The sequence below is a fragment of the Bombus terrestris genome, chromosome 11 (genome assembly GCF_910591885.1).
Source record: "Bombus terrestris chromosome 11, iyBomTerr1.2, whole genome shotgun sequence".
In the NCBI taxonomy this organism is placed as follows: domain Eukaryota; kingdom Metazoa; phylum Arthropoda; class Insecta; order Hymenoptera; family Apidae; genus Bombus; species Bombus terrestris.
The window spans coordinates 16,870,140-16,925,646 of NC_063279.1; the positions used below are offsets into that span (position 1 = coordinate 16,870,140).

Consider the following 55,507-nt stretch of genomic DNA (forward strand, 5'->3'; position numbering starts at 1 on the left):
CATGTTCCTTTCTTTCTTTTTTCTTTTTTTACTGTTTCCTATTTAAGCAGCCCCACTCGCATTTCTACTTTCCAGCCAAGTTACTTCCCAAGATTGACTGGCAAGGTCAAGGTGAATTTTACGGCTATTCTTTTTACAGATCTTCAGCAATCCAGAGATGTAGAATAACGCTATAATGATCGTGACAAATCATCTTTGAACACCCTGTACATACCTACAAGCTAAACTCTTCTATTACCTTCTCGATTGTTGAATAAATCTTTCTCACTTGAAAAAAAACTAAATTTAATGCACATTTTTGTTACTTGCCGTTCTATAATATCTTCCTACTTTGCTTGAAAAATATTAAAAAAAATGAATAATGGCACAAACATTAACATTCTATAACTTTATATACATGATGTAACATCCAAATTTCTATATTATGTATCAATATTTAGAAAATATTGCATTGAATATTATAATTAACTTATTTTTTACACTTTTGAATGTTATTTTATTAAAATTAATATTATATCGTTACTTTATAAAAGTATTATTGAAAGAAATGCTATTTTTCAAATTTTTCGATATTTAACAGTTTTTTCGCATAACAGTTGTTTCCATATAAGATAACTTCACGTTACAAAAGACAAATCATATTAATATGCAGGAAGATGATCATGATCTTGAAATAACATTCTAAACAAGCATAGCAAACAAGCATTGCCAGATGCGTGTCCTGGTATCATATAAATCCTTCTTAATCATTATTTCTTACTTTCAGTGGAAATGATTTAAATGTTCAACTTAACTGTATATTTTATCATATCATTATCATGTCTGATATAAATGTTAGGTATCTTCTGTTTCCTGACTGTAGAATAAATAATTTTTCATTTTTTATATTTTATATAACATCTTTTCTCGTAATTATTGTATGTTAAATAGTGTAAAAATTATCTATGTTACGAAATTTTAAGAATGCAACTCGGGAGAGTAAGAAATCTATATGAAAGACTACGTAACAGCAGCCGATAAGAGATGAGATGAAAACAGAAGATTCAGAAAGTTTCCGTTACCTGTTTCTAATTATTTTGAAGCCTCGTGTTCGTCTAGGTATCAACCACCCTTTTCTCGCTAAAATGCGCTAAGGGCGCAAGGAAAATGGTACGTAACCTAGAGCCTAGTCAGACAAGCTTTCGTTTAATGTACTGTAACATGAAAGTGTATATGAATGCATATGTAATCACAAAAGTTACATATGTCGAATTTTACGTCCGTGCAACTTAAACGACGGTCAAGAAACGCTATGACATCCATCAATTAGTCTGCAATATTTTATTATTCATTTAGTATACAATAATAAAAAGTACAAAAACAAATAATCTTCATTCTTCGATCTATATGTATTGACGTTCTAATATAATTATTACAACTTGAAATATTGTATAAATTCCTTTTCCTTTAGGAAACCTAAAGTTTGTTATTGCTCACATTAACTTTAGATTGTTGACATTAACTTGAGAATATAGAAATCAGAATGTGCACGTATCATCACAGCATAATCGTTTTTGATTACTGATCGACTTGATGTTTGGTTACTATAGTATAACTATTCTAATCAAAAGTCAAAAACTAATACTTCGGAAGTATATAGCTTTAGTTTGTAAAAAATATAAGAATTATAGTAATTACTATGGTAATAAATTATCGAAAACGTAAATTTACAATAAAAATTTAAAAATTATTAAATTCGGTTGTGTTATAATGAAAAAAGTATTTTTCACGACAAAGATCGTTAACTTTCGACTAACTTTGTCAGGGGCATATCACCTTGTACATTTTTGGTCGTACCAGCTTCTCTGATCTGAAAAAACAAAATATCTTGAGATTACTTTCGATTAGATGATCGGATGAGATGAAAAATATCTATCAATGACAGAATGAATAGGACATTTAAAATTCTTCACCTTTATATTAACAATAAATCTTTTTATATTATATAATATATATATATAGTTAAACTTCGGGGTAAGATAAAATTTATATAAAATCTGCATTCGAATGTTTAGCTTATGGGGCTAGATCTGGTGGATAATCTTTAAATATCTTATTTTAAATATGTCAAAACAAGAGTATAAATAATTCAAAATAGAATTTTTTAAATTACAAGAGGTAGAAAGAGGAGATATTCCACTCTCAAGCTATATCAAAGATTACCCTTCTTCGACACGTTATTAAATCTTTGATTTATATGACATGTGATGACTAATCAGTTGGTAAGAATTACCGGTATATTTGACCTAAATAAAATCTCCTTTCCATCAGTTGGCAATACTTTATCGCGAGACATATTTTTTCTGTACTTCTAGTTTTAAAACGGAGGAGTGCTGTTCATTTACTTTTCCTAACTTAAGATTTCCAGTATCTCCCCTTCAGCATCTCCCTCTCATTTTTTCTCTCCCCTCCTTGTTTTTGTTTAATTTAATTTCTTCTTTCAGTTCATTAGATTTATATTAATATCTTGTACGTTGCTTTTTCGTTTATTTTGATAATGATTCTATTTTCTTTCTTTTCAGTGTCGTCATATAGTTGGGTTTGAGTATTGTTTTGTATTGTACTCTGCACCAAAAGGTTTTTGCAAATCTTCCTCCCTGTATTACAGGTTAATATTAATTAATATTAATTTATCTTTTTACAAAAAGTCATTAATTACTTATTACCACATATGACACCGCTAAAAGGAGATTTTAAGCTTAGATTTTCAAGCGTAGCATGTACACACAATCATCTGATAAATTAAAAAACAAATTCGCTCGAGCTCATTTTTACCTGAACTCTTATAAAGTGAACATCGAAATAAAATAAACTTTTACATACTTATTTATTAACGTCAATTAAATTATATTATATATTATTATAAATTAAATTATATATTATATTACATAACAATAAAAAAAATAATTTCTAACATTTTATCGAGTAGAAACTTTTAATATAGAATATAAAATTAAGAATATATATATAAGGAATATACATAGAATTAAAAAATAAGAATATAAAATTTTATGAAAATAATTTATATTTTAATATCGGTTCTTAGTTTACTACACCGGCATTTTTTCGAACTTCTTTTACTCTTTGTTTGCGAGATAATCAAGAATTTATGAAAATGTTTTGCAAACACACACCAAAGAGAGAATTGCTTAAAAATGAATTAATCTTTGTACATAAAAAGAGAGTGGATGGGCGTCAGTTCCCTTATACAGCAGTCTCCGTGTGGTCAGATCTCTGATGTTTCTGCTTACAATAAAAAACAAGTGAGATATTAACAAGTGTTGAGATAAATAGGACTTTATATCTGCGTAAAACAAAGAATTAAATGAAAGGAAGCATACACACAAAGGAAACATAGAATAAAAAATAGGAAACATACACATGGTAACGAACATCACTTTTTTATTTCTTTCACATTGAAAAAGATTTGTAAACATAAAATTTTTCTTAAACTTTTTAAAAATTTTGAAGAGATCATCATCATAGAGTAATAGGTTATAAATTCCTTGCTCTCTTTTCTTCCCCGCTCTTTTTCCTTCTTTTTGTAACTAAATAATGTTTATTTTATTAAACAATTTGTCCTTTAACAAGAAACTTTTATAATTATGAAATTCAAAATTAATAATAAAGATAGTTTGATTTCAATTACATCAGGTTGTTGCAAATGTAAATATAATAGTTTACACGATAATTTGTTTGTAACAAAAATGAAACTATAGATAGAAGATGGGGGATCTCTAAGTAAGGAAAATATTATTCGAATGAAATCGTCTTCTGCAATTACTAGATTAACAAAGAATTATATCAAAGGCAATCAAAGCATTGCCTAACAAATCTTTTTTCACGATTTTCCACCAAAGCCACCCATTAAATTTCCAAGTCCTCCTGCTGCACCCTGTTGTAATTGTTTCATAATATTTTGTAATCCTGGCATCCCACCTGTTCAAAGAAAAATTTTAATAATGAAATAAAAAATGTAGTGATTTTATATATATTACTATATTAAGAATAGAATAAGAATATATATAGATAAGCTTTTTTTAATGTTCAAACCCATATATTTATTTTTACTTAGTTTATTCAAATAGTACAAACATAATGTGCTATAGTGTAAATACTTGAAGTGTAAAACTTAGTTACACTTGAATACACACATACAATACATACACACATAAACACATAAATTACGAATATGCATATGTTAAAAAGTAATATGAAAATAAACATAAAAATTAAATTAATGAATTGTACATTCCTTTCAAAATTTATATCAATTATTAAGCACTGATTAATAAAAATATTACTTACCCATTTGATGTAGCACTCTGGGATCCATCATTTTTGCCATTTGATGATTTAACTTTGCCATTTGTATCGAATTTACATTTTTGGACATATCTCCTGCTTTAAATAATCCTTTAATACCACCCATTTTCTTTACAACAGCAGCGAATTTTGTGTATTGTGTAATTACATCTTTGACTTCTTTTTCAGTCACTCCAGAACCTTGTGCTACTCTTATAATTCTGCCTGGTTGTTTACTAAATAATTTTGCACCATCTCTGTTATCCAATTCTATAAATGTTTGTTTATTTAATATTTTTTTATTTTTTATTTGGATGTTGTATAATTATAAAATATATTTGTGTTAATATACAACCCAGATTCGTTGATGAAACAATTTCTTTTACTAATTAAAAACAAATAGCTGAAAGCAATTTTTTGTACAATGTAAATTCATATGTTAAATAACGTTAAGAGTACATTATGTATAGTAAAATATTACTATTAACTCAATTTATTGTTCGCAGTAAAAATATGCGCTTTTATAATACTTGTAATATAAAGTGTCTCATTTAAAAAAATATAGAAATAATCGAAATATGATCAAAAAATATAAAATATTATATTTTTAAAAAATATACAGTGAGCAATATAAGAAAATAAGCAATATAAGAGAAAAAAAAGGATCCATATAAATTATATGCAACAAACTTATTTGCTGTGACTACTTTAAAAATAATTAAAACTATGGCTACAGAATATTTATCAGAAAGATCTGGGTTCTATTATTCTCAACATTTTTGACAAATTTTATATTTGTTTATCACAAATAAAATATTCATAGAAATATAACAATGTGCATGAATGTTGAAATATCATTTTTCAATAATATCAACTTATACAGATAATTGAATTTAATTAAAAGAAAATTACCTGAGTCGTTCATACTGTCCATAATAGTCATTATACGTTTTAGTCTTGCCATAGATTCTTGTTCTGTACCTTTTGACATAAAGTCTTGACTGAAACCAGGAATCATCCCCTGTTTAACAAAAAATCCCCTTTATGTTATATAAAAAATATATAAATTACATTCTTTACACTTTACAAATTTAGATGAAATTTAAAAAAAATATTAGAAATTTATAAATAGACAAAAGAAAAAAAGAAGAAACTAAAACTTACCATTAACTGAGAGAATGGTCCCATTTTCATAACATTCTGAAACTGTTCATACATATCCCTCAAAGTGAATTGTCCATGTTTGATTTTCTCTAGTAGTTCTTCATTATCATCGAGATTTAATTCATTCACTTTGTCTATTAGTCCTTCGATATCACCCATACCCAATAATTTACTAATAAAAGGTTTTGTTTTGAATGGTTCTAAGTCATCTATATGCTCCCCTGTACCTACAAAGATTACTGGACTTTGTGTTGCAGCGACCCTATAGAAATATACTTACATAATATCAAAAACCTTTAATAGTTACAAAGATAAATTTTCTTTGATCCCCAAATTCAATTATAATATTATATTAAAATTTAAGTTTCATTACATTGAAAAAGGATTTTTAACACTAATATAAAGTAATACATTCTTTTATAAGCATTAATTGTTTTATAGAGAATTTATAAATAATACAAATATCACTTTTATAATTGCATTTTATTAAATAATTAAGAATTATTACTTATATTACTGATTCTTAATGGGTAAACATTGTTTACCCATAGTATTATTTAAATATAAATATAATTTAAATACTACTTAAAGAAAAGTATATGATATAAATAAGTAAGTATATGAAGGTACTACAAAAGAACTTTTTCAAACATATTTCATAAGAACTTAGAGAAACTATTTACAAATTATGATAACTTACGCTGAAAGAGCACCTCCACCTTTTGCATGTCCATCAAGTTTTGTAATAATGATAGAACCGACATTAACACGTTCCTTAAAAGCTTTTGCTTGAGCTTCACAAGCCTGACCTATCGTTGCATCCATTACAAAAATTATATTATCTGGTTGCTACAAATAATAACAATTTTTATTTATTGACATAGATATTTCATAAATTAGTTATTGTTAATTTTTGTTCATTAGAAAATGTTTGCAAGAAATAAGAACTATTAAATTACTTACAATTGCATTTGCAACTTGAAGCATTTCCTCGAAGAGAGACTCTTCCTGTTTATGCCTACCACTAGTATCAACGATAATAATTTCATAACCTTCTTTTTTAAACATTTCCACACCATCTTGTGCTATTGTAACTGGATCAACTTCTGTATAACTAAATAATAAATTTGTTTTGTCCTATCACATTAGTATTTATTTTGTAACATTAAAATTTTTATAGAATTACCCATTATTTAAAGGAATAAAATTAGAAATTATATATAAAAAGTATGTATAAAAATAAAAACTGCTATATCTCATAAAACTAATTTATTTACTTATATCTTATACTTAATTTGTTGTTGAACAGTAACAAATAATTTTTAAATTATTACCCACCTTCCATAAAATGGAATTCTTGCTTTTGTTGCATTTTGTTTTATTTGATCATATGCACCAGCACGAAAAGTATCAGCACAAACTAAGCAAGCTTTCCAATTTTTCTTTAAATAATGATAAGCAAGTTTTGTACAAGTAGTTGTTTTTCCTGAACCTTGCAATCCAACAAACATTATTATATTTGGGCGTCCTTTAATAGGCTGATAAGCTTTTACTCTAGGATCAATGAGCTGTAACAAAATGAATTGAATATACTTTCAATATTTCTTAATTACGACAATAGAGAAGAAAATCATTTTTCAGTGTTTCGAATAATAAATTTTCAAATAATAAATAAATCATTCAACTTACCTTTACAAGTTCTTTAAATACAGCACTCTGTATCATTCTCCTTTTATTAAGGCCACCAGCCATATCATCAAAATCAATTACAAGACGTACATTCTCTCTTAGCTTTTTGACAAGTCTGATATTAACATCTGCTTCAAGTAATGCTGCACATATTTCTTTTAGCATAGAATTCAGGACCTGAAAATGATACAATCTTGTAATCTTCTATTTAATTATGTAAATATTAAATACAATAAAATATGTCAACCAACATGAGATTGGACAATTTAATTAAAACTTTTAATTTAAAAAATTTTAATTATTTAAAAATTCATTGTTTCAAATTCATATAAGTGCATGACTTAACATGTTCAAAATATTTATTGTATTGAAACATATTATTTTATAAAAATTTTATACACAAAAAAAATAAAAATACTGCTTTATTAAAAATATTTTCAACATATGAATTATAAATTTAATATATAATTATAATTAAAAAACCATATTTGTGATATATAATCATGTATATATAAATTTTATTATCTACAATATTTTACTTCAAAACAATAGATATAAATACAATAATATTACACAAATAAATACATATATAAAAACCATAAAAAAATCATGTAAAAAATCATATTTGTGATATATAATCATGTATATATAAATTTTATTATCTACAATATTTTACTTCAAAACAATACATATAAATACAATAATATTACACAAATAAATACATATATGTACATGTATATACATACAAATATGTATATAAATATTTCTTGAATTAATATAACATAAACATAATATAAAATAATAGTACAAAATGTCAAGGTATTTCTATTGACAATAATAGTTAATTTAATAATTATTATTTTGACTTTTTAGTAAATTGAATGCTATAAGCTTTCAAGTTTATAAAATTAAGAAATTATTACATTTTGGAAATATTTGGGAAATGTTTATAATGTAACGTTTATTGAATAACATAAATTAACATATGTTACAATTTTAATTAGATGTATAGAAATGAGTTTGAAGGTTATGTTACTGTAGAAATACTTACTTCTTCATTAATGACAGTTGCATTGCTGAGGGATCGAAGCGCAGATGTTATTTTACGACCTAAATCTGCGAGAACCATTTTGCTACGATTATTCAACCTTTATGTAAACAAAATGAAAAATTATATCACAGACGAGGTACACAACCTCGTTATAGAACAATCGTTATCCAAATTTTGCCAACGCACTATAGTGATACATTCGGGTTCTGATATAAAATTAAACAAAATTTTTATATGTATTTGTTTAAAACTTTAGATTTTTTATTTTTGCATAAGAGGACACAGTTTTGGAAGATTCTTGACATTAGAATACTTTTTTTTGTCACACTACATAAACCACAAAATGAAGGAGAAAAAGATAGGTTGTGTTATGTTAGGTTTGGTCATTAATGATTAATGTCGAATAGATGATTAACATCATGTTTTTATAATGTAATTATATTTTTATAAGTTTTTATGTATACACTCAGAATATAAGCTATAAACTATAAATTAAATTACTGTTAAAATATAAATTAATATTATCAACATTTATAACTTTAAATTGTAAAACTTTGAGAATTATTTTGTTTATAAATTGTATTTTATGAAAAAGTACTTTACAAAAATTAATTTTAGAATGATATACATGTTTACAACAGTTAAATCATAATTAATATACAGTATAAGTGAAATCTGATACAATTAACCTTATACTATTGAATTTGTCTTCTTATGCAGGTAATAAAATTAAAATTTGTGTTTTCTAAATACTGGGATGAGAATTATATTTATTTGTTAATTCATGTGGTCTTATATAAATTTATTATGAATTTTTATTTCCACAAATATTCATTCATATAAATGTTATATGAACACAACAATTACATAGATAGAGTAAAAAACGTTAGTTCTTTACTTTGAAAATGTATTCTGGATTTAATATTATATCTATTCTGGATTTTATATTATTACTATATATATATATATATATATATATATATATATATATATATATATATATATAATTACTATTATCTAATAATGTATGTATGTATATAATTGAAATACAAAAATTATAATATTTTAAATTTCGCGCAATACTGAAATGGTAATCACGTGCTCGATATTCTACTAAAAGGTTATATGTTTCGTGGTTCATTGGTGAACACTGAGTAGTTGTATCATGTATTTTTATTCTTGTCGTTAAGTTAAACTACTTGTTTAATACCGACACAATCAAAACATGAGATTATCGGTGAACTTATATTTGGTATCTCTTTAAGTTATAAAATATGTGGAATCATATTTTCAACAGAATTTTCAGTGAATAGTAATGTGAAAACGTTTAAACAGTGAGTGTTTAGTGTTTAGTTTCAATTGAACGCTGAGATCACTGTAATAAAGTTTGAGGTTAAATGTTAAACAATGAGTTAAACTAAGTTATCCGTAATTCTTGAAGAATATTTAAAAATTGAATAATGAAAATATGTCCTGTGAGTCGTCTAAAGATCGGCAGAAAAACGAAATCGAGGTTCTGAAGGTACGTCATGATATAAATAGATAAAAATTTATTTATTTAATGTTGTATGTCTTTTGTATCATAATAGAATATACACATTTATTTCTAGTAAATTAATTTTTATATAACTTGTTATGTAATTTATGAATAGATAAAGATTCAGATTTTCGTATTTTATGCATATACCTACAAATTGTTCGTATTTTTTTTTAGATAAAGGATGTATAATAAATATAAATATATTCCGATGAGTGTAGTGTATGAATATGTTCGATTTTAATATGAATATAAACATAAATGGATTAATATGATATAATAAATAAAATTACATTATAACAAATAAAATTGAAGAAGCAATATATATCTATATTAATATAATTGTTGCTGAATTGTAATTTTATTTATACTGCTTAAGTTTTGTCTATATATTGTTTATATTATTTATAACATATACATAACTGTGATTATTATATACACACGTACACACTGATAGGAAATCATTTGATCTTTACATGAAGTTAAATAATATCATTTATATAAATAATTTTTGATAATTTAATTTTTAAAATGAATAACCACCAATTGTATTACAGTTTTGTATACTAACATGGAAAAATATTTTGAAATCAATGCCTTTATTTCTATAGCATATTTTTCAAAAGTATCTTTAAAGCTAATAGAGAACATAAATAATGAAGATGGATATAAATCATCTTTATTTATTGGTTTTTATTTAAAATTATTAATTTTGCTTCTAGTTTAAGCATGAAAATTTGGTTTGGATTATTTTGTCGGAATTAGAAGTTATAATTAATTTATGTAAAGCCATTAAAAGTTAGTTAAGAATATAAAAATTCACCAGAATCGATATTTTCTTTTTAAGTGCATTTGACTCTGTACTGTAATGTATTTATACATGGATTTGTTTAGATATAAAATTCAATTTTTGTTTAAAGTAACGATTAAAAGTAAAAGCTAATACTCCTATGGTTTGAATATCAGAGTACTGATCAATGTTTTATGTATTTACATTTAATGTTAATATTTATGGCTTTCACATGTCTTAGAGCACATTATTACATATTTTGGCACACAAAACATATGGTAAAACTAAATGTATTTTGTATAAAATGTTTGAAGTTTATATACAGTGTCAACTAAAAGTATTTGCACAGTTTGGATCTTTGTATGAAATTCTTTGTAAATCTGTAAAGAATGTGATTCTCTATTTAATATTTTTGTAAAGTATAACTGTCAACTCCAAAATTTATGAATCATGAATTTTAGAAATAGTTACAATAAAGAAAAAAATAAAATACACATACACGTTAAAAATTTGTTATAACATGTATTCTACTTAAATATTTCCAATGTTAGCACATTTGTTATATCATAGGAAGCTTTTCCATTCAAACTGATCGTCATTTATTAAAGTTAGAATATTTTGTAAAAAGAAGAAAACCTGCTGAAAGAAAGATTGTATTAAATTTATACAAGCAAGGAAAATCTTATTCAGGAATAGAATATAGAATATAGAAATATAATAAAAAAAGAACCTAAAACTACATTCTCGGAAATAACTGGGATAGTAAAAAACGAATCTAATACGGAAATGCACCCCGTAATAATTCGAAGAACACTCAAAACTATTAGATATGAACTAAGAGTTGCAAGACGAAAACCATGGATTAGCAAAATTAATAAAAAAAAAATTGTTAGAGTTCCCTATTAATTATGTGCATGAAAATATAGCATTCCGACAAAATACAGACTAAAATAAATTTATTATTTTTCAATGCGATGAACGGGTTTTAGTTAGAAAATCGAATACTAGATTAGATGAAAAAAATTGTTCAAACTATCAAACACGGGGATGGTGGAGCACTTATCCGATGTAGAAGAATTTCTTTTTATTGAAAATACCATGGACAAATATGATTATTTAAATATTTTAAAGTAAAAGTGTGGAAAAATTAAATTTAGAACAAGATTATTATTTTTAATAGGATAATAATCTCAAACACATAACTTATATTGCTAGACAATGGATCATTTTTAATATGCCGCATATCTTAATGACTTCTGCACAATCCTCAGTCCTAAATCCTATTACATTATATTACGTTTAAGCTAGATCTGAAGAAACTACTCCTTGAAGAATGTAAAAAAGAAGAATCTAAAAATTAGTACGTTCAATGTATAATTGTCTGAAAATTCTTATAAAAGAAAGAATTGCACAATAAATATTAAACAAAATGTTATAATAAATTTATGCTACAAAATCGTAAGTGCGCCTTTTTTCCACCGAGAACGGACCGTTATGTGCATTTTACTTCTTTTTCTTTATTATAACTATTTTAAAAATTTATGATTTATGATATACATAAACTTTAGAGTCGACGGTTATATTTTACACAAAACTTAAATAGGGAATCACATTCTTTACAGATTTACAAAGAACTTTATACAAAGATCCGGGTTGTACCAATAATTTGAAGTACCGTATGTAAATTTTCATGAAAATGTATCAGTATTTTACAACAAAAATTAACAATATAATTTTTATTATATTTTACAAACAAATACTCCTTTTAAGTAGTGTCGTCTACGTAGCTAAATCTCTTGTTTAAAAACGAGCAATGTTTACGTGGGTATAGTTGTCCTAAACCTAATATTTTGCAAGATACCCATGAAGTATATTTCCAGTCTCCAACTTTGGAGGCTACTTACATAAATGCTGGCATCTAAAAAACATACGTGTCAAATATTTTTCAAAAAATGTATCATTTTTAAGTTTTATTAAAATCGGCGATTTATTGTTCTTATAGAGCATCTTTGGAGATGAACTTCAGGATTTACGTCATGAAAAAAATAGACGGAAATGGCAACCATTAGACATAGTAATCACTTTGATGCCTCAGAAAGGCATGTCAGGTCCAGCTAAAGTGTATGCACAAATTGATCTACATGTAATGTGCAATGATAAATATCCTGATGAGTAAGTATAATATTAATTCTATGACATTCCCAAGCTATAAATCTTTTGTTATACGAACCATTATGATATAAAACAATTGTAAAAAGTAAGTAAAAAATGCAGCGGGTTTAGGATCTTCACTCATTATACTCCTATTTTCTTTTTTTTATGTATAGTTTTATACCTTATATTTTATTTATATGAAGTAATAGAAAACATTTGTTATTGGTAATAGAGTTTTATAGCATATTTTGCAATTTATATATACATACACACGTATAACATGTCGCTTTTTATCGATGTTCAAAATTTCGTTCGACATTCAATTGCTATGTTGGAAACCAGATTAACACTTTGACTGCCACGTTAGTCATATATGACCGACCACGGTTTCTCCTATGACGCCACGATGGTCACTGGTGACCGGAGCGCTTGAACTTCTTACAATTGTAAAAATTGAATGAAAATTGACAGTTAGGGCATTTTGAATATAACCGATATAGAGGAGATACTTTGAAATAAAAAGTGCCCCATTGAACAATTAAAAATTTTTATTAGAACATCAATAAAAAAAAAAAAAAATGACAACAAATCTTGCATCTAACGGTGCACTGTGTTTGTATCCATATCTTTGAGAGGTAATCCACTGTAGCGGCACTCGACACCAACTAGTGTCAGACGGCGGCAGCGCAGTGGTTAGTGCCTTAAGTTACGAACGTTCGGGACCCCGGGTTCAAATCCCGGCGACCGGAGTCCGATTTTTCTTCCACGATACGTAAATGAGAAGAAAAGCAGCCGTACTCCAGTAGCGGCATTTACAGCAGCAGGACCTATCTCGAAATCTACAGCTGGCAGTAGCACTATCACCACAAACATATTACACCTCACTACGAATATTATTATAAACATACCTTAGAAAATAATCGTATATGGTGTTTTAAAATCATATAATTAAAGTTAGAAGTGTGAAAATACCTTATTATTATGGATAGAATGAGCAAATATATTCAACAATATGTTCTGGACGTTTTGCTTACGACGAAATAACGAATGCGAATGTTGAAATAAACGAAGCCTTGTTATAATATGATAAACCAATAAGATAAACGGTCCATTAGGGAAGAATGTTGTCTTACATCTTCAATTTATTATTATTTTGCCATTATATGTTTTGAATAATAAAAATACTCCCGTGGCGTCCTGAGCGAAACATATGATTTCGGTGTGGCAAGTAGTATTATCTTTGATAACGGGTGCTTTCCTCGGATAGAATTTCCATACAGTACCTGGGCACCCCTAGGGCCATAGGGGTTGGGATTACGCCCAACCATCGCACAAGGCACCCAGTACCTTGCTACCTGGATTAGTTAAGTCTGGCAGGGGCTGTCGCTCGTCTCAGGTCGAACGGGGCACATTCTAAGCCCTCCCGTCTCTCCAGGACGGTTCTGGAGCAGATGGGACGAAGGCCATTCGGTGGAGCCAAGTATCCCTTAAATCGGCCCTCTGATGCCAGCATCTTGGTCATCAACTACTATCACCACGAGTCCAAACCCGTAATTGACCGAGCTGAGGAGTCGCTACTCCCTCCGGGCTTTCACTCGACCCCCGTGGTACCATTCTTAGTCATTGGTGGGACTATCGTGTGGATGTACGGCCACGTCACTACCGGCTGGCGACCTGCTAACCGAGCTCGGCAGTTCCAGATGGGATTCACGTAAGTGAGGGCCTCAAGGTACAATGTACCCGGGAACTTATCTCGACGGTCCCATCCTTGGCTTCAGGATCGTGGGTACGCTACTACCCAAGGCCACGTAGAGAGAATGTAACCGTACTTAAACGCCTTACACTCCCAGCGACCTTCCCTGCGGAGTACATAGAGGACTCACATAAGCGAGACGCTTATCCCGACGGTCCCCCCTGGCTTCGGGAACGTGGGTTTGCCAGCCCCCATAGACTCACATAAACGAATCCTCCCTGCAGGAATTTCGACGTGACAGACAAAGTGTTAAGGAAAAATTCGCTATAATGCTGTAATAATAAGTATTGAATATTAATCCTTCCGCTACAGCGGTTCGGTCCGCCGTAGCGCCGCCATTGAACTCGACGCCGCGTCGAAACTGTACACATTGCGCGTGGACAGTTTATCTTGAAAGAAAAGGGACTTTTCTTTAAAACAATATACTTATAATTTCTACATAAAAGATATAAACTTATTTAATGGGTATAAAGAGTCTGACCAATGATCGAAAATAATGGAAGAATAATATACAGTGATTAATAATTTAATTTAATATGATATGTTTTGAAACATGGAAACACGCATAACCCAACATCACATTCTTGGCATTGATAACGAGATTCTCATCTCTTATTGTTTTTCGCACACACAACACACCTTCGTGACCTATTTTTTCTTGTAGCTTCATAAAGTGAAGGAAAATGTCTTCTGTTGAGTCCTGATAAGTAATTATTTCCGAGTGTAATAAGATGACGGGATGTTTTTTCTCATATTTCTTTCAAATTTGATCTATTAATTACAGTTGAAATTTTGCGATTGATATTGTTTTGTTGGTTTCCAATTTGTATAGACAATATGAATTCCATAAGCATATATTAATCATATGGAAGAAATATTTTTTGTACCATTTTGTTGTTTTGCGGGTAGAATTTATAGTACTGATGACCATGTCTGTCCTGTCTATAGCACCCATCAATTTATCAGAGTCGTATACACAAGATGGTTTCTGTAAAATTTCTTGTGCACTGTAGTGTTTTGGTACATCCACAAATTCTTCTGTATATATTGTTGAAATCATGAAAACCTTTTTTTTATCGTGCTATTTTATGGCTAACATATTTGCAGACTAGCGGAAGCACGTTTCTGGTTTTACGTCCTTAGACCAGCCAACATCTTGACTGGTTTTCCGTTCTTTCATCAGTCATCATCTTAACTTGCTATTTACACTTTGCTGAGAACATATCTATACGCACCACGCGTAAATACTTAAATCTTAAAGGTTGTTGAAATAAAGCGTATATTTTAACCTGTTAACTCGGTGTTATCATCATTTTAACCACCTCTATTATCTTAACCGAAATAGGGGATCGATTGATTCGTAGTGTCGATTATCGTATCGTAACGAGAATTTACTACTCTCGTTGGCGCTATCTACCGCGTCTCTCCGCGAAAGGTTGAACATTTGGTCCTTCAAGCCGGATTCATATGCACTAAACCGTTAAATAGAACAGTGTACACATCAGTAACACAGCAGCCCCACCCAATTCCAATCAAACAATGCCACGTGACTCCACCATTATCATCAATGCAGCAAGTCCCAACAAGCGGAGAATCAACTTCGGAAAGGAAACATCTTCAACGCGAAGCACACCCACGCAATCTCCCGCTGCACAGTAACGAGCAACAACTCTACGTGCAGAAATCCTCATGGACACTCAGCCGCTACGGCAGCAGCAGAGCAGTGTCAAATTCTTACCGACTAAAACTCCACGATGGCCTGCCTACGCGTGTGACAGGAGTGCCCCGCGACCTCTTGCGAATTACTGCCAGTGCACTCCACGCATCCTTTTGATTGAGACAATCCTGTAAACTTCCCTAACAAATTAATTTGACGCTAGGGAGGCCATTGCCCCTAGCGCCACCCCTCTGCTAGACGCGGCCCCAAGGGGGTGGCGGTGGAGCGGCCCTGGGCCGCCTGATCGCCATCACCCTCCGTCGCGTTACCTTACAAGAGTGAGAGTTTCTCTCTCTCTCCCTCTCTTTCCGCTCCTTTACGAGTATAACTTGCTCGCAGAAGGAGCGGACAGCCTCGTACTCCTGCGGCTCGCCCAGCATCGTCTCCACGATCACCAAGGAGGCCAATCTCTTGCCTATAACGGGGCAGCTCCCATGCCGGACAAAATTCCAGCGTGTGCTGCGTTGTGTCCCTGCCCTCCCTGCAGTGGTGACAGATGTCCGTCGCCTCGCGTCCGATCTTCATCAGGTCAGCCGAACACGCTGTGTCCTGTGAGCACCTGGGTCATCCTATAGGTGAGCGGGAAACCGCGGCGGCTCCTCCATGTCTCATAACTTGGGAGGACTATCCCCACACCTCGATTTCGTCTCCATTGTTGATCAACTGAGACTGCCACTGGACCCACGCATCCTCCTCGGCGGTTCCCACGTCATCTAGGGCCGCCTGCTCGGGCGCGTCCTCTTCGGGGTCCAGCGTTCTCAAGTGGGTATATGTCCGCTTGAGTGCCAACGCCCGGAGCTCCCACGGAGGAGACGCGGCCAGAACGGTCGCCGACGCGTGCGACACCGTTCGGTATCCATTGACGATTCTGATGGCGCCAAACCTGTGCAGTCTTCTTAGAAACAGGATGCTGTGGCGACTGACCATCAGATCGTCCGCTCATACCGGAGCCCCGTACATCACTCGCAACCAAACGACGCCCTCGTACAGTCGGCGCACCGCGACTCCTGCCCCACCGATGTTCTGCAACAGCCGCACAAGACGTTGGCCGCCGCCGACACCTTCGGAACCAGGGAGTCGAAGTGCCGTCTGAACGTCCATTGGCTGTCGATGATGAGACCCAGATACTTCATTCGCGATCCCACCCCGACAGCTTCTCCTGTCATGCTTATTCTTAGACCAGGTGGAGGAGTCCCTCGCCTATTTTTGTCGTAAAACCAGATGGCCTTTGGCTTGGCAGGGGAGATCCTCAGGTCCAGTCCGCGCACAGCGCGTATCGCGCAGGCCGTTGCGACCTCCCCGAGACGCAACGTCTCGTGCCATCCGCGCTCGGAGGCAGCGGACAGCGCAGTACCTCGTCGTACGCGACGATCCGCAGGATCGGTCCTAACACCGAGTCCTGCGGAACGCCGCGCTCGACGGGCCGCCTTTCCTGCCCTTCCCTGTTGGCGTACCCCACCCACCTGTCGACAAGGTAGACGCGGATCAGCCGAACGAGGTAGCACCTTGAAGTATTCGAGGGCCGCCACTATTTTATGCTATGGTATGAAGTTGAACGCGTTGACGACCATCCCGGGAAACCATGTCGTCCGTGAGGGCTCGCAAACGTCTGACCGCGTCGATCGTCGAGCTCCTCCGGAAGCCGTACTGGCTTTCGTGCCAACCCGGCACCCGCGCCGACATGTGTCGCTCCAGACGGGCGGCGACAACTCTCTTGTCACGTAAACTTGAGGGTTGGATGATAAAATAAAATAGCTGAGTTGTAACACAACTATCAACTTTGGTTTTATTAAACTTTATTATGAATTCAGCAATCACAATTGAATACACATTGAAGTGACACACATAAATCACAATTTACTCCAACAACTTTAAGTAAAATCTAGTTACACTGATACGTTAAGTACGGAACCAGTGTAAGGGTAGAAATTCGGTAAAAAGGTGTTGACTATTTTAAAGATAGAGACTGAGTGAGTTTTAGTGACGATACTGTGTCTAAGGAAAGCTAGGGGTGGGTGTGTCTAAGGACACGGGACCATCGGATTTGTTAGACGATTTTGGTTAGGAAAGTGAGGGCAGTAGACACCGCTTCCGATTGGATAATAAGGTTGATGGACCAGGAAGGGAGAAAGTTGTTAACGGAAGATACCAAACGTGAGGAAAACCAACTTTCCCGTATTAGCCTGTAGTAAATAATAAATGTAGAAGGGGCACTTAAAATAAAAGATACTTGTATGGTCTGAAGAACCTTAACTATGAAAAATGCCAAGACCCATGGTGGGTCCTTAAGACTATTGAGGGTACGCACCAAGGATGTGTAGACATCTGGCTACCATCTTGCCCGCGGTGTGTGGCCTGATCTCTGATGTGGATTGATGTTACACTCTCGAGAAGCTTGCCGACCTCATCCAGCAGCTATATCGGCCGGTACGCCGACGGCGAGGTCGTCGGTTGACCTAATTTACGCAGCAAGACCAGCCTCGCCGTCCGCCACGCCCAGGGTTAGATTCCCTCCCTCAGACATCTCGTGTAGAGGCGCTGAAGTTTGGGAGCTATGACCCCCATCGCTTCCCCCAAGATCTGGCCCGGGATCCCGTCCGGACCCGGCGCCACGTTGCGAGGCCATTTTTCTGGTCGCCTCCCACATCTTTTCCTCCGTGACTTTCCAATCGTCTGTCCACTCCACCGTCCGAGTTGTTTCCCGTTGTGGGAGGAAGAGCATCCCGATGACCTCCAGTAACACTTCGTGATCTTGATCTCCTTTTGCAGTTAGTGCCGTAGCTCGCGGTACACCCGGTAGCACAGAGAGACTTCTCCCTCGTCGCGGCGTCGTCTGCGGCGGACCCTCTAGTACCGTCTTCAGGCTTGAGTGCATCTCGTCCTTAGCTCCGCGATGTCAGGAATCCACCAATACGCGACTCTGCTCCGTCCGGTGTCTAGCATGGCTCGTGGCATGGATATTGCCGTCATGACTCGGCGGAGGTTCTCGGCCTCCTCCTCCACTCCTGTTTCCGCCGTCGTCGTCGAGGCCTCCCAGCTCCAGGCAGCTGCAGTTGCGGCCGCCCGAAGCAGATCTTCGTCCCTCTCCTTGACCTTCCACCTTGCTGGCGAGCATGCACGCCCCCCGCCCCCAGAGGGCCGCGGCCATCATCCGCGGTCGCCTTTCCAGATCTGAGTGTGTCCTTCGGGTGTGTCGGGGGTGACCCACGTGATGTCCACGACGGTGTCACATAAAATCACAAGTCACAACTCAGATTATATAAAAACAAGAAGGTTGAGCCGAAACACAACTATTAACTTTCTTTTTATTACACTTTATTATGTACTTAATAGTCACAATTGAGTATACACTGAATTGACACGTATAAATTACACTTTACTCTAACAACTTTATATAGATTAAGTAGGCGAATGATCTAAGGGTAGAAACCTAGTAAAGAGATGTTAATTGTTCGAAAGATGAAAAATCAATCAAGTTTAGTAACGATATTGTGTAAAAGTAAAAGTAAAAGCAAAAAAGACATAGAGTCGTTCATTGTCAGTGTGACTTAGAAACGTGTGCAAATCAAAACGGGTAGAGAGTTTATCTTGGGAAATAAATAGGATGGATTAGAATAATATTTTTACTCATCAAATACAGGAAGATCTTCAAGATTTTAACACTATAAAACATATAAAACAAACATACTTTAACACTAGAACTACCGACGTTTGAGAGGTAGCTATCTCTAACAAAACAGGTCGAAATGACTGATCTTTAAAAAATACGTAATAATGGAATATTTTTATATTTATTGATTTATTATTATCTTAGAAAAGGAACTACATGTTCTGAGATCATAAAAACTATATAATAACAACTATAATAATAACAATAAGTACAATAATGAAGAATATTTAGTACCCAAATCTTTGGTAACAAAAATATTAAAATAAATTTCCATTGGTAAATATAACAAGTATAATATAATAATATAATAATAAACGCAATAAGCATAATAGAATAAATAAAATACAAATATAACTTAAATTATTAGGTACAAAAGTTATCATTCGTAACATTTCTTACAAACGTTAACTTTATTCTGCGTGCATTTTCCGCATGCATATTTTTTACAAACATTGCAAATGATGGTGGTCTTATTATTATTATAATACCCTATTTGACAACATTTGCGTGAATTCTTTGACGTACTTTGGACCTCAGATGCTCTTTGTTTTACTCGTGATTTTTCATTGTCAGCGGCAAGTTCATCTGCTAATTGAAACATAAACCCTTTTCTGGATATCTGCTCACCTGTGGTTTCCCTATATAAAATCCAGGCATTTATGCCAGCTAAATCTAAAATATTAAAAAATACTTGAAGTGGCCATTTTCTTGATCCCGACTTCACGCTATATTTTTTTGCCATTTGATCTGCTATATCTACTCCAAATTTTGTCTTGTTATAAAATTCGACCGTTTCAGGCAGGCCCTTTTCGCTTTTTCTAATTTTGACGGTTTTATGTTTTAAGCTCAAGATAAAAATTTTCTTTCTCGGCTTACTTTTATAAATTGTGAGTGTAATCTCATTTGATCGATACAGCAGCGACGAAAAACGAGCCATGGTATCCTTTTTCGTTTTACAAATTTTGGGGAGTTCTCTTCTGTTTCCGCGTGTTGTGCCAACCAGTGTGGTTCTTTTGGTTAATAATTTATATTCCAGTGACAAACTTGCAAAAAAATTGCCATCATACTATACGGTTCAATAAGTTTGAATACCACAAATTCACCCAGAGGTTGCGATGGTGTTCGGTTTTCGTTCTTTCCTAAATAAGGAAATCCATTTACAATATATTTGAACATCAGATGCCACCCAAACTTTAATTCCGAATTTGTCGGGCTTATTCGGTAAATATTGTGTAAACCTATATCTGGCCTTAGTTGGGAAAAGTTGCTCGTCTATTGTAATGTTTACGCCAGGTTTATAGCAATTCTGGCTGTTTTCAATAAACTTATCCCATACGGTTGATGTTAGTGCAAATTTATCATTTTTCAAACGTTGACTTCTATCATCTTTTTTTTCAAATCGAATAAACTTCAATATTTCAAGAAACTCATCCCGACTCATTGTGCTGGAAAAGAAGCTTGCTCCCCATTTTGTATTCTACAAACACGAAAGTTTCAAATTTTTCGCTTCGTATGCCCCCCCCCCTCCCCCGTGCGTACAATATTCCAAGGAATGCTTTCAATTTTGTTTCTGTAAGGGTCCATTTTTTACTCAAAACACGAAAGGCTTCTGATTCGGTACAAGATATTATACGTTGCAACATATGGCTGTCAATTAGTAGGGAAAATGCGCTAATTACCTTATCTTTCATGACGTTTCTTTTTACATATGCTGTGGAGCCGGATTTGGCCTAGCTTGTACACTTTCAGTTTCATTTTCAGAACTTGAAAGCAGCTGAGCACGTATTCTTTTGCGTACATTGAAAATGTTCTCTGGCTCACTTTCTGAAGATTCATTTTCTTTGTCACTAATGTCACTATTACTGTTATCACTACAAATTTCAATTTCTTTCTCCTCTGGTTCACTTCCATCACACTCAGAGAATTCACTATCTTCGATATCACAGCATTCCACTGGTATCCTTTTCAGTTTTTGCAACAATTCGGATGCTTTCAATTGTTTACTCATTTTCAAGACTTGTAAAATATTGCTTTATAAAACGATAAATCAGGGCTTATTTCAACAACTGTGCTCTACAGAATGACCGTGTGCAACAGCAAGAGCAGCTATTCCTATTACTTTGTACATTACTCTACGGCTATGTTTATGTAAACAAACTTATAGATAATATAAATTATATCTAGATATCTAATACCCCATCTAAATAAACGAGTCCGGTTTCAGTAAACAGACTTGTACTGATATAAGTAGCCATAATACAAAATTTCCTTTATATTAAATGAATAAAACAAAATTAAAGTTTATTATATTAGTCCTTTAACTATCCCTGCAAAAGTCATTACGTCATTGCGGAGAAAAAAATATAACATGAAATAGAGATTTTAAAATAATGTTGTCAAATCAGTCATTTTGACCGGCGTGGTAGTTCTGGTGTTAAGATGATTCGCGTAGAGTTTAATTGTATATATTTTTTCTATTCTTATCTCCAGATTTTTTTCATTCATTATCACCCGACATCCTCGTTTTATTGATATAAAATATCTTGGTCAAGATAGGTAATGCCAGTAATAAGAAATAAAATAGACTGCACATAGGAGTCTGTTTAACAAGAGTCTGTATATATTGGGTTTGCTTGGGTATAAGTGATTGTCATTAGGTGGTATTGACAAAATCCGCAATCACTTAGTTGCCAATGCAATAGTTTGAATCGCAATTTTTCATGACTAGCTAATCTGTAAATATGTCATTGTTCTCGAAGTTTTCTATATTATGCCAATACATTTGCTGTATATTTTATAGTAAAATATTAGTCCTCAATAAAATATGTTACATATATCTGAATTGGAAGCTAAATGGTTGTTAACACTACACCTACCAACACTTCGTGTATACCTATTCCTACCGTGTGCGGTCAAAATGACCGGTGATTAAAGAAGTAATAGTTTTTATGATTTTACTTAGATAATCGTTAATTTATAACTAAATGTATATAAAATGATGAACTTTCATAAAATTTCGTCCAAATTTACTTTTGTTTAATTCCAATTATAGACTTAAATAGAATCACACTTTTATTTATATAGAAATATATCTTATTCAACTTTGCTGCATTTTTTACAAGTTATCCTATTATCAAATGTACATTTGCCGCATAAATACTTCCTGCATCTTAAACAAATTTTCGTAATTTTGTAACCTTTACTTGAATACTAATTTTTTGCTTGACAAGTTTTTTGTAGTACTTGTTGATAGTTTTATTGCATGGTTTCTTTACCCGCGATTCTTTATATAAAAGTAATGTATGCACTAAGTTTATAACAATTTTGTGAATTTTCTGTAAATTGGCCCCATACTGTAGATACCATTACAAATTTATTGGTTCGTAAACGTTGGCTTCTTTTGCTCATCTTATCAAATCGTATAAACCTCATAATTTCAGCAAAGTCATTCCTCCTCAATGTTTTTGAAACAAATGCAAATCTCCAAATTTTATTCCACAAATATTAGACATCTAAATTCTTTGCCTGATATGCACCGCGGGCATATAACAGAGCAATAAATGCATCTAGTTTTGTTGTATCTAGCTCCTTCGTAATCCCCAATACTCTAAATGCTTCTTCTTCGGTACATTTTATTATATGATTCCTTATACGGTGATCAATGATAAGATAAAATGCTTTACTTGTCCTTTCATTATATGCCGTTTAGTATATCCCTAAAAATATTATGGACCAATGTCCTACCAGGTTTGAGACTTGCATCTATTTCTTTCCAAACTGTTCTATCGGGGCCAGTTTCACTCTCTGCCGTCAACGATAACTTCTTTCCTCTTTGCCCTTATGTAAACGCTTATTTATAATATTCAACTCTGATTCGGTTGTAAATAGCTTTTCATGTGTTTCCATGCCGTTTTCAGTTGCTAAAGTTTCTCGTTCATCGCACATTGAACAGTCTTCTTCTATGTCCGTTATTTTTTTTTAAATCTTGATATTTTTGGGGTAAATATTTATCACAAAATAATACCATATACGGAATACAAAATTGTTGTCAAATTTGATATGTTTTACTTTTCCTTTTATAACAACTTTACACAAAACGCCCTGAGATGCTTTCTGTCTGAGTTTTAGAGATAAAAAATGTAGATGTCGAGTAATTGACTAACAAACCGAGATGTATTCTAGTCGAAAAGACAATAGCAAGTAAAAATATGATCTTTGACCATTGGAGATGACCATTCTCCACCAACGGTTACTCGAGGTTGGAGTTGGGAAACATTTTTCCGTGTTTTATAGCCATGAGCAATAACCCTAAGAAACTTCTCGACTTTTAAAATGTTTGTAACAATGGACTGTACAAAATACTAAATTTTGTGCCGATCAGGATTAGGATTAGGTGACCTTAGGATTATAATGGGCTCGAGTTGATATGTCTTGACAGTTGGTGACTCTTGATCGAGGGATGGATTGTTTTATGACAAGATTATGAGTGTAATAGCTGTTATTATTTGTTGTACTAATTTTGTTTGTCATTTGACTTTGAGGTATTCTTTTCTTCGTACTGATTGCATTTACTTTAAGAATAACTAACATATTTTGTCGGGCAGTCAAAATGACCGCTCACGGTAGGCAAGGCAGAATATAAATATTTCTCAGAAAATAAAAGAACAAACTAAAATTAAATACAGAAAAATATATTGTATGCATGTTTTAGAAAAAGTCAGAAATTATGAAGCGATATGCTAAAGTTTAAATATAGTTAAATTTATGTAGAAGTCGCGAGAGCGGTCAATTTGACCGCGCCGATAGATTTAGTGTTAAATATTAAATTGTCCCAGAAGTTTATTTCGTTTTATAAGGAAATAGTAGTCGCACAATATTTTTTGTTTTATATTATTTTATTGAATTGTGTGTATTGTCTATTACAAAATGGATCAGACATAATTCAATAAAATAATATAAAATAAAAAATGTTGTGCATCTGTTATTTCCTTATAAAACGATACAAACTTTGGGTCAATCTTTAATGAAAACGATTTTTAATTTGAAATTAGACTGAAAAAATTTTGATTAATATGTCTGGACATTTTCAGACATTATACATACATGCCTACGTGTTATACATATACACACACATACATACATACATATAAATATGTTTCGGAAATATAAATGCGAGAATTGCACAAGATAGGATAGTTGTGAAAATAAATCGGTGAAATTTAATGTTTAAATTTTAGACTTTAATATAATTTAACCAAATATGAATGTATATTAAATCTAATCGATATAACTTAAAGTTATATGATCTTTACTACGAAAACTTCTTTTTATGCTTTTTATTACATAACTTGCAGTGTACCAAACATAGAGTTGGAAAATAGCAGAGGCTTATCTCATCAACAAATTGCAGTATTATATGCCGAATTAGTGGAGCTAACAAAACAATTACAAGGAGAAGTAATGATCTTTGAATTAACGCAACATGTTCAGAAATATTTACACGAGAATAATAAACCAAGTTACAGTAGCTTTTATGAAGAGATGGTTTCACGACGCCAAGAAAAGATCGAATATGAAATGTTGGAAAAGCAGTTGAAAGAAGATAAAGAAAGACAGGTTAGATACGCATATTATATAAATCATATTGTAATAAAATGAATAGCTGAGGTTACTGTCTAAGTTTATTGTCCTACATCATTCTGTACTGCAATAATCTGTTCCTTCAAAAGGGTAAATTATATGAATCGATGAATGTAAATAAATTACTACATTACAAGGATGTTTGACTTGCCAGTTTTATAAAAACACATAATTTTAAAAGATGCGATTTTTACGAATTTTGAATCGATCACTTTATTAATGTAACTTATGATGAAACGAGTAAAACATATTCTGTAATTCTCGTATTCTGTCTAATATAAAATTAATAACTTCTAAAATAATTATCTTTGTTATGATTATAAATCGTCGTAAATTGGAAATTAAGAACCATGAAAGTTTAACTGCCATATGAATATGAGAAAAATTTATTAATTTTAATTTTTGTGATTACCTTATTGTTTTTACAAATTAATTTTGCATTATGATAAAAATAGATATTTTGGTATTTTAAATAGTTTTGTTCAAGGATTCTATTGTAGAAAATAAATTAAATATGTGTATTTGAAAATATTGTATAATAATCGCTGATTGTAAAAAATCATAAATATATGACGAATCAATTGTATACAATTTGTTATTTTTAAAGTTGATACTTTTTTCACAATCTTTTTGTATTAATTCTAATTTATTAATCTAATAATGTAATTTATTTTAAAGTAAAGTTACATATTTTTCAACTAATTTAAACTATCCATTAAACACGTACAAATTATTAATTATTAGATACAGCGACATTTTAATATTACATTTTATAATTTCATATAAGGATACAAATAGGGTGGGATAATAACTTTAATCACTTTGAATATCTCTGAAGGAAGCCATAATAACTTTCTTATAAGCGGAGGGTTTCCGGAGATTTCGTGATCACTTCCATTTCTTTAATTACTTACCGATACTTCTTTAAGTACATTGTTATTGAAAAAAAGGCAAATGAATCAGGCGATAAATTTGGCGACCCTTCGACATTTTCAACTGGCAACGGTTCGATATGGAGATTTAAAAAACACCAAGCAATGATATAGAGTCAAAATTTGTCAAAGATGTCCTACAATGCCTTAAAGACTAAAATATACGTAGATCTAGACCACATTTACAAAATGGATGAAACATCTTTGTTGTGAAAAGCTCTTCTAGATCGAACGTTAATTCGTACGATAGAAAAAAGGGCATATGAAAGCCAAATACAAGAAGATCGAGTAACGGATTTTGTGTAAATGCAAATGGAGTTTATAAACTACATCTTTTTATTCATAGATGCGAGAAACCGAAAGCGCTCAAACATATCAAATGAATTTACCCGTTGTGTCCAAAACTAGGAAACAGACTTTGATGAATTGCAATGTGTAATATTTGCTGATTGTTTGTAAAATCATTCCAAATCCATTGTAAAAAGTTCAATTGGAAAAATGAACTCGCAGGCGAATGTCCTTATTAGCATGCAATTGTGTCTCTCATATTCTAACACTGGATAGACTACCGATTATGTAATACCGATTATGATGTCGACGAACTCCTTCTTTCAACGGAGAAACCAGAAAATGGTAACAAAATTCAAAACTTTGTTTCATCATCGTACGCTAAGAGAAATCTTAGATTTTCCTCGCATTTGTTAAAAAAAGCTTGAGACGATATATTGCCCTTCAATAATTACTCTTCATGGGAGCGATTCCTAAACAACGTTGTAAAGAAAGAAACCATAAAGCAAGAAACGGCGATGGAACGTGTTTCAAATATATTCAGCATTACTGGGATCAAAGGAATAATTGCCACAATTATTCAGTAAATAGTGTCCGTAGATGAAATTCAGAAATGATCTTACCGATCTGTGAATAAATTGAAGATAAAGTACAACAAACGATAAATGGAATGATAAAGAACAGCGTCATCATCAAATCAGAAAAGAAACCGTTGTTAGACAAGAAGGAAACCAAACACATTAATTTATTACTATATGCCGGAAGTCAGACACCGTGTATATAATTGCAAACACTGAAACTCTACTATGAACAAGTGTGCCTAAAGAACCTTAAGAAACTGTCCTAGGTGAAGAAATGTATCCTCGACAAAGATGCGAATAATTACATAAAAAGGTGGTAAGTAATAGCTTCTTAAATAATTAATTATTTTACTATATGTATATATATATATTACTTGTTATCAAATTTTTTATATCAACCCGACTTAAGAATTGGACAACGTTTGATGTAGTACATACTTGAAATGAAAGATACTTAGAGGGTTGCATTTCAATTCATTCTTATCCGGAAAATTGTACTTTTCCATTGATAATATTTTAATGAATGTAACATATCAAATTTAAAAAAACTAATTCTTCTGATGAAATGATTCATGTTTTGCGTTTATTTTATATGTATACATATATCGTAGGACTAAAAAATATGCAAAGATATATACAAGATATTACACACAATTGGTTCAAGCTACAAATCTAAAATAGTAGAAAATAGACAAAATTAATTGAATGATGCAAGACTCGGTGGATATGTCCATTTTGGAAGTGTAGGCGTTCTGAAGATTTTAGTTATACATAACTAGATATGACTATTATTATATTATGACATAACTAGATAGTTTATTATACAAATCAAGATGCATCGTATTAAAGATAAGGAAAACGTAAACACAAGAATACAGCGTTACCTTTTTCGCGTTTGTCGTACTATAAATTCTATAAACCTCGTTAATGCCGAGACTCTTTCAGACGGTCTCGCTGGCGTAAATGGTAATTTTAATAATAATTATATTCGCCAATTTATAAAAAAATCTATAAATTTTCATTGAAAAAAACTTCATTTAATTCGCCAATTTATAAAAAAATCTATAAATTTTCATTGAAAAAAACTTATTTCGATAATACTGCAATTGCAATTATTTTAATTAATAAACATGGCAAGTCAAACATCCTTTTACCTTTCTTGTTTTTAATGTTTAAATTACAATTTCTGTAGGCTACTATTATTCTACAAATATAATTGTTTTAATCATATTATTATTGATCATTTCAAAAATATATCTGTTTTAATTCAGATATTGTATCTACAAAAATAATTGCAGGTATTGCAGGATGAAATCCAAAAAAGGCAAGAAGCTTTAAAAGCTGAACTTCGTAATCGAAAAGAATCTATTCGCTTATATTGTGATCGATCAAATAATCCTTCTCAATCAATACCATCATCTCCGCAAGAGAGATCACGGATTTATTCTCGAAGAAGATGTGCTAGTAGTTCTGAAAGTTCTGACGGTTTTTTATGCGAACATAGGGGCACAAAATTATTACACTTTGATCATAAAGGTATATATTTTGGTAGATAACTTTAGTCTGTTGTCTCAAACTTGTGTATTAAAAAAATAATTCAATTTTACTAATTTTTATAACGTATAATAATTATAGGTGAAAGACAAGTGTACAGAGCAAAATGCATGGGTCATAGTACTAAGGGATCGGTCGTTTATGCAGGTGTGGATATGACAACTGGAGAATTGTTTGCAATTAGTGAATGGACATTAAAAGTAAATAATAAAATTGAAGAAAATAATATTCAACATATCATGAAACAAGTAGGAAGTTTAGAACAAGAAGTAAATCATTTACATAAATTACATCATCCAAATCTTGTACATTATTTAAATATGAAGTATCTGCAGGAGGAAGATGATGTACTTATTTATGTTCTTCAAGAATTTGTGGTAGGTATGATGAAATTTAGTTATAATTCAGACCAAAGATACAATATTTGTAATTATAATTATTTGAATTAATTTTTCTAAAAGTGAATAAATTGAAGAACTATGTAAAATATAAGGGACTTCGTAAAATTCGTACAAAGCGGGTTCGTGTAACATCACACTCATAGTCCATATACATAATACATGTGGTTCGTATCATATAAAGCTATTTCCTATAAATTTCCTATAACCTATCCCTTGCGTTATGCGGAGGCCCACTGTATCGTATGAAATATATTTCCTGAAATAAGTTTCACTAATTAAGTTAAATAACTTAAATTTTATACGTTTAAATAAACTTTACTCTACAGCTATCTTAACATTTCAATATTTATGATAACGTTCATTTATTTCGAAAAAATTACAAAATCTGTAAATACAAATACATACATATATTTTCTAATAATAGCAACTTTTATATAACATAATTTGATCGTTCCAATAATATGAATTGATTTAATTTTTATGACTTAATTTTTTAAAGAACTAAAGTTTCATGTATGCTATCATATATGTTAATTATCGGATTTTAGATAGGTACGAGTTGCTCCTTTTTTTTACTGGAAAATATCGCAGTAGACATCGATTTCCTGCGATATTTGGCAACTGGCATCCTTTCTGCTTTAAGATATCTTCATGAGAATAATGTTGTCCACAAAGATCTACGTGATACCAGTATCTATATTGATAACACAGGAGTAGTTAGATTATCAGATTATTCTTTAAATAAAAGATTGTCTGATATTTATCAGACATGTACAATAATCAAGCCTGAACCAGATTTTCCGAGTGTACAAGGCAGAGGTGGAAAAAAGGCAGATATCTACCGTTTTGGTGTTCTTATGTTTTCTTTATTAAAAGGAATCATAGTTTCTGGAGATAAAATTGATCCAACAAAAATTGTACAGGTGTGTTTCTCTACATACAGAATACAAATAATCTGAATATTTAATATAAAATAAAAATTAAAATAAAAAAGAAAATTTAATATAGTTAAATATACAACATATAGAAAGAAATTATTATAATAAAAAATATTTGAGGGTAACCAAAAAGACCTAATTTATTAAATATGATAATATTTATTGTACTCTAGACTACATGTTTATTACACGGACGTTATTTGGCATACTTTACAATTTAAATGTAGAGACCTATGCCTTTATTTAGTAAACATACAATCAATTTCACTTTACTATTTAGTAATAAAGCTTTATGAATGTGAAATGCAGACGTTTGCTAATAAGTAATTATGCATTTTATTTCAGTAAAATTTTAAATAAAAGGTTTAAATAAGAAATTACATATTAACAGATTCTTTATTTATTCTACGCTTCAACTTTAACAAAAATTGATAATATCGTGTATTTATATGATGTATATGACATATGCATGTAGTTAAAAAATTCCTATTACCTCTGTTTAGTTAATTCGAATAATAATCAAATGATCTTAGATATAAAATACTAGTTATATTATTTTGTCTTCAGACTTGAATTTGTTCATTATGTACATTTTGTAAACAATATAATTTCCACTGCACGTCTATAAATAACCAAATTAAATACTAATTTAAAGCAAATGATTTCTATCTAAATATAATTAATTTAAATAAATATTTAAGTAAGAAGAAACAAATGAATCACATTTTACTAATTTCTTCTCATAAAGGAATCAATTTTTTAATTGTTTTAGCTTGATCTTCAAGATTTCTTATTAATGTGCCTTATCAATGATGAAAGAAAACGTTGGTCAGCTGAACAACTGTTACAACATTCGTTTATAAAGGCGCCTTTAACCCATGCATTATCGCCCCCAAAAGTACCACGGAGAGATGAACAAGAAAATCATGAACCAGAAGAACCAGATACAGATATTAGACAATATGTACCTTCATTAGGAGGTCATTCAAGAATTACAAATGAATTCGAAATTCTTGAATGGCTTGGTAGAGGTGCTTTCGGCGATGTTCTAAAAGTGAAAAATAAGTTAGATGGTGGAATTTATGCTATTAAAAGGATAGAATTGAACCCAAAAAATAAACAACTTCACAAAAAAATTACCAGAGAGGTGAAATTGTTATCACGGATGAATCATGAAAATGTAGTACGATATTACAATTCATGGATAGAAAGTGCTATAATAACTGATGCAGTAGAAGAACATACATCCATGACATTTTCTGAAAAAAAGAGACCAGAGCTGCTTAATGTAATTGTTATATCTATATTATTTTATTACTTAATTTTTTTAATTTGAGGATTCCTAGATATTTGAATTTGAAATTTAGTCGTTAAATTTTATTTTATTTTCTATTTGTTTTCCTAAACATTGCGATAGTCTGTATTTGTTTCATTTTTGAATAGTAATATAATATTTAAGATTTTAACTTAAGATTTTTAGTAACTAATTTCTTAACTTGTAATGTGTTACATACCATGTAATGATTTATAGGAAGCTACTTTTATATTAATATTAGATTGCCCCAAAAGTTTCTTTCGTTTTATAAGGAAATAATTCTATTCTATTAATTCTAATTCTAATTCTATTCTAACAAAATGGATCACACATAATTTAATAAAATAAATATTTTATAAAACAAAAAATGTTGCGCATTTATTATTTCCTTATAAAACAAAAGAAACTTTTGGGACAACCTAATAATTAATTTTGATATCAGATGCGATTGTTGATTAGTCATGATAATTTCGTGAATAATTTTTCCTTTAATCTATAATTATTTTTTAGCATTTAATAACGGATGATATTGAAAAATTAGCACCACCAATACACGAAGTTGAATGGAATGTTTCATACAAATCTCGAACAAATACAACACTTCCAGCTGACAGCGATGAGGATAACAGTGATGCGTCCAGTGACACTGACAGTGATGAAGATTGTGCGTTTTTGTAAGAGATTCATTTTTGAAATGATGATTTATAGGTGACATATCTTTATATTACAAAAATACTTTCTCGTAAAAATAAATCATGAATTTGGAAATATATAAAAATTAAAATTACATACATTTTATTCTAAAGCAAAAATATTAGTGACAGAGTTGTTTACATTCAAGAAATAGATTATTTTTTTAATAGATATATAAATAGGTATGAAATTTACGTATCAAATGTTAAAAATCTAAAATTAACAAACAAATTAACAATTAATTTCCATTCAATTATACATTCCAGAATTTAGAAAGCATACAATAATTTATTACTTTATATAATTAATTTATTAGAATAAAAAAAATGAGAAAATTATGTGTAATTGAATATATTTTAAAGTATAGAATAAGATATGTAATTTTTATCCATAGGAACTTAAAAATTAAACATATTAAAGTATATATACATATATAATTTATATTAATTGAATCTTATGTTGTTACGAGTAATTTGTAACAAATTTTCCAGAATGCAGAATCTTCTGAGAATGGATTCTTCCGATAGCATAGAATTTGTGGGAGATACAAACTATCAAGCATCTGCATCAAATATAAAAAGTGATGAAAATGGGGATATAAATGAATCAAAAGAAACAGTCAGGGAAATTCAATTTATGTATATTCAAATGGAATTCTGTGAAAAGAGCACTCTTCGGACAGCAATTGATAATGGAGTTTATGAAGATCAAGAAAGAGTGTGGAGATTATTTCGAGAAATTGTGGAAGGTCTAGCACATATTCACCAACAAGGAATGATACATAGAGATCTAAAACCAGTAAATATATTTTTGGATAGTAATGACCATGTAAAGATCGGAGATTTTGGTTTAGCAACTACAAATATACTTTCATCCTTTGTACAAACAATGGAAACTGATAAAGAATCTCAAGGTTTCGAAAAAGGTAAATATCTTCACAGCAACGATATTTATGTACTATTATTCTATAGGTATTTTCCCGTATATACAGAGTGTTTGGCTACAAGTGTAAAAATATTTAAGGGGCGATTCTTGAAGCTAAAATAAGATGAAAATCAAAAATAAAAGAATTGTGTTTCCAGCTTTGCTTTTTATAATAGGCAGGTATAATGTTTAATCTACGATGTTCCTTACAAAACGTCGCGCAGCGTGGTTTACAGTTTACAAATCCTCTTCTCTACGACTTGTACGAGGTAAGCTGCTGCCCATGTATCGTTCAATTTGATTGCTGATCTATTTTATCTTCGTGTAAGGAGGTTTGCTCACAGGGATATTTCGGCTAATTTTTAATTGTTAATAACTAAAAACAAAGCTTAAAACGTAATTTTTTTATTCTTGATTTTCATCTTATTTTAGCTTTAAGAATCGCCCCTTAAATTTTTTTACACCTGTAGTCGAACACTTTATATATAATGTATTATGTAATATATTTCAGGGATTAGTTTTGGCACAGAAGATGTTGGATCTCTTACAGGACAAGTAGGCACAGCTCTTTATGTAGCTCCAGAACTTACAACAAAAGCAGCAAAAGCTATTTACAATCAAAAAGTTGATATTTATAGTCTTGGAATAATATTGTTTGAAATGTGTTACAAACCTCTAACTACAGGAATGGAACGAATTAAAGTTTTGCTTAATTTACGATCGAAAGAAATTATACTTCCATCAGAAATACAACAAGCTGATATGTCACGACAAATTCATATCTTACGGCATGTAGTACAGATTAAAATAAATTAATTTAAAATACGTGTTAATTAATTTTTGGTTATTACAGGTGGTTATTAAATCATGATCCTAGTCAACGGCCCACTGCTCAAGAACTCCTTTCTTCGGAATATTTGCCTCCTGCACGACTTGAAGAGACGGAATTGCAAGAAATGATCCGACGCACTCTTTCGAATAATCAAAGCAAAGCATATAAATATTTGATTTCGTGCTGTTTTACACAGGAAGTTAGTCCTGCAGACGATATTACATACGATATGAATTTACCTAGTAGGGGACATATTAACTTTATTGCTTGGAGAAAACATCAAGAAGGAGTTAAAAGCAAAGTAATCGAGGTTTTTCAAAGACATGGTGGTGTTTACTTAGGAACTCCTCTATTGATACCAAAATCGCATCAATTCTGTAGCTTTTCAACTTCCAGTGTGAAATTAATGACTCGTAATGGAAACATTGTTTGTATCCCTCATGATTTACGCGCTGCGTTTGCAAGATACATAGTATGGAATAATGTACCACATATTAGAAGATATGCAATTGAAAGAGTCTTTAGAGAAAAAAAGGTATGATTTTACTAAACAGTTTATATCATCTTAAAATTACTCTATTAATACGAGATAAAAAAATAATAAAATTTAATGTTTTAAAAATCAACAAATAATTAAAATAACTATATAATGTTGAAAATTAATAAGGAAGAAAAACAATCAGCACAGGTACATAGCTAAGCTCTTAGAATGGTAATTTATTATTTTGATAACAATTAAGTAAATCTAATATCTAAATACCCTAACTTTTAAATAAAGACTAGTATGAGTTCCTACAGTAAATATTTTGTAATTTCTGCTAGACAAAATTCTATGATTACAGTTTTATGTTTATCTATTATTTTAAAAAATTAAAAAAATATATGTTTATTTCTTATTGTATTCTAAAAGCAATTAAGGAATAAAGCATTGATTTTTTTTAAGTACTTAAATATTATATAAATTAGCAAAGTTTCTATATTTCATATTATTTTTAGGTACTTGGCTTTCATCCCAGAGAACTTTACGAATGCGCATTTGATATAATAGATCCTATGCCTGATAATCTTCTAATGGAAGGTGAATTAATATACATTGTCTGGGAAATCATCAATGAATTACCTCCATTGCAAGAACGAAATTTTACTATTCGTTTGAACCATACCTCTTTACTACAAGCTGTATTAATGTATTGTGGAGTAGATAAAGAAAAATATCAAGATATTTATTCAATCCTTCGAGATGCACGTGATGGAAAATTTACAAAGTTTCAAATACAGACGCATTTAATAAGTTTATGTTTGACTGATCAGGCTATGGAAACATTATTCAACTTGTTCGAAACGGAAAGTTCTGTTGCTAAAATTCATAGTGTTTTAAAAACAATTACACGAAGAAAAGGAGATGCTGCTGCTTTAGCTAGAGAAGGATTGAAGGAAATTGAGATAGTTATGGAAAATATTGAAACACTTGGAGTAAAGGTAAAAACTGTACTATATTAATAAAATCATATTTAAAATATAACTAAAACAATTATTTGTAATTAAAGAAATTTCTTTTGTTATATATATCATTTTATAGTTTTTATTCTAAAGGTAAAGATACAAATATTATATAAAGCTGTAATAAAATTTGAATTCTTTCTCTTTTTTAACAGTGGCCTGTACTGGTTGTACCTCTTCTAGTACACAATATAAATCAACATAGTGGTATAATTTATCAAATTACTTACGAAGTTAAACGGCGTAAAAAGAAAGGTGGAGAAGAAGTAATAGCAGCAGGAGGTCGTTACGATAAAATGCTTTCTTCCTTTAAAAAAATTCTTGAACGTACAGGAATGGCCAGTAAAGAAATTAAACAATATGGCGCTGGAATTAGTATCTCACTAGAAAAACTTGTTTCTGCAGTCTCAGAAACTTCAGAATCTTTAGAATTCAGATACGGTATCGACGTTGCCATTTCTTGTATGGGCAATCATCATCGAGAAAAGGAGATGATCGATCTCTTAAAAGAATTATGGAGTCTTGGACTCAAAGTTACAATTTTAAATCTAGTTTCCCTTGAAGAAATCCTTGAATATTGTCGAGAAAACTCTATCAGTCACGTTATTCTTTTAAAAACCGGAGAAAAAGGGAACATAAGAATTCAAAGTTGGGAACGTGACAGGTATCAAGAAAAAAGAATGAGTAATCAAGAAGTTGGAGAATTTTTTCAAAGATTAGATAATTCGATACCTGTTCTAAATAGATCTGAAAGCAAAACAGTAACAAATGATTGTTTTTTGAGTAATAACAATCCAGTTAATGTCAATATTAATTTTATATTATCCGAAAGAGACAAACTTTCTGGTAGTTCTAGAAGAAGTCTAAAAAATTCTATGGTTGCACAGATGTCTACATATTTCCAGAGGATTTCACATAAAATACCAATTGAAATATTTGCATTATTTTTAGAAATGAGTGTTATAAGAACAATAATAAGTTTCTTAGAAATTGATGAAGAAGACCAAGATTTTCTAAAAAGTATACAAATTATCATAGACAAGTAAGTTGTTGTTACTATTTATTAATTATTTATTTATAAAATCATATTAAGAAATTAAATTTAAAAAATTAATGATCCTTAATTTGGTAAAATTTTATTTAAATGCTATAAATTAAATTCTGTTTGTGTATCTGTATATAAGAAAAAGATATTATGTATAATAGAATAGAATTTCTGAATTGCTTTTATTATAGCACAAATTTACAATAATATTTTTAACCCTTTGCCGTTGGATTTCGCTATAGTAACGTTATTTAAAATCTGTCTTCAAAGTCGGATGGCGTCACTATAGCGACATAATCTTTTTCTGTGAAGAAAAGATAACATAGGTATATTGAAGAGATATTGTAAATATTTATTATTTTTTGCCATCTCTTTTTAAGTATTTCTAAGAAATCTTGCAATTTAGTTTTTAAAAATAATTTCATTTGGATATCCAGTACATTTTTGTATTGAAGAAACAATTTGTAATCAATCTTGTGTACTAAGGAAGGTAATTCAAGATATTCTCTGATATTCTATGTGCAAGATTATAATATTTGATGTTAAATGTATTTTATCAGTATAATTCTATTCCTAAAATGATTCCTAAAAATGACAAAGAAGCATAATAATGATTTTCATACTATTGGAAGTGATGATAGCTTTGAATTTGAAATGTATGATGAAAATATGAATATTTCTAATGTAAATAATGATAGTGAAACTAGTGACAGTAATATAATTTCTGTCAAAAAATGAAAAATAATAAAGGCTGAAAGTTGTGATGAAGATGGTGAAAATAATAGAGAGGAGCATGCAGAAGAAATAGAAGATTTAAGTGAAAGTGATGAATATTACAGAATATTAAGACAATTTGCCATTTACTTTTGATTTTAAATCTTCTCCACGAACAGTAGAAGCACAAGTATCACAGAGTATAAAAAAACTATTGGATTTTTAAAGTATATTTTATTAATATATTAATAAAGAATATAGTACAAGAGATAAATAAGTATGCAAAAAAGAAGATAAGTGAAAAGCAACTGTCCAAAAAATCAATTTGGTATTCGTGGGTGGATGGGACATGAAAAATGTATAACTTATGTTGGTGTAATCTTAATATGGAAACAGTGCCATTTGCAAGTATATCAAAGTACTGATCAATCTATTCAGACATCTTCATAAAAGACAAATTCTCTCAAATTTTTTGAACATTACATCTATACATCAATCTTTCACAAGGCAAAAATTTGAGAATCTCTACTTAAGAGACATACAATTTTCTACAATATATCAACACAAATTTTGCAGAATATATCTGGTAAAGGTATTTGTGTACATGAATCTGTAGTAAAATTTAAAGAGAAAATAGCCTTTGTAACATACAATCCAAACAAACATACTAATTGGAATATTAATGCGAATTTACGTATTAACGGATGTGAAGATTGGTTATGTTCATTCAATCTTACCCTATTATAATAATTTGTTAATTAAGAAGCCGCTCAAACTAGGACTTCCGGTTAATTCTCGAATTACATTGACGTTGGTTAAAAAAATACTGATTAACATTCCAAATGTTGAAGGAACTGTGAAGAACTTAAATTTTTGGGAAAGTCTACTGTGGCATATAAGAGAAATAATACATTCCTCTGCGTGAAAGCGCAAACAAGTTGTAGAAGAAACAAGAAATTGCCAAAGAAACATATGTTGTGATGATACAGTAGGTATAACAAGGCCTATTATCGCTATAAATTATATGAAAAAAATACGAGCAGTAGATCGCGCTGACCAATATGCACCAACGTACTATTTCCTCAAGAAATCGTTATTTTTTGGGGGATATGGAAATGTACATTATCAAATCGTATGTAATATATAAAGCCATAAAATAAAATAACCATGAAAAAAAACTAACACGTACAAAATTTATAAAACTGCTAATTGCAAATTAGTAGAATTATTAGAAATATAATTAGTAGAAAATTTTCAGCAAGGCCGTTCATCTAGAACGCAACTTTCAATCTCACATGCAGAAATTAAATTAAATAATACACTCCATATACTTCATTCAGGAAGTAAACAAGATTGTGCAATAAGTTCGATCAGAAGAGTCCCAGGAGGAAAATGAGAAACATGCACCCATTGTGGTACTTGTGCTCGGAAACTCCATATCGGTGATTGTTTTAACAAATATCACTGATTAACTTCTCTGATTTAACAAATATTACTTTACAAAATTAAAATTTTTTAATTTTTGTACACTATAAGTAATATGCAATAAAATATACTTGTCCCAAAATAATTTTTTTATGTCAAAAGTGACATTAAATATAAACTTCAATTAATTGATAATACCACCAGAAAAATATGCCGGCTGCAAAGGGTTAATACCTATTTAAAATTAATTTACAGATTTTTGTTAACAAAAATTTTTGTCTGCTCTTTTAGACATCCAAGGCATAAAAAGTACATAAAGGAGATATGTGAAGAAATGCAAGAAGTAAGGAAAGAGAAACTAAGACCTGTATTAATATTATATAGTTTAATCAATAATCAATATATGACTCTCTTATAAACTAAATTTTTTTACACAAAACATAAACATATGAAGATGAAATGTCATAGACAGAGAAATATGTAACTAAAGTTACAAACTGATTTTTAATAAAATAAATCGTTCTTTTTTTACATTCATTCATTTTTCTGAATTTTTTTATTTCTGTAGACCTTTCTTTGTCTTCCTTTCAATAAAGCTGCAATGAAAGAAAGTAAGATAAATATAAATATTTTAAATACATACGAATATAATTGTTTATATCTTCAATTTTATATGCTATTATAATTATACAATGAAATTAAGAATATTTTCATTTTAATTACTGAAAAAATTGAAATAGAGGAAGGTGTTATAAAAAAATATTTGAGAATAAACTTGGTTATAATTCATTCTATGATAACTAACTTTCTTCTCTATTTTTATTATTACAAAAATTATTTAAAATTTTCCATTCATTGTAAGTAAGTATATATGTACATATATACTTACATATTATACAGACATGAGTAAAGCTCTGTATAATATGTATAAGCATATCTTTTCACGAAAATTATAGGTTATGCTCTAAAACAATATAATACGTGATATTACATGTAATAAACGTAATAAGTAATTTACGAAATATTTTAATAGAAAAAGAATCGCGCTGTATAAAAAGTTATTTTTGAATACATTTCAGCCTTGATTTTAATCATTACGTATTACAAAATTGCATCTAAATATGGCGTCTAGTGTCAGCTGTTCAGTTGATACAAATCAGCTGTGTTTGGCGTTAAACGGTAAAAATAATAAACATACGTAGTAGATGTTTAGTGAACTAACTTTTCGCCTTATTATAGTACAGATACGGTATGAAATTAATGATTAAACAGTGTTACATTACATTACTTTTTATTTAAACTTAGAAATTTAAATATAGAAAAAATATGTAAATCGAAAAATTTTATCTTTATAGATATAAACTATAAGGATAAAAAATGGATGTAATAACAAAAGAGTTGCTTGTACCCACAAAATATATAAAAGTAATAGATGGTAGAATTTGTTTAACCATCCATAAAAATTGGCTAACCAGTTTAGTTAATACAGGTCCAATCTCTTTTATTAATCACGAACGATTAAGTGAAGATGAAATTGCAGCTTATCCTACACTTGAAGATCTGGGTCCAGACTGGATAAGAATATATGTTAGAGTATGTTAATTTATATAAATAAAGGCACTAACTTCTTTAATTTGTTTTAAATATTTTTTCAGCTGTGATGGAATATTTATACAGCTTTTTTTGTCTTTTGTATGTTATAAGTACAATAATATGGCAATTATGATATATATATTTTATTAATTTTTGCTTGCCAGCCACAAGATGAGATTGATTTACATAGATTTCTCATTCACACTCTTATTCAACTTTGATATATGCTAGATTCAATTATGATATCATTAGATATAATTAAAGTACTTTCTGTAATCTACATTATTAAAGTCCATAACATTATTAGAAATATATGTGATAATTATTTTAATTCCTAGATTTATGAAAAACAGCATAAATATGCTGTTCCACTCCCAAGAGGAAGGAATATAAATGGAAATACTCATTCAGATCTAACATATTCACAATTAATGCACTATGTTGCAGAAACTAATTATCGAAATTTGTGGAAAGAATGTTATAAAAAGTATTACAGTATGTAATACAATTAATTATTCTAATTATATGTTGGAAAAATAAATTTATTTTTTTGTTTTTATATGTACATATATATGTCCATTTTTATTTGTACGTACAGGTCCATGGAATTGCATAGAACATAAAGAACAATACAATATAACTGCTAATGTAAGTGATATATGGATTATGCAAGAAGTATTGCAAAAAATGTATGGTTGTACTTTAGTACAAATACAAAATGGATCAGTGGTATCTGTGTTGCCGGGTACACCAACCGAAATACATTGCAATCTTCTTCCAATATTGTTTGCTATTGAAACTACATCTGCCTTCCTAACATTACATGAGCAAACTGCAGAATATTCTCTCCGTGAGTAAGTACATATTATATATTCCAACTGTGATTTCTTATTAATTTCGTAATTGATTATCTGTTAATTATTTATTGCTTTTAAAGGTGTGTAATGTACAGTCCTGCTGCTTTAAGTATGAGTCACGGAAAACCATTGTTTTTAATATATCAACTATTACAATTATCTAGAGATTTACATGATCGGGGTTTAGTATTAGGTGAAATTACCCTTAGTGATATATTACTTATGGATAATTTTACTATTCAGGTTAATATTCACAAGATTTTTATAAATATCTTTTATTAATTTAATTTTCTATTGAAATTATAACTACTTTCCCAGATTTTATTGTTAGGTGTTACCAAAAGTAAGTGACAATATATATATAAAACCTGAAAATGAACATTTCAAAGTTTCTACTAGTCAGGAAATTAAAGTAAAAAATTTTAATGGCTGTAAAAAGAATTTAGATACAATTTCATCAAATTCTATAGCGCAAGAAAATTTTAAATTTGGAATAAATGCAAATATTGAAAAATTGTGTGAAATGTGGGTGTATAATTGTATTAGTAATTACGATTATTTAACTGCATTGAATAATTTGGCTGGTAGAAGATACGGTGACCCAAGTTGTCATCATGTAATGCCTTGGGTCACAGATTTTACATCAAGATGTGGTGGTAATTGGAGAGATTTGACAAAATCTAAATTTCGATTGAACAAAGGTGACAGACAATTAGATTTAACATTTGATTCACAATCAACTGAAGTATGTATATGAACAATATTAGCCAATTAAATTACTTGATATAATAATTATTTAATTAATTATAATTTCCATAATATTTGCAGGTGGGGCATCATGTATCTGATGTATTATCAGAAATCACATACTACGTTTATCTTTCTCGTCGCTATAATAAATCTGTCCTTTGTAAATATGTACGATCACAATGGGTGCCAGGTGAATATCCTGCCTCGATACAAAGGTTACATGATTGGAGTCCAGATGAATGTATACCACAATTTTTTACTGATCCTAGAGTTTTTAAGGCAAGATAAAACTAATAAAATTACATAATATAGTTTACATAATATATGTAACTAGGTATGATATGTATATAACTATTTAAAAATTACAGTCCATTCATGAAGATTTGCCAGATTTAGAAATTCCTGGATGGGCAACATCTCCAGAAGATTTTATTGAAAGACATAGAGAAGCTTTAGAAAGTTTTCATGTTTCTGAAAGATTACATCACTGGATAGATCTAACTTTTGGTTATAAGTAAATATTGCTTGCTTATTCTAACATCGATTGATAACATATATTAATGTTATTATTATTTATTTTTTTACATTATAGATTATCCGGTTCAGCAGCAGTAAAATCTAAAAACGTCTGTTTGCAACTTGTTGACAACCATACTACTTTAACTAACTCTGGAATTGTTCAACTTTTTACACAACCACATCCTCAGAAAATCATTCCTTCACCTTATTGGTGTAAGATTCCACCCCGACTACGCTCATCTTTCTCAGTCAATAAGTATAGTATGTCTAATATGAGAGTTTCAATTTTTTGACATAATTTTGTTTTTTTTTTAAACTAATACAGTAATTTATTATAGAAAGTGATCAATCTGGGAATAGAACTAGTGATGATGAAGGTCATAGTTCTGGATTTGAAGAAGAAGAATTACCAACATCAATTATAAATACATCGAGATCGTCTCCTTTGGTCTTAAGTCGATTATTAAGTCGTTCTCGAGGTTCTTTACTCACTACTGAAGACAATGCTAAACAAGATAAATCTACAAGTCAGACAATAATTCTTCCAAAAGATTATAACCCTGTTACAGCTATTTTGCATGTGGAAACTATGCATGCATTTATGAATAAAGTAAGCTCTCAAGTTTATAAACCACAATTTGAATTACATGAGTCATCCACAAATTACAAACAAATTGTGGCTAGTGGACGTATTAAGGAACAACAAATTCTCGGTTGTTTAATTTTGGAAATATTTTTGTCTAATAAATTTCGAGCAACATGGAATGTTGAAAAAGTATCATTTGTAAAAAGACTTGCTACATGCTTAAACATCTTGAAAATGTCGGCTGATAGTCTACCTAAATGTGTAAGAAATGCTGTTGCTTTATTGCTTCAAGTTGATATTATACCAAATAGTTACGATATTGATAACATTGAAGTAAGTATTTCTCTAAGTAATTATTATAATAAATATTTAATGATGTTACTTTATATTATGTATTCATCTTTTTCTATATTATATTAATCTATTATATGTTGATTAATAGATTATTAATATATATATATATATAACATTATAAATTTGTAATATTTTGATTAGATTAAATATAGTTATGTTGTATAATAAAATTATATAATATTATGTGATTTTTCAGGTAACTGATATGCCTTTTCGTTACCCAACTATTACACACATGGGTCTACCTCCACCATCTGCACATCAGTTTTTACAACCAATACTTTCTGGAAGTTTATTTCCATTTTCCAAGTATTATAAATATCTGTTTAATATCGTAGAAATGTTACAAGAATATAATAATTTAGTTCGTGAATTAAATTTTATAATGAAGTCTGAAGAAGATACAGATTTTATATGTAAGACAAAAACAAAATTCCTTTGTAAGATCAGTGAATGTAAAGTTAAAGCAATTGCAAGAGAATTAGAACATGTATTGTTCCATACTGGAGTTGCAAGGGAAGCATATTTAGAGCTAATAATGCCTCATATACAGCAAGTAATGGAAGAACCTTATAGTGCTGTTTTGGCTGCATGGCATTTATTTGATCCTATTGCTAAGTAAGTTATTTATAAATTATAAGATTTTTCATTCATTTTTATGAATGTTCAAATATTCATTGAAAAATATTATACTTTACACTAAAGTTAAATAGCTTTCTTTGATATATTTGATATTTATAATATTTTAATCTTTTTCTAATTTACTATTTTTTTAATGTATTGTATAATTGGTATTTTTCCAGAGCATTAGGTCCTCGAGATACTGCACAAACATTCCTTTTATCCATTATGAAATTATATGAAAATGGTTCCTTTATAGATAATTTTGCTCATGCTGATATTCTCCCTTCAGGATTAATAGCAAAATTGAAAACTACGCGTTTATATCATAGAAATTTCTTGCTTAAGCTTATGGTAAGATTGGGTCTACGACGATTTTTAGAAAATTTTATTGCACCTCTTGTGGAAGCAGTTGGAGGCTATAGAGATTATGTGCAAGGATCTTCAACATATATTCATAAAACTGGCAATCTCAAGTGAGAAAAATCACATATAAAGCTTTTAAATATATAACAATTATATTACAGTAAAGTAGTTCTAACAAAAATTACATAATTTTAAAAGGAAATTAATTTAAATCAATATATACACAACATGCATGTATAGTTAGACTTGAGACTTTCACTGCCCAGTATTATAGAATTTGTATACTCGAAGCATCCCGGTGTAAGTTATTCTTAATATTAATATTAACAGCAGTGTATTAATTGACTCCCTACTAAACATACTATACCAGTGTATATGTATACATATATCCATTAATATGAATAGTTTCTGATGAGTTTATTTCTTCTTACAGGAGTTGTGATTTAAGTGGGATATGTAATGATGGAGAAGGAATTTTATCTCCTTTAGATGAGGATTTTTCTGCAGATTCAGAACATAATATTACTTTATCACCTGTACCTATAACTAGTGACTATGCACGTGATATAAATTCAGCTGACAATGAGGTCGAGGGTAAGCGATCAAATATAATAAACATACATATATCTAAAAACTTGTGAGAATTTTTATGTATTTTTCTTAATATAGAAGTATTTACAATGGAAACAGAAGAAAGTTCTTGGATATCTTTACATTCTGGTGCAACATATGATATTGATCTAAATGTTGATTTGAGTTTGAATCTAAATGATGATGTAAATGAAGAGGGAAGTAAAATTTCGCCACTGAAATCTGTTAAATCGCCAACAATTCCTATACCAAAAATATCTAATTCTTCGAGTAAATCTCTGACAGAGTTTAGTAATATTGGTTGTCATGTTGGAAGTAAGACTTCTAATGATGAATTTACTTATGGTGGATTTGGCCACCCTACTAATACTTCTGAGGAGACATGTACTATAGGAGTTGAAGAACAAAATTCTGCAATATTAAAAATGGACGATAATAAATCTAGCACTGTAGAACATGAAAATATCCAATTGGATCACACTTATCAAAAATCTACATCAAATGAATGCACAACCTCTGAAATGAGTGCTGAATCTATTATCTGGTTGTCTCATCGACTTGGTCCTGTGCTTACTGCCCGATATTTATCACGAAATTTATTGAGAATGCTTACATTATGTTACACTGGGAAAGAGAACTTAACAATAACCGATGATACTTCCTTGTTTATTGAAGGTATTCCCTGGAATAAGAAAGTTTTACTTGGTGATCATAATGCTAATAAAGTTTTGGAATGCCTTGCAGCTATTGCAGGTTATTTTATTTGTATAATTTATATATGCAATCACTAACTTAAAGTTCTAAAAATGAAGCTAATTTAAATATTTATATAGGTTTATATGGAGAACAAATTATAGTATTGCAATATTTTGCACACATGGTAGAACTTCTAGCGCTTTGTAAAAGAAAATTGACACAAAATTTAGAAGGGGGACTTATTTCATGTTTAACCCTTTTAAACCATATTACGCCATATCTTAGTGATGCAGTACTGATGGATATACTTCATGTATGATAAATACTGTACAAGTTTTTTAACACTGAACAGCGCATATTTGACAATTTCCCATTTTCCATTTTAGGAACCAATCGTGAAAGCAATACTGTATCCTACAGTTCGTATATTATCATCTACAAGATTCACTTTTCCCAATGGTATAATCGCACGTTCGATAATGACAGAAAAATGTTTAGAAACTTTATTTATGTTTAGTTTACGATTGGGTAGTGTCATTACAAGAAATCATTTAGCTGTACCTATTCAACGTTTTTTTTTAGCATTTGATAAATCATTTAATCAAGATGTTACAGAAAATGTTAAGGATGAGATTCACCAAAAAACAATAAGTGAGCACTTTATAAGGTACATATTACGTTACGTACTTTAATATAATTTTAAACATAACAAATATATAAACATATGAGAGAATCATATATTTTACTATAATAAAAGTATAATATATGGATATATGTATTTTTATAGTGTAAAGATTTTAAATGAAGATAATAGAGATATTCTGGGACCTCAAACAAATTTTAATCAAGATGTTGCTGATTCTTATTCTCCCCCAGTTGTAGAAAATATAGATGCCTCTGATTCTCAAAAGAATAAGGTAATTGAAGATATTATTTAATAAATTTTTGTATTTAATAGTTACCGCAGTTATTAAATATCCAACATATATTTAGGCACTTGAGGAACTAAAAGCTGTATTTACAGCAGAATTTGCTCATAAAACATATATGCTCTTTTATAAATGTATTGATAGTGAAGTAATGGAACAAATACTTAAAAATCACGAACATATACGCAATTTATGTCATAAATATGAGCAAGAAACAAAAACGACTTTTAACACTGGTATATTCTATATTATATTCCATTTATTTTTACTTCCCTCTTTTTACAATTTTTATAGATCTTTTTACTTAAGGTCTTTAATTTAATGTATCTTTCAATTCTTTTAAAGATGATAACAAGTATAATACATCATACAGCAATTATAATGTAACAGGAAATACGGAAATAAAAAATAAAGATGCAGTTAATTTTGAAAATATATCAATTGTGGGAAATAGGTTTGCTGTGCAAACGAATGACGTTGGGGATTATGTTACTTCAGAAAACATAATATCTAATCGTGAAGCAAATTGTTCTTTATCAAATGGAAGACAGTTACGAGGAAATTGGTTAGCATATTGGGAACATGAAATTGGAAGATCAGAAAAAGATACAGCATTTAATATAAAACAAATAAAACTCCAAACTTTTAGCGGTCATACTAATAGTATTAGATGCCTATATGTGTTAGATAATGAGAATAGTTTTATGAGTGGAGGAAGAGATAAGACTGTGAAATTATGGAGTTTAAGAAGTCAGGTAAGATTATACATATGTTATACCAATCCTAAACGTATGCAACGTAATTCTAAAATCGTGATACATCTGAAATGGAGGTGATTTCTTACGTGAAAGTAAGTTAAAAACATAGAATAAAACCTTTTCTATATTTTCAACCTACTTTTACATTAGAAATCATTTTCTTTCTGCTTGTACTATGACTTCGGAATAATGCCAAGAAAAAGATAAATAAACAGAGAAATCTTTCATAATAAAAGAAATTAAAAAAAAAAAGAAAATAAATAATAAGATTATATCAATTAATATATAAAATTTTATAATAACAGAATATTAGTGCTTTTCAATATAAAAATCTTATATTATTAGATACAGAGACATATATTTTAAATATAAAAAGAGTTTACACTTAAGTAGCATATTTTATTAATAGGGGGATGGAAACACTGTCACATCTTGTCAGTATACTTATACTGGACATAAAAAGTCGATCCTTGCCCTTACATTCCTAGAATCTTTACGATATGTAGTTACCTGTGATGGCACAATTCATTGTTGGGATCCTTTTATGGGTTCCCTTCTTGGATGTCCAGAAAGCTCACGTCCAGTCCCTGTAAATACACTAGCTGCAAGTCCTCCCCCATGTACAACTTTACTTGTGGGTACAACTGATATTACTCTGAGAGTTATTGATTGTAGAACATTTCAGTATGTAAATGAAATGAAAGTAAGTATTATCATATTAAATATGCTATTATAAGCTATTTAATAAAATAATTATTTCCTTTTTCTTCAGGTATCTGTAAATCCAACAGGTTTGATTCGATGTATTGCAGTAGCACCTAGTGGTTATTGGGTAGCATTGGGTCAAGCATCAGGTTTTTTAACAATTTTAGATATTCGTACTGGACTTATTATTGCATCTTGGAAAGGCCATGAATGTGAAGTGCGTTATTTCTAAAACATGATCATAAAAATATTCAATATAGAAATACTTAATTACTCTTCTTTCAGATATTACAATTAGAGGCAATTAATGAAACTACATTAATTAGTTCTTCACTAGATGAAACTATTGCTGTATGGAGTGCACTAGACGGGAAACTAAAATTTCATATGAAGTAAGATAAGATGTTATCTTTTATTACATGATCAAAGTTGTCGTTTTGAACTTAAATATATTTGAATAAAAAAATAAATTTTATATTTTTAATTTTTAGGGGCTCTACAGAACCAGTTCATTGCATGACTACGTATGAACAAGAATTAATTATAGGAACAACTGCAAATCGGATAGGAGTTTACACATCCATAGAAACAACAGCTTCATTTTCATCATCAAAATTAAAGTCTGATACTTTCAAAGGTCTCCTTACGACAATGGCGGTTCTCCCTCTTAATAGATTATTGCTATTAGGTGCAGATAATGGTGGAATAACATTAATTTGTTAAATACTATATATACATGATTTTTAAATATAAATTAATATATATACATAAATTTAATAATTTAAATATACAATTTTACAAATTTAGTTAAAGCATTAATGTCTATTTATCCTTTTTTTAAAAAGGATGTAGTATACTATATACAAAATTAAATAATTTCATTTTTTATGATATAGCATAACAAAAAATTTTATACATAGGTTATGTCTGTCCTTGTTCCAATTACTTTTAAAGCAAGTTCAGGGGACATTTTATAGATACTAAGGTCTGCTAGTATCTCGCTTCCAGCAAGTTCGTCCTCATTGTTCAGAGCTTCAACAAGTAACATCGCTGAACCTAACATGATATTTAATAAAATGCATGCTTCTTTAATCCTGAAATATTATTTGGACAATTAGATATACAGAATATTAAACATATATGTATACTACATAGTGTAAGGAAAGAAAGTATATTTGAAACAAAATATACAAATTTCTTATGCTAATAAAATAAAATAAACAGTATAGTGCAATAAATTTGTAATTTGTCAGATTTAAGTATTAAAGAATTAAAATGTTTTCAAAAGAAATTTGCATATTCAGGTATTTCATGTTCTCTCACTTCCCCCTCCACTCTCTATAGATAATATCATAATTATTTGTTACTTACAAAGGAAAATATGATTCTGGTTCACTAATATATAGGCCAAATAATGGAAACAAGTTTCTGAAAATGTCATATTGTAATTGTTCAGCTCCACCCATGTTAAAATGATTTACTAGAACAACTTCTTCTAAAATAAACTGTAATAAAAAATATCTATTTGTATAAATACTTAAAATAACGTTAGTTTTTAAGATAATTTCATAATTTATATCTAACTTGATCGAATTGTGAAGCTAAAGTTTTCCAAGCTTGCTGAAATAGTGGCAAAGCAAGTGTGTTGTGCAACAGATTAAGTTGTGTTGCTAATTCTTGAAACATGGAATAGCCGCTTGGTGTCACAGACAAAGAAACAATTTCTTTAGTAGACTGCATTGCAAACCATCTGTAGAAAATATGATCCAAATTAATTTTATATTCCTAGAAACTCTATATGTAACTTTGTATATGTAATTATACATAATGAAATACTTAATTTTTTAAATATTTGTATATAAACGTACATAAATATTAACATGATACAAAATAATGTTAAAAAAGAACTTTATCTGTTACTATAATAAATAGTTAACTTATTTAAAATTATACTTTAGAAAAATGTGTTACTTGTCTTAATTACATTATTCTTACTTTCATATTTAATGTTCCATTATCGTTAATCATTATTAACATTTAACATTATAATATAAAAGACATAATAATTAAAAAGCAGTTTTCTTACCAAATCTAAATTTAAAAAATACAGTGTAAAAGATTTAGTGTCAATATAAAAAAAAAGATGTGATTATTAAAACCCTAAACTTCTCTACAATGAACATTTTTTCACTTCATACGTAAATATTAAACTGCTATTTTTACATACATAATAATATATAAATAAATTTAGTATTGAACATCCGTACTTATCTGTTCTATATGGTCTGCTTTTTGCTTTTACATCTAAAGATACAGAATCACTAATTTCATTTATTAATTTCTTTTCTAATCTTCTTAAGAGAGCAACAGCTTCATCAAATACAGAACCTTCAACTTCTCCTACATTTGTAGTAATATCATTTCCTTTCAACGTAGCAGTTTCAACTGTTTCAAACTGTTGCTTGAAAAAGTATAATTGCAAAAAATGCTAGAAATAAGAAATTAGATAATATATAAAAAATATCTCTCTGAAACATGTATTTTATATATAAAATACTTACTACTGTTACACCCCATTCTTCTAAAACAGTTGCCACATAATGTAATGTATTAAGAATACATGGCATAAGAGATGTTAAAGGATCTTCATAATTTTCATGTAATAATTGAAGCAATCTTACTCTCCAGTCATCAATTAATTCTAATTGTAGTTCAAGAAACTGTAACCTGTTGTTTGTATTTCATACAATTAGGTAATTAGTTATTAATTAATAACCCGATTATTTTAATTACTGATAAATTGTATAAATGTTTTTATAGATTTCTAATATAAAAAGTAAAAATAAAAAATTCAGGTTCATGTTCAAAAATTTTATCTCAATAGCTTTTGTTTGAAACATTTTTCAAGATATTCAAGATACTTTTCAAGTATGTACCTATATATGTATATATATAATTGCACAATATAATTTTATTGTATATATTATTCATTTACCTGTGCCCCGGTTGAGGTAAATGCTTATACCTATCAGAAATTGTCGTGAGAAGTGTTAGAAAAGCATCTGCACATTCAGTTACTTTCATATCATCAGTATCAGAGCTTGGTAATTTGTCCCAAGCTGTATTTGAACTCAAAATGGCATCCATTTTTTCGGTTGCATCTGATAATGTAATGCGAATAAAATGTTTAAAACCATTTTAATAAAAAGTTAATTTAACATATCATATGAAATTATAATACATTAAACAAATGATTGCTTAAATAAAAAAACATTTTATAACATTACATTTTTTTTCCATGTTAATCCACTTTACAAAAATATGAGCTTGTGTAAGTACAAAAACAGTAGCTGGTTGAGTTGAAGGATAAAATAATGTCTCTCTCAATTCCCGTTCAAAACCTAAAGCTTCATCAACCAAATGAGCAAATAAGGCATCATCGTACTGTACTATCGATAATTCAGAATGTAGTTTTTCAACTGCTAATTGTATTAGAGCTCGCATGAACTCGACCTATCAGACGACAGAATAATATATACAAAATTTTATTCTATGTTTCAATGTGTAAATAACAATAAAAACAATTTATATTCAATTATATATTACCTTCATATCTATATAATTAAGACCTATTGAATTTGCAGCAGGTTGTACATTTTTCTGGACCCACTGAACATGATCTTTAATCCAAGTTAATATTTGAGTAAAGAACCATTCAGGTTTATCTTGCCGATTTGTTAACTTAGAACCTGTGAAATGATATATAAATCTTTGTCTAAGTGGCCGTACTAGCAATGAAATGGGTAAACTCACAGGAGTAAAATCAGTTAATAAAACTGATGTTACCACAGACTTTGCAGATTCTTCTCTATATATTTAGTCAAAGATGAAATATATCTATTCCAACAACATAGATAAACTTAATAAAATATGAAAATAAAATTTATGCTTTCCAAGGATACGGTAATTGTAAGTGCAATAAATATTCTGTAAGTATCTTAAATTTTATTAATGTTTCTGGCATAGGAGTATGTAATGTATTTGCATTACTGCCACAAAAAGGCCATTTTAATGTTTTTAGTATATCATTATATTCTCTGAAAGTTATTATTATGTATAATTAATCACATATACATATGTAAATACATATATACATACTGCATACTTGGATAATTTATCCTTTATAAGGTTGTGCCAAAAGTGAAGAGTTTCTTTGACATAATTTTGGAGGTAATGACAATTTGACGATCGTAGTTGACAACTAATGTTTGTAAGGTCCACATATAATGAAATAGTCGATTCATCATCGCCATTTGTTAGAGATACTTGTATTTCATCGCTAAAATCATAATCTTTTAAAGTTTTAAATAATTGTAAAATATAAATAGTTGAATAATAATTTACCTAATATTTTCAACATATTTTATGAAATTTAGATATGATAAAGATTTATCCAAATAGCTTATAACGTCGATAATTTTTTGCATTTCGAAACTTTTATCATTTTCTTGCATGGTTTCTTGTATGTTACCTCTGAACTCTGCAGAATTTTTTTCCAATTGTTGAAATTCAATACTAATTTTCTCAACACTTTCTATAACTGCCTTTACTTTTGACGGAGCTTCAGTCGATGCCATTGATAACTAAAAATTTAAAAGACCAATAACTAAAACCATCTTTTGCACTATGTTTGCGAAGACATGTAAAAGTATATATTATCTTTGGCAAAGTCCTAAAATAATAATATATTTTTAAATACATACCGACTTTTCAATTTCATTTTTCTGTGCATTAAGGGATTGGTGAAATTCGTATATTTTATCAAGCCCTTCCAGATCATTTCCTAATTCCATATTAAATTTTTGTATAATTGTTTTTTTTGTATCAACCATAATGTTACACCGTAAATATTCTACAATATGTACATTAAAAGTTTGACAGTTTAAGGTTATGATACTAAATTTTGTGACACATGTATGTGTACTTAAATACGCCACTATACCGATTATGATTTAGAACAATTCATAGCAATTTTTCACAGTTCTATTGTTTTCATTTACTTTGAGTCAATTGTTATTTTAATTCATAATTATATTTATTTAACAATTGAGGCTATTTAAAAATATTATTTAATAAGTGCAAGCATTTTAGTTTGCTATGTTTTAAATATTTGATGTTATTATTTCTAAACTTGTAAAACATCATTTGTATATATATGTATATACATATTTATAGGTTATAACATTTTATTTATATAAAATAAAATCTATTATTGAATTGTCAAAAATATTGTATTGCAATAAAAATTTGTCTTTATATAATATATGATGTACATGTTATTATACATACATATGTATGCATATATATAGAACTTGGTAGAAGTTGAAGCTTTTTCTTCCAGATTGTTCCAGATTGTTTAATTTAATAAATATATTAAATATTTTGTAATAAAAGATTTTCCATGTTTTTTGACTATTTCCTAATTTTGCAAATATTATAATGTTTTATTTACTTCTGATATAACTGTAATCGATTATTGCTTTTGGTTTTTTAATAATTTCTCTTCGTATCATGAACTTTTAAAAGAATTGTCATATCATTTTCTTCCATTTATCTTCCATTGGGAAATGAGTAGTTTTTTTTAGGAAACCAATTATTTCACTTTTTCTATCTCATGAAAATGTTTTTATTTTATAAAACAAACTCAAATTTACATATAATTATCAATTAAATCCATTTTATAAAACATGAAATGTACTTCAAATTCAAATACTCGAGTTTACGAGAAAAATAAGGTAAGTACGTACCTAAATATACTATGATAAAGGTTTTATACCTGTTTAAAAAAAAATATTACTCCGACTTTGATGCGAAAGTTAAAAGAATAAAAAGATTTATGTACAAATTATATTATTAAAATACGTGAAAGACTACAATATGGGCTAGAATGGAAGTTTCGCTTTTCGTATTTAGTCAACTAATTAACTATTTTCGCTTCGATAAAACATCCATATGCAAAGTATTTACTATTTTATGGTAAATACCTACATTTCACATACAATTCGATATAAAGTGATTATTAGAAGTTACGATCACCTTAGTGTATAATTATTAAATCATGTGTACACGTGGTCACTAATTACTACTATATCTATATCTTTTTTTCTAATTAAGAAAGAATAAAAAGGGACTTCGATAAAAATATAAGAAATGGGAGAATATATAGTGCGCATAAAAATATTTTATTTTATAAAATGTCGCAAACAACGTCCGGACGGAAATTAATTTTAATTTAAATCAGATACAGAAATATTTAATATAATCAATTAGTCAGCATTTGAATCGCGTATAGTTCATTCTTCCGTTATTTGTCTTTCGTTATTTATGATCAATAAATAATCGTTGCCATTCGATGTCCGATCTGATAGAAATCATTTGTAGAAAATATCGATCGATCAACCTAATTGAAAAATTATCATATTTCGTGACAATATCAGGATTTTATATACAAATCTTTTAGTATTAAGTTTTTATGATAATAGATTGTATATCATAAGTGCATCTAGTAAATTTCAAGTCGTTCTCAAAGGATAAGGGACATTTTTATATCAAATTAGTCCGAAACGAAAGAGACATTAGGCACCTACTCACGCTTATCCTATTCGTCTACTCTTTAAAACTTGCAGGCTGAGCCTTTTTAGAAGTTAGATGAAGTAATTTACTAAATGACGCGTAACAAATTTTTTAAAAGAATTGCAATTGATCGGAATGGCGAAGAAAATTATAGTTATAGAGATTCCTTTTTGCAACCTTTTTATCTGAGCCTGTAATCAAAATTAGAAAAATACGGTTTGCAGATTTATGTCAGTTACAGGCATACTACGTGCTGAAAATTTCACAACATTTTCGCAGCAATGAAATTGTTGCGAAAACAAGCGATAAGGCCCAATGTCGCGAAAAGCTGCAATTCTCGTCATTTTTAACCGTTTGTAGCCAATAGCAGCGTTAATCGATTTCGATGGAATGTTCAGTATGTAATATAACTGACAAATCTACAAAACGTATTTCTTAAATTTTCATTACAGGGAAATTAATCCGATTAGGAAACTAATTCATCCAACTTGACGAAAAACTGAAATCCTTTAATTTAATTTTAAAAAAGTTACTTTTTTTTTTGTTTTAAAGGGCACATGGATATCAGTACGAGAAACTGTACAACTACGTGTAGTATACATAAAATACTTTGTACATGTTTGACTATAACTTGCGTTGCTGATTTCTGACGTCTTATTTTCAACATATTACGGATAGACGATATTAGCAGCACTTACCCTACGTAGCTATGTATCTAGATATAGTCACAATGCAGAATTATGACGATGTAGAAAAGTATTACAAATCGTAGACAACTTTTTGTTACTTTTCGTTATCATTCATTCATTATCGCGCACAATTTGTTTGGAAATTTTATATCTACATATTCTGCCATTTGATTATTTCATATATGTAGTAAGTAGGTAGGTATATTTGT

At 29.8% G+C, this 55,507-nt stretch overlaps 4 protein-coding genes and 3 long non-coding RNA genes across 11 annotated transcripts; 2 read left to right on the forward strand and 5 right to left on the reverse strand.

The window, feature by feature from the left end:
* Positions 1–1,305: 1,305 nt before the first annotated feature.
* Positions 1,306–2,906, reverse strand: LOC125385905. Its single transcript, XR_007225660.1, has 2 exons — positions 2,273–2,906; positions 1,306–1,849 (listed from the first exon to the last, which is right to left on the reverse strand). It is a non-coding gene; the product is annotated as an uncharacterized LOC125385905 (long non-coding RNA).
* Positions 2,907–3,415: 509 nt separating this feature from the next.
* LOC100651378 (signal recognition particle 54 kDa protein) lies at positions 3,416–8,622 on the reverse strand. The gene is made up of 9 exons (XM_003399393.4): positions 8,249–8,622; positions 7,198–7,374; positions 6,847–7,076; positions 6,472–6,622; positions 6,209–6,357; positions 5,509–5,770; positions 5,257–5,365; positions 4,348–4,614; positions 3,416–3,978 (listed from the first exon to the last, which is right to left on the reverse strand). The coding sequence occupies exons 1-9, from the start codon at positions 8,324–8,326 to the stop codon at positions 3,881–3,883; spliced, it is 1,521 nt and encodes a 506-aa protein (XP_003399441.1). The 5' UTR covers positions 8,327–8,622; the 3' UTR covers positions 3,416–3,880.
* Positions 8,623–9,357: 735 nt separating this feature from the next.
* LOC100651725 (eIF-2-alpha kinase GCN2) lies at positions 9,358–39,188 on the forward strand. 3 transcript variants are annotated; one of them, XM_003399395.4, is made up of 14 exons: positions 9,358–9,770; positions 12,578–12,747; positions 25,224–25,485; positions 28,609–28,846; positions 28,946–29,241; positions 29,814–30,188; positions 30,976–31,491; positions 32,029–32,192; positions 32,703–33,136; positions 33,647–33,923; positions 33,989–34,502; positions 34,964–35,446; positions 35,623–36,509; positions 38,943–39,188. In XM_003399395.4, exons 1-14 carry the CDS (start codon positions 9,717–9,719, stop codon positions 39,067–39,069), a joined length of 4,797 nt encoding a protein of 1,598 aa, XP_003399443.2. In that variant the 5' UTR covers positions 9,358–9,716; the 3' UTR covers positions 39,070–39,188. The 3 variants fall into 3 exon arrangements, with proteins under 3 accessions (XP_003399443.2, XP_048265951.1, XP_048265952.1); XM_048409994.1 differs by lacking the exon at positions 29,814–30,188; XM_048409995.1 differs by lacking the exons at positions 9,358–9,770; positions 12,578–12,747; positions 25,224–25,485 and adding an exon at positions 26,889–27,626.
* Positions 39,022–39,682, reverse strand: LOC105666287. The gene is made up of 2 exons (XR_001099178.2): positions 39,541–39,682; positions 39,022–39,247 (listed from the first exon to the last, which is right to left on the reverse strand). It is a non-coding gene; the product is annotated as an uncharacterized LOC105666287 (long non-coding RNA).
* Positions 39,683–39,704: 22 nt separating this feature from the next.
* Positions 39,705–49,070, forward strand: LOC100651495 (WD repeat-containing protein 81). Of its 3 annotated transcripts, XM_048409993.1 has the most exons (24): positions 39,770–39,900; positions 40,007–40,244; positions 40,583–40,739; positions 40,843–41,098; positions 41,182–41,344; positions 41,433–41,846; positions 41,930–42,130; positions 42,220–42,365; positions 42,444–42,631; positions 42,709–43,289; positions 43,507–43,928; positions 44,114–44,407; positions 44,731–44,891; positions 44,967–45,641; positions 45,722–45,897; positions 45,971–46,043; positions 46,167–46,251; positions 46,372–46,501; positions 46,578–46,749; positions 46,859–47,268; positions 47,681–47,974; positions 48,044–48,193; positions 48,262–48,368; positions 48,468–49,070. In XM_048409993.1, the coding sequence occupies exons 2-24, from the start codon at positions 40,029–40,031 to the stop codon at positions 48,697–48,699; spliced, it is 5,703 nt and encodes a 1,900-aa protein (XP_048265950.1). In that variant the 5' UTR covers positions 39,770–39,900; positions 40,007–40,028; the 3' UTR covers positions 48,700–49,070. The 3 variants fall into 3 exon arrangements, with proteins under 3 accessions (XP_048265949.1, XP_048265950.1, XP_012169558.1); XM_048409992.1 differs by having other exon boundaries at positions 39,705–39,830; positions 45,971–46,251; XM_012314168.3 differs by having other exon boundaries at positions 39,771–39,900; positions 45,971–46,251.
* LOC125385935 lies at positions 47,585–48,067 on the reverse strand. Its single transcript, XR_007225685.1, has 2 exons — positions 47,926–48,067; positions 47,585–47,858 (listed from the first exon to the last, which is right to left on the reverse strand). It is a non-coding gene; the product is annotated as an uncharacterized LOC125385935 (long non-coding RNA).
* On the reverse strand, positions 48,779–53,137 carry LOC100651846 (RAD50-interacting protein 1). Its single transcript, XM_003399396.4, has 12 exons — positions 52,740–53,137; positions 52,381–52,619; positions 52,142–52,315; positions 51,939–52,073; positions 51,583–51,844; positions 51,264–51,489; positions 50,972–51,137; positions 50,538–50,703; positions 50,244–50,464; positions 49,561–49,726; positions 49,348–49,481; positions 48,779–49,070 (listed from the first exon to the last, which is right to left on the reverse strand). Exons 1-12 carry the CDS (start codon positions 52,866–52,868, stop codon positions 48,887–48,889), a joined length of 2,202 nt encoding a protein of 733 aa, XP_003399444.3. The 5' UTR covers positions 52,869–53,137; the 3' UTR covers positions 48,779–48,886.
* Between the last annotated feature and the right edge of the window lie 2,370 nt (positions 53,138–55,507).

Excerpts from the sequence above, each read along its gene's own strand:
- LOC100651378 (XM_003399393.4), bottom strand. The coding sequence starts at position 8,326 with ATGGTTCTCGCAGATTTAGGTCGTAAAATAACATCTGCGCTTCGATCC. Across the intron at positions 5,366-5,508 it reads GACCATTCTCTCAGTTAATG|GGGATGATTCCTGGTTTCAG; the intron begins GTAAGTTTTAGT and ends TTTGTTAAACAG. Across the intron at positions 3,979-4,347 it reads CAGAGTGCTACATCAAATGG|GTGGGATGCCAGGATTACAA; the intron begins GTAAGTAATATT and ends TTCTTTGAACAG.
- LOC100651725 (XM_003399395.4), top strand. The coding sequence starts at position 9,717 with ATGTCCTGTGAGTCGTCTAAAGATCGGCAGAAAAACGAAATCGAGGTT. Across the intron at positions 30,189-30,975 it reads ATCCAACAAAAATTGTACAG|CTTGATCTTCAAGATTTCTT; the intron begins GTGTGTTTCTCT and ends TAATTGTTTTAG. Across the intron at positions 36,510-38,942 it reads ATACAAATTATCATAGACAA|ACATCCAAGGCATAAAAAGT; the intron begins GTAAGTTGTTGT and ends CTGCTCTTTTAG.
- LOC100651495 (XM_048409992.1), top strand. The coding sequence starts at position 40,029 with ATGGATGTAATAACAAAAGAGTTGCTTGTACCCACAAAATATATAAAA. Across the intron at positions 40,245-40,582 it reads GGATAAGAATATATGTTAGA|ATTTATGAAAAACAGCATAA; the intron begins GTATGTTAATTT and ends TTTAATTCCTAG. Across the intron at positions 44,408-44,730 it reads CATAAAACTGGCAATCTCAA|GAGTTGTGATTTAAGTGGGA; the intron begins GTGAGAAAAATC and ends TTCTTCTTACAG.
- LOC100651846 (XM_003399396.4), bottom strand. The coding sequence starts at position 52,868 with ATGGTTGATACAAAAAAAACAATTATACAAAAATTTAATATGGAATTA. Across the intron at positions 52,074-52,141 it reads ATAAAGGATAAATTATCCAA|AGAATATAATGATATACTAA; the intron begins GTATGCAGTATG and ends AATAACTTTCAG. Across the intron at positions 50,704-50,971 it reads TTACCTCAACCGGGGCACAG|GTTACAGTTTCTTGAACTAC; the intron begins GTAAATGAATAA and ends TACAAACAACAG.